Source organism: Pinus tabuliformis, chromosome Q (genome assembly GCF_031772625.1).
Source record: "Pinus tabuliformis cultivar Carrire ecotype Pingquan chromosome Q, CPIR1, whole genome shotgun sequence".
NCBI lineage: Eukaryota > Viridiplantae > Streptophyta > Pinopsida > Pinales > Pinaceae > Pinus > Pinus tabuliformis.
Genome location: NC_142296.1, coordinates 1,165,303,770 through 1,165,375,858, shown reverse-complemented (window position 1 = coordinate 1,165,375,858; position 72,089 = coordinate 1,165,303,770). Strand labels below are relative to the sequence as shown.

The following is a 72,089-nucleotide window of genomic DNA, read 5'->3' as shown; positions in this document are numbered from 1 at the left end:
CGGGTTTTGGCCCACCCTTGTAGTCTGTCTCGACTCAGGGTCTTTAAGAAAGGATTTCCCCCGAGCCATGCAGAGTCCCCTTGGTCTAAATTCCATCCATTCCTATACTCCTGAATCTTTGTCATTCCCCATGGGGTTTGGCAGCCCCCGAGTAGCCAGAGTAACCTCCTAGGGCCTATCTTATCTTTCCCATTCCCCCCTCTCACCCCCAACAGATTCTGGGAACTACTAGACCCCCGCAGGCTGACAGAGGAGTCATAGCCTCTTCTCAATCCAAAACTGCAGAATTCCCTATAACGGTTATCAATTTCTTTCTCTCGGGTGAGAGAGACCCTAAAAACCCTCTGCAGATCCCATTCCCCCCCACCTTTCATGTAATGCAGTCAATTCATGTCCAGACATTACCAACAAACAAATGACCCCAAATTCATGATTTTTTCCATTTCTTTCAACAATTAAGAAACCAGACATCATCATCTTAAGACAGGACCAACATTTTCCAATTACTTTCGACACCACCCTCCTTTTATTCTAGAATTTCTTCCATTTTGCGACATTGCTGCCAAATTTAAGCTTATGGAAGTTTGGTTTACATACCAGTTACGATCCAGGTTAATGCAGGTTGAATCTGGATGCCAACAGCCGCCCCTTCTCTTTCTCTTCTCTCAATTACCACCCACAACACTTGGCTCTTGTGCTGTTCTCATCCTTCACATATATTTACCCATCTCTCTCACCCCCCTTTTTCTTGAATGCTCACCCACCTACCCGCTTGCGTTCCAGAGGCTTCCTCCACTTGCCTCCTTTTCCTGAATTCTTCCATCTCCTTCATGTGGGGTCCTTGAATGGGCCACCCACGTACCCTCTTCATTATGCCTTCTGTCATAACTATATTCCGTCCGGATCCGGGGCCCCTTCACACCCCGATCTGGGGTTTTTTTCCTCCTTCCCTATCTTTCCCCAGGATCTCCCTAAGATTGTTCATTCCATCGGTTTGATTTATCTCATTCCCCGGGATGTCTAGGTTGATTCCCGGTTTACCACATCTCCAGTTTGCTAAGAAATCCGCTGCCACGTTCTATGATCTGTGGACATGTGTCGGGATGAGGTATTCCTTCCCTTGTACTAGGATTCCTATTTCCTAGACTAGTCTAGCCTTTCTCCAACTCTTGCTTATTTTTTCCCATTGGGTTCCCTACTGTAGTTTTTTCACCCTGTCAATCACCAATGTGGAATCCCCTTCCACCACCATCTTCTGATATCCTTCCCTTCGAGCGATTTCTAGTCTCTATTTGAGTGCGTTGAGTTCTGCTTCATTATTTCTCGCTATTCCACAATCCATTGCAAACAACCTTATTGTTTGGCCCTGGTGATCTATGAATACTCCTCCTAGTCCCGCTTCTCCAGGATTTCCTTTGGCAGCTCCGTCAAAGTTTAGTTTTATGAAATCCTTAGGAGGGAAATCAAAGTATGATAGGGATTGCAGAGGAGTAGGTTTCCGTTTCCAGGAGTCAGTCATCAGCATTTGCGGATTCATATTTAACATCTCCATTATTTAGCTCTCCAGTGGTGTTGTTTCCAAGTCTGCTGGGTACCATTTCTCGGCCAAAATAGTTTCACAAATATTCTGTATTATCAGCTTCCACACCTTTGTTGCTGCCTTTTTTCATCTTTGAAGATTCTCTGATTTCTCTCTTTCCACACCACCCATAGGAGAAATCCTAAGGAGATGTTCCAGGCTCAGTTAAGGATGGGGCATTGGTATATTTTATTCCTCCAATTTTCCATTGTTGTTTTTGTGCTTGAGTAATCTTTGTCCGAGTGTCCACAGAAAATTTCATGATTCTGCCATAGGGTGTTGCTATATATGTAGGAGTTTATTAGATGTTCCATTGTTTCCATTTGTCCTTCACATGTGCAACAAACCGATAGTCCCTGCATCCCTCTTATCTGTAGTTGGTCCCATGTTAGGGCACGACCATGGAGGACAACCCATAGGAAGAAGGCTACTTTAGTCCATAGTTGATCCTCCCATATTCATTCCCATATGGGTAACCCTTGCTGTTGTTGATGTTCTTCTTTCAGGTAGTATCCTTCTTGTATAGTAAACATTCCTTTAATTCTATATCCCCACCTTATAATATCTGTTCCCTCTGTTATCGTTATTCTTCTGGAGTCTAACTCTTTATCATAGGTTGCCCATTAGAGAGAGTCTGGTGCATCTAGCCAGTGTTGTTTCCTCTTCCATTTTCTCTATATTGATCTGGCTTCTACTTCCTAGAATTTATTCACCGTCTGATTTGCTAGTCAGTTTGTGTTTAAGAATATTTCCACTAGGTCCTGGCTACTGAATAGTTTTTCCCTCTGCTACCAGGCATCTTGCCAAAACTTGGCCATATCCCATCTCCTGATCTCCCAGAAGCTGTGGTTTCTTATCAATTCCCTATTTTCTACTGTTAGGTTCCATAGAGACGATCCCTTTGTATTTTCCTGGCTTCCCAGTCTTCCTTCGGTCGTCCTAGGCATTCCATATTTTCTTCCCCATATTTATTTCCATAAGTCATTACCTCCCTGTATCCATCTCCACCAAAGTTTAGCCCCCATAACCTGGTTCAAAGTGTACGGGTCTCGAAGGCCCAAACCCCTTGCTTTTCTTGGATTCGTTAGCTAGTTCCAGGAAAGAAGAGCCCATTTATTTGCTGTTTGTGGCCCTTGCTACATGAATTTATTAAAGGTATTTGTCATATCGTTGCAAACAATTTTGGGCACTGTTAGACTTGAGAGCTAGTAAATAGAAATTGATTGTAACACTACCTTTAGGAGGATGACTCTATTAGCCATGTTGAGTGCTCGAAAGGTCTAGTTTTGGAGGTGACCTTGAATCATGCGGGCTTCACTGGGGAAGCAATACCATACCACGTGCATTCATATTGGGAGGTTTATAATGAGGAAAAAATGACATAATATATTGGGGGATATATAGGGGATAAAAGGGTTTTTATATTGGAAGGTGTAAAAAATGGAGCTCAAAGTTAATGAAAAAATATAAAGGGGTATAAAAAATGTTAATGAAAAATGGATACCTACAATATCTAGTGAAAGTGGGGATTTTTTAAATTAGGAAGGTGTATTGGGTTTGTATTGGTAGGAGGTTAAATAATGTGATTTTTAGAGATATTTTCCAATACATAGTCAAATTAAGGGTATTGTTTAATATGCCACGAAAGCATGTGATATGTCAAAGGTTAATTGAGTGAAGCTCCCGTTACTTGAATCTTGTCCAAGAGAGCCTTCCAATTTGCCACTCGGAGCGGGTAACGAAATCCCAAGGTATTTCTATGGAAGGGTTCCTATTCAAAATCCCATTATTCTTGCCAGGAAGGCTTGAGATTGAGCAACTGTATTAAAGAAGAAGATATCAGACTTATCTTTATTTATCTAAGTTCCTGAGGCATTCGTGAAATCTTGCAGTATGGCCAAGAGGGACCTTGCTTCGTTGAGAGTAGCTTGGCAAAACATCATAATGTCATCAACAAACTATTGATGAGTTAAAGGAAGATCATTTCCCCACATGCACAGACCTTTAAATTGTCCTACTTGAACTTTTGCTTTGACATATCTTCCTAGACCTTCAGCTGCTAAAATGAACAGAAGGGGGGAGATCGAGTCTCCTTTCCTTATCCCTCTTGTTGTGTTGAAAGCCTCATATGGTGCTCCATTAAGTAGGATAGACAACATATGGGTCAATATTAAAGACGAGATCCAATTTATCCATCGGGAGTTAAAGCCAAAGGCTTTCAGGATACTTTGAAGGTAGGTCCAACTTAAACGGTCGTATGCTTTCAACAAGTCGAGCTTGATCATCATTCCTTTGGCTTTGAGGTTCTTAAGGGAGTGGATTACCTCTTGAGCAGTAACTATACTGTCCATAATATGCCACCCTTTAACAAAACCAGTTTTCTCTTGGGAGATTAATGCTAGGAGGATCAGTTTAAGCCAATTTATCATTATAGTTGAGAAGATTTTGTAAATTACATTGCATAATGCTATAGGTATAAACCCCTGAGGCTCTTCAGAGTGATCAGATTTTGGAATAAGAGCTATAAAAGTTGATATTAGGGCAGGATGTACCTTTTTTGTTCTTCTAGATTCTTCCACTACTTCTAGGATGTCTTTCCCTAGAATCGGCCATGTTGCTTGAAAAAATTATGCCGTGAAGTCATCCATACCTGGCATTTTATTCTTTGCCAGTCCTTTGATTACCTCCTCCACTTCTTCCAAGGTAATAGCCCTCATTAGTGCTAAGTTCTAGTCCCTTCTTACTAAATGGGGGATATGCCCCATTATCCTATTTATTGTTTCTGACCTATCAGTATTTGGTTATGTCATTATGTTTTGGAAGTGATTCACCAACAAAATTTCCATCTCATCATTTTGCACCAGCTGGTTTCCTCCCTAGTCTAGTAATGAGAACATTCAATTATACTGTCTATGTTGTATCATTGCTTTGTGGAAGAATCTAGTGTTCCTTTCTCCCTCTCAGAGCCACTGGACTCTCAATTTTTGTTTCCACAAGATCTCTTCTTGCTTCCTCCTTTCCTTAATCCTAGTTAGTAGCTTTCCTTCTTCCTCCACTAAGGGTTCCGAGCAGCCATTTGTTATCATCTGTTGTTGAACTCGTTGCATCCTAACCTATAGCAGTTCCTAATCTTGCTGAATATTGCCAAATTCTTCTTTATTCCATTTCTTTATTTTTCCCTTAAGTTATTTTAGGCATAGCTGGAATGTATGCATTTTATTCCTCCTTTGTTCTATACTTGATCTCCACCATTCCTCCATTTTTTCTAAGAAGGCAAGGTCGTGAAGCCAAAAGGCTTCGAACCAGAATGGCCTCTTGTTCTGCCCTTGTTTCATGTCTACTTCCAGCCTAATTGGCTAGTGGTTAGATCCCATACATGGAAATATTGACGCTTCATAGTATACATCCCTACTTAATAAATTTTCCATTGCCAAGAACCAGTCTAGCCTTGAAGCTATTTGGCAGGTTCCTCCTCTACGGTTGTTCCAGTTATGAGTTCCGTTGATGGTCGAAATATCTACTAGATGCAACTCTTCTTGCATGTCCTTAAACTGCTCCATTTCTAGTTCTTCCCTTCTTATCCCACCTTTTTTTCTTCCAGTGAAGTTATCAGATTGAAATCTGCTCCTATGATCCATAGTTTTTCTGCATGCATTTGGCTTATTTTCCTAATGCTCTGGATAAAGATTTCCTTTTCTCCACGAGTGTGAGGCCCATATACTGCTGAGATGATGATCCATTCTTTGGTCCCTATGTTACGAAATCGTACAATCAAGATTCTCGACATTCCTATCTAGTTATCCACCATTACCTCGACACGATTCCATAATATGGTGATTCCACAAGCACTTCCTTTTGCATCTAATGCTACTACTTCATATCTTGGTTTCATTTTGCGTAGTATCTCCTCTATTTTTTCTCCTGTTACCTTTGTTTCTTATAGGATAACTATTTGAGGCTTTTCCTTTTTCAACCGATCTTGTAAGTACCTCTTTTTTCCTCGATTGTTAAGGCCCCTTATGTTCCATGAGATCACTATCATTGGCTAACTTTATTAAGTTGTTGGAATACCGTTGAGAGCGTTACTACCATTCCCATGTTTACCAACATCTCTTCCATTATTTGAATTGACTCCTGTAGATTTCTTCTCCCCGTTTTCTTCCCTCCTTTACTTCGGCTATGTTATTCCTAAGAAGTTTCTTGTTGCATGCCGAGCTACTCTGCTATGTCTCCTTGTCTCTGTCCTTGGGTAGCAATGTATTGCTGGAAGGTTTCTTTATACAGTTTCTTTTCATCCCCTAGAATGAATATTTCATCAAGGTGTTTCCACTCATTCAAGGGTCTTTTCAGAACTTCTTCTTTCGATCTTAACTCATCCCCGACTACATCGACTTCCATTGTAGTGAGATCTACTGGTTCCTGTTCTTCTTTTTCTGTTAGATCTATTTGGGCTTTTCTCTTTGGGGTGGTCATTGATTTAGCATGTTTTTTCTCCTTTTCTTTGTCCTGATTCTCTCTTGTTTTTGTCTCGTTTATTGTTTATTCTTCTTCTTGCAACACCTCATATCTATTCGTATTTCCCTTTTGCTTTTGGTTATGGTTTCCTGGATTTTACTGCACTCTCTTAGTCTTCTTCTTATGCATGACCTCTTTGAATCCCTCGTTTACCTCTTGTGGGGGGTTCTTTTGTTGCTCCTTTAGGTCTGGTCAATCTTCCTAGTTCATCGGGCATGATTTGTACAAGTGGCCATATTCATGACACCAACAACAGCGGAACGAGATGCGCTCATAATCCAAGCTCTGCTGGCATATTTCGTCTTGATATTCTAGTTCTACCGATTCTGGGATGTGCTCCGAAATATTCATATAAACACATATTCAGGCATAGGAGGTGTATCGTCCCCTACATGTGGAATTTGCTATTTTTACAAATCTTCCTATTGAGTTCCCTATGCCTTCTAGTATTTCTGGGTCCCAGAAATCCATTGGAAGGCCAAAGAGTCAGACCCAAATAGGGGCTGTCAAAAATTGCCTCTTATCTCAGTTATAACATTCCTCCCAATATCTCATAAACAACCCTGCATTATGGTGAAAATATAGACCATTTTCAAAGACCCTTTCCTTACGCTGCAGGTTTGAAAATATTACTGTAAAAAATCCTCTAGCTCCCAGCTTGAGTTCTACATGGCCTTTTGGCTACCATTTCTGTTGCATCCACTTTATCAAGTCTTTCTCCGTCAGCCAGACTCTGATGAATTTGCATATCATTGCATGGTCCTTCATATAACTGCGATATTTCTCCTGTTTGTTCAAAGGTATTACAAATCTGGGTTTCTCTGTTGCACATGAAAAACAATTCCCTCTACTTCTTGCCTACCATCAAGATTCGAGGACACGCCCATTGTTAGGGTCGATGGCTTCAACGGAACTTAACGGATTTCTAGTTTTCTCACTAGATTCGCTAGTTGTTACATTCCGATAGGAGGGGATCTCTCCCCCCTACTGAGGTTTGTATGTCTCCTCTGTCGATCTGCAACCGTTCGTCTAGACTACGCCTTCAAGTTTGTCAGGGTTCTGCAGGGCTTCAAACCGTAGGTGTATTTCATCAATTGCAGAGCAAGTTTTAAATGTATCTTTTCATGAATTAATAATTGCCTCTAGTATATTTTAGATTATTAGATAAAAATAGGTTTTAAAAATGTGAAAATTATGCATACCATTTAAGTGTGTATAGATATCCCTTTCAATGTAGTTTGCATCACAACTTGAATTACATAAAATGGATGTTTGAGCCTAAAGTACCATGTATTTTAATGAAGATTTCTTTGATATGAGAATAATAAAAAAAATTGCATATTGAATATTTTATAATTTTTGAAAGAATTATGTGTGTAAAATTTAAAAATTACACATACCCATTAAGGAGGCGTTCATATCCTTTCCAATGTAGGTTATATTGTTACTTCAATCACTCCAAATGAATGTTTGAGCATCAAGTGGCATTAATGCGGCTTGCTTATTATGTGAACACGTAAAAGGTTAGAATTTTGAATATTACACACTTCTTAGTTAGATTGAGAATTCACATGATTATTTGTTATTAATTCCTTTACAATAGACGTTACTCTTATCACTTTCTCCCTTCGAACACATTCATGCTATCTTTACTTTTGTATTGCCTTTTCTTCTTGAATGCATAATCACATTCCCCAGTACTTGACACCTCTTTCTCCATGTGTTGTTCCCTTTGTCTATCTCTAGTCTACCTTCGAAAACCTCAAAATATGCATCAACATCTATGACATCTTTTATTGACTTCATGCTACTTTATTAATGAAAAACAACTACACCCTAAACATAGTTACTAATTAAATGGAAACTATTACTTCAAAATGGGTACTCTAGCCCAAAAACCCAAAATAATACATGAAAAACAAGCTGAAAATGAAAAGTATTGATGTTGGAATAATATTCTTTTATTTTAGGGTACATTTTCAACATTTTTTGAAAATGATAGTAAAAACCATTTTTTTTGTGTGCAGAAAACACCTTGAAAACGAAAAGTGTTGATGTTGGAATAAAGTTTACGTTTTTTTTTTTTTTTTTTTTTTTTTTTTTTTTTTTTTTTTTTCAGAAACATTTTCAACATCTTTTAATAACAACGTTAAAAATAAAATATCATGACTCTGAAAAACTTTAAATTTCCAACAATTTTCAAGCATGAGATTAAAAATAAAATATCACCTCTTTGAAAAACCTTAAAGTTCCAACGATTTTTAGGCACGACATTAAATTTAAAATGTCATTTATTTGAAAAACCTTAAAATTCCAACAATTTTCAAGCATGGTGCTAAGAAAAAATACCTATAACTGTTTTCAACCATAACATTAAAGATAAAATATCATGACTTCGAAAAACATTAAAATTTTGACAATTTTTCAACCATGGAATTAAAACCAAATATTATGACTACAAAACAATCTTAGGTTTTCAAAATATTTCAAATATGACATTATGGAAAAATTTTATGGCTAAAAAAACTTTAAAAATGAATACCTGAATGAAAGAGCTTTTGTACCAAGTGTATTTAAAAAATGCTAAATGTGTAGTGATTTTAAAATCTTGGCCTAAGGCAACTTGATACATTGTAAAAAAAGTTTAAACATCAATTATCAAATTGACACATAGTGTAGGTGAACTCGACCCATTGTAATGAAAAATTAAAGACCAACCATGAAACTGACACATTGTGGGGGCAAACTTGAAGCATTATAACAAAAAATTTAAAATCAACGATCAAATTGCATATAATGGGATCGAGTTGCTAGATGAGCGTCGACATGGACCCTGCGGAAAATAAAAAATAAATAAAAATGAAAAATGTTAAATAAAACAAAAATTCAAATATTGAGGAAAAAAACACAAAAAATAATATAAAAGAGAACAAAAATTAAAATATTGAAAAAAAAACAATAAAAAAAACCACACAAAAAATTTTAAAAAATAATAACAAATAATAAAACATAAAAAACAATTTAAAAATCATGAAAAAAAATCAAATATAAAAAATATATAAAAAAACAAAAAAAAACTGAAATAATAATAATAATAAAAATAAATAAATAAATTACCCTGTAAAAAAAAATTAAATAAAAATAACAAAATATTTCAAAAATAAACTTAATTTAAGAAAATAAAGTAAATTATATATATATATATATATAAAGAGTTTAAAATAAAAATAAAAACCGAATAAAAAATAAAAGAACATTAAAAAAATTAGAAAAATAAAAAAAGTTGCACAAATAAAATAAAACATTGAAATAAAATAATTAAAATTAAAAAATAATAACATTTTTTTTTCTTTCCCACCCCGAGGCCCAATTGGTGAAGGGGTAGCAAAGAGCCAACTCGTGATGAAAGAAATTAAACATTTGAGGGGTTTAATTAAAAAAAAAAAAAAAACAAAACCAAAATTATCTTATTAAAAAAAAGATCAAAACAAACATATAATTTAAGGGAAAAAGAAAATCAAATTTTTTAAAGTTAGAAGAAAAAAAAAATTAAAATAAAAATAAAAATTAAAACATTTAAAAAAAATTAAAATTAAAAATTAAATTTAGAAAAATTAAATTAAAAAAATAAATAAAAAGTAAAAAGTAAAGAAAAATTTAAAATAAATTAAAAATTAAAATAAAAAAAGGATAGAAAACAAATCTTGCTACCCCACCTCACCCCATCCCACCAACTCCATCGAATCCACCCTCCCTTGCCACCCTTCTATCCATACCTCCCCACCCCACGCCACCGTCCCTCCAACGTTGCTCCCCAACCATCCCACCCCACCTTACGTCCCAACCCATTCCTCTCGTTCCCCCCTACCACCCCACCCACCCATCCTCTTCGCGACCCAACTGACATGGGGTGGCGAGGAGTCGATTCCCACCTGCGCCGCGGCCCAACCGATCCTGGGTGGCGAGGGGTCGATTCTCGGAATCGACCCCTTGCCACCCCTAGCCGGTTGGGTCGCGGGGTGGCTGGGGAGGTGGGAGGGAGGTTGCTGTTGTTTTGGGGCGACAGAGGAAGGGGTGGGGTGGTTGGGGAGGCAAGTGGGAAGGAGGGTAGGGTTGAGTGGGGAGGTATGGACGGAGGGGTGAGGAGGGAGCGAGGGTCGGGTGGAAGGAATGTGATGGAGGGCGAGGTGGGGTAGCCAATTTTATTTCAATTTTTAATTTTTTGTTTTTGTTTTTATTCTTTTAATTAATTACTTATTTAATTTTAATTTTAATTATTATTATTATTATTATTATTTTTAATTTTAATTGTTTTGAATTTTTTTTAATTTTTTCCTTTAGTAATTATATATATATATATATATATATATATATATATATATATAATCTAAAAAATTGGTGTTTTTTTTGTTTATTTTTCTTTTCCTTAAATTATATATTTTTTTGAAAAATTTTCTTTCATTTATTTATTTATTTTTTACATGGTTTTTTTGTCATGTTTATTTATTTATTTTTATGTTCTATTACCAACTTGAAAATCACCAACATTTAAAAAAAATTATGCACAATTTTTTTTCTTCATATTTTTATGGTTTTTTTGCCATGTTTATTTATTTATTTTTATGTTTTATTACCAACTTGAAAATCACCAACATTTAAAAAAAATTATGCACATTTTTTATGTTTTATTACCAACTTGAAAACCACCAACACTTAAAAAAAATTATCCACTTAATAGATTAGATGATTTAAAGTGTAAAAAATAAGCCCTTAAAAAAAATGTGTTGATTCTCCATAACACTTTTCAAAATCAACATGAAAATCCCTAACATTTAAAAAAGATGTTCATACTTGATACATTAAAAAATTTAAAGTGCCAAAAATATGCTCCAAAAAATATTATGAATAATCATTTTTTAAAATTAAGTGATCTTTTGCTACCTCAAAAAACGAGTATTGGTAATTTGTGATTTTTTGCTACCTCAAAAAAAAGTACTAGGTAATTTTTGATCGGTAACTATATTCCTACATTCAAAAAACAAAGAACAAAGGGTTTAACATGGGTGTACATACTTTTGACATTTAAACACCATCTTTTGAAATACAACTTGTGTATGTTCTCGTCCTAATGGATGCCTTAATGGATAAAAACAACCGTAGTCTTACTTACAATTATTCTTAAAATAACTTTATATTTTTCACTAGGGGAAATGCATCAAATGGTCGTGGACACCTAGTCTTTGCCACTTAAAGTGGAAATTATGCTCTCATAGAAATTGTAAATTGATATATGAAATGGAAAAAATAATTACCAAATAAGGGGCAAGGAATTGCATAAATTTTGGTGTGTTAAACAAAACATAAAGAAAATGCTAAACAACACATAAATAATGGTGTGCAATAACTCTTGGTAAATATATTAAAGTGTTAAACAACACATAAATAATATTTATTTACCTCTTGTTCCTATCCATTTTTAATGCAAATACTTCGTTAAATTTTTAAATATTTTAATTTTGACTATGAAATGAAAAATTACTCCACAAATATATCAAATTGGTGGCATAAATATTGCAATTGCATCCAAAAGTTATTTGCAAAAAAGGATAAGGCAATATAGGGAGTTGAAATATATATATATATATATATATATATATATTCTCTTTAATGAAATTGATTAATTAAAAAAAAAATGTTGTTTTTTCATTTGAAATGAATCATATATTTTTTGAGGAATGGTTTTTTTTGTAAGCTTGGTGGGAGGGTAGCACAAGATTCTAACCCAAGATCTCTACTTCTACGAGGCTTCGACCATCGCCACTTGAGCTACTCCAAGCAGACAAGAATGTTGGTTTGATACGTCATTACATTGATTAATTTAAAAAAATGCCATTTTTCCATTTGAAGTGAATCATATTTTTTTTAGGAATGTAGTTTTGATACATCATGGTATTGGCCCATAGTATTATAATAATGTTTATTTCCATGTTAAGAATCTCCACGGTAAAGTTGGAGTAAATCTATTGTTAATAATTTTGTTCCATTTTTTTGAAATATATATATATATAATTTGAAATAAATTTATAATTTAGTAATTTTTTTATGAAATGTGAAATGTGTAATGAAGTAAGTGTTTTGACGCTTATTATGAATTGAAACCTAAAACTTTTAATAGTTATTCAATTTCTATAGTTTCACTAGTAATAATGAACTCTTACTAATTAATGTTTTTCTTGTTACATATATACATTGAGAATGTAAAATGTATTATAAGATTAATGTTTTGATGTCTATTATAATTTGATCTATATACATATTTATAGACCCTTTAATTTACATAATTATATTAGTAATAATTATCTCAAATATTAAATCAAATTAAATTCCTTAAATAATTTTTGATGGCATACTATAACATTTTATCTCTCCATAAATTCAATAAATTTAAAAATTAAAATAAATTTAAAAATACTTTTATGATTATAAGCTAATCTAAAACTTACCATAGCGCTAATAAAAAAACCAACTCTTCATAACAGAGTTTGATTTTAAAAACATTGAGAATTTAGGGCTCTATTGGCTCAAAGCCTAATAGAGCTTAACGACACGCTACCCTAACTAAAACGACACGTTAATGGCATGCTTGTCAACTGCACCATTCACCCTAGCTAAGAAGGCACGTTAACAACATGCCTGCCAGCTGCTCCAGTTTACATGATAACTAGTTTTTTTTATTAACAATGTCGATAAACTAAAAATATTTTTGCTTTAGCAGCAGAGAGTCTGGCTATTCCTGGTTTGGGAATTTACATGCCGGAAAGGGAAGCATAACTTCGAAAGAACTTCAGAGTTTCTTGAACAGCAAACTGTGCACAATGGAAGATGCAATCACTCTATTGAGACAAGCAAATCAACAAAATTGCAGGGACCCTTACAAAACCAGAGGACAAGATGGGCTGAAAATTTGACACACAGTTGTAAGCTCACTTTCCAGGTCCAATAGTTGTTGAGAAATAACCAATCAGCCAGCTGATCCCAAGTCAGTTGATCGTCCACGTTGTCTCATCTCTCTGACACTGTAAATACTGATAGCATTACTCTCTGAATTTAGCTGTTAATATTGCTCAGGTTGAAAGAATGTTTGAGACTGCAAGCTCATGAAACATTTCAGTATTTATAGAACTATAGCCATTGGGATATTAAGTTTCACCAGTAAAATGGAACCCCACAATGGATTTCCAGGGTGTGTTTTTGTGCATATTGCGTACAGTTAATCCTTACAAATGGGGTGCATATTGCGTATAGTTAATCCTTATAAATGGGGTCTGTAGTTTAATATATCTATCCTTTTTCCTGAGTGAGAAATAAAGGTAATTTAAAAATATATATATTAAACAACAACAAAATTACCCAAAAACCCAAAATAATATAGTATATAATCACGTGTTAAAATTAATGAGATACAAAATATAAGATAAAATTAAGAGGTTATATTAATGAGATACAAAATATAAGATAAAATTAAGAGGTTATCGAGGTAAGCCAAATTTCACATCGAGAATGTTTAACCACTCAACACATTTCATTCCATCAAAGCTTTATACATATAAACTTACACATTAGTTGGGTGGTTTGAACCACTCCATAAATAACAAGATCTTAGACTTAAATAGAGGATCTCAATCCTAACGTGCAACAACAAACAACCAAATGCATTAATATAGAAAATACTAGATTTATCCATTAATCCAACTCTCCCCCTTAATGGAAAAATCAACCCAAAGTCATGTTTTTCCTTCCTTGGCTTAACATAGGCCACTTATGTGGCTGGCCTCGATAATTGGTGATAGATAACGCTCCACGGAGTGTAAGCTTACTTGAAGCATTACTTCTAGTATCAATCATTTGAAGCATTACTTCTAGTATCAATAATCTAAGCGCGAGAATATTTCCACCCACACAAGGTTTTATCTGATTCCATGTGCTTCTTGTGGGTCACCTCATTGTCCATTCTCCTTATTATTAAGGATATATAATGTGATTTATTTTGTCCCTTGTAGATTACTTTGGAGCTTCGAGATGGAAAAGCTTGAGATGATGATTGGCTTTGATAAGAATTGTTAGTTCCACTGAAGACACTTTTGTTTCCTCCGTCTCTTTTGTGCTCTTAGTTCTGTGTTTCCCTCGTTATCATGTGGATCTTCAACAATATGTTCATGATTCAAGTGTTTACACCCTTCCTCATGAACACCTAATAACTCTTCTATTGCAAGGTCTTGTTGAACATATTGAGGCTCATGATACTTCTCATCATCAATAAAACCACATTATTTGTCAAAAAATCTTCAAACTAAAAAAAACTACCCAAGACAAACATGTTTCCAAATGATCTTATGAAAAAAACATCATCAAAACGATCAATGTCAAAGACGTCTAAAAATACAGACATATTGACAAAACCACTTATTTCTCTCCAAATTTATTTCTTAGACCCCACACACACCTGATATAGCAACAATTCTGTGCCAACAAAAATAAAACCACCTCACAACTCCAACGATTGACTTTTTGCAGTACAACTCCTCACCTCTTTCACGCTAATACACATACCCACTGTTTGGACGCAATGTTGGCAGGAAGTAGCACAAAAGAAAACAACTCCAACATGGCTGATCACTTAGGAATTCAACCTTGGAGTTACACCAAATCACGTCCTTTGACTGGTGAGACCGGTGGTTATGACCAAATGCATCGCACCGCTTGACTGGACCAAGAAGCGTTGCACTCTTTGTTGGAGGGAGTGTTGATCAATGAAAAACAAAACTTCACCATTCTTCACCGCTGCGCTGTTATGCTCTACCGTTCTTCATCGTTCTTCGGTTTTGTTGGTAATCTATCACACACTATGTCTACCGTCGGTTTAGTTTACCATCTCTTCCTTAAATGTTGATAATACTTTCAGGTTTTCACCAACATATCAAATATAACCTTTTTTAGTTTAGTTAGTCTGTAACAAAAATTGAATTACTTCGTCAATGCCATGTAGTTTAGCTCTTGTAACCTTTTTTTAGTTCAGTCTTGTCTTAACAAAAAAATTGAATTACTTCATCAATGCCATGTAGTTTAGCACTTGAATTCATGGAAATTCCATTTAATAAAAAGCATCGATATATTCACTACTATTAGGACTTGTCCAAGGCCTCCGATTACTTCTGTTCTGTTTCTTAGACCCGAAGATTATTTTCAAAGAATCATGGTTATCATCAGAAGCTTGGGTGACAACGTTCAGCTTCATGCCAATCCAATATGAGCTTTGTCCTTAAAATACGTCATATTGAAATAGAAGCCCGACTGTTGCTCGAGTCGGAAGGTCAAGTTCACAATACCCTGTTAAGTAATCCTTCGTCACTGCATTTTTCATCACTTTCAAAGCGACATAAAAAGGAAAAGCAAAGGTAAGAATACAATGGTTACTTATGTTGGAAAAACAGAGGAGACAAATCATGAATTCACACACAAATCACATGAGCTGCGGCTCTTTTATTGATCACAGAAAACATGATACTTACAATGAACCCGGTGAAGGGTATTTATCCTTTTCCAACTAACGAATTGCCTAAAATATCTTGACATGCATCCACATGCAACCACACACTAAAAGCAGTCTATCACTTGACTTGACTCCACACTCCAACACTTAGCGCTCAACACTTAGTTAACCAACTCTTTAGTTTTAGCTAACTTCGCATATGAGAGTAATTACAATTTCTAACACTCCCCCTTAATTACGACCATATGACTCAACATAACTCAACATGAATTCACTATCACATAAACATGCCTGCTGGTCTATGTCTCAGCTAGGCTTACAATGCCTGCTGGTCTATGTCTCAGCTAGGCTTACAATGACTCAAGAATTTTGCATTTTCTTTTTCTTTGCTTCCAGATTCTATATCGTCAAAATTACTTCATTCTCTGTTGAAATTTCTTTCTATAGGTTTTATTCACTTGCTGCTGCTGCAATTTTTCTTTGACTTGTTTTGAACTTGTTCTGAAAAACAATTGGATCATGTATTCTACACCTTCCTTTTCAAATATTCGTTCAACTATGAACTGCTGGCATAACATTGCATCTTCAAACTGTCTTCTTTGCTTTGCTTCTTGCGCTTCATATTCGTGACTTTCTTTCTGCCATATTTCTTGATAACATAATCTTATCTCTTCTTGACTCCATTGTTGAAAAATGGTTTCAATGCATTCATCTTTATCTTTAGAAACATCCATATCATTATTTTCACTTTCATCATCAAGTATTGCTGCTTTTTTCTTGTAATCTGCATCAAATTTTTTTTATTGACAACCTTGTTTTCAACTTTCGCTCCTATGCTATTTTGAACACCTGCATATTAAAAAACAATGTTAAAAACATCTTTAATATGATTCTCTTCAGTGAGAGCTCCCTGTCCTACATTTGCCTTCTTTTCAACTTCATTGAAACTATCTTTCACTATTATGTGGTCAGTGATATTCTCATCAAAAACTCTTCAATCACTTTATCTTGTTCTTGATCATCAATTGCTAGTGGATCACATACTGCTTCATGAGCAGTACCAACTACTTCATATCTTGCTGCTATAGTGGCAACTTCAACCTTCAATGTTTCATCAAACATTGCGCTTACCATATTTGCACAATCAATCCCTGTTTCAAAAAAGATAACACACATATCATCAACATAATGTTCATCCACACTATGGTGGGATATCTGAGCATCCATGTGCTCATTGTCAATTTCAACTTCACCAAATCCATCAGTTGCAGCTGGATTCACCAATTCATATAACTTTGCAGTCATCATCCACGTGTCTCATCATAGTGGGATTCACCATCATCTGTATCATCCACATTACAGTGGAGTCCTTGAGCATTTATTTTCTCTTGCTCCGTTTCACACTCAAAGGCTTCAACTTCGCTCTCTCCAATATTTGCTGCATCTTCTTCATCCATATGTATGCTTTCATAATGAGTTTCAATTTTATGTTCTTGACAACCATCATCCACTTTTGAGTGGGTTTTCTCCAAGCTCTATTTTCCTTTCAAAGTCTTGCTCATATACTCTTAGATTTGCCGCTGATTTCTTTGTTTGTGACATAACTTGTCGTTTCATGTCGCTCTCCTTTGTGCCAAACTCTGCTTCTAAGATCTTCCATGCTTCCTTGGAAGTTGTAGTTTTTGCTACCTTGCACAAACACTTCTCATCCAATGCATGTTTTATAAAATTCAATGCTAAAGCATCACATACTTCATCATATGGGTTATTAGACTCGTATTCAATCAACTCTTTAGCTCTAAAAAAAGTTAACCTCTTGATAACTCTATCATCAAAATATTTACTTGTAAACGTAGGAGGTGGTAGCAAATCAAAGCTACACCAATCACCCTCGATTCCTTCTTTGTCTTCTGCTAGACTTCTCAGTTCTTCGGCTACGACCTGAACCTCTCTAACCATGGCAATGATCTTTGCCTCTTTTTTTCAATTTCTTTTCTTCATATGCTTAAGTCACACTTTGCGACCCATGACTCCGGTCGTTCCTCTGTTTTATACTTTATTTCCTAATTGCATAAGACTATCTTCTATATCGCCCTCGGAAAAAAATATGATTTTCAATATACGCCCTCGTAAGACACAATTTTCACCAAAAAACATTATCCTACTTTACAAAACACCATTTTATAAACCAATGAATTTTACAGAGCTCTACATTCTCTTGCCAAAAACCCTTAAAAATTTTATCTATACCATATATCTTGGTTTTTTTTCCTATTAAAAAAACTTAAAAAAAAATGATCTTCCTTCCACACAAAACCCAAAACCCTCTTGCTGCAATTAATCCTTTCTAAAGATTCAAACCTTTAAAAAAAGAACAAACCTTTTAATGTCCGAGGCTTTGCATTTCAAATCAACTTTTAAATCATCTCTTTCCAATCAACCAATCTTCATAAAACCGTTTTTTAATTGTCACCCATTAAAAAGAAATTTAATGAAACAAAAACCGCGTTGCTTTCTCACACAAAAAAAATTTAACCTTCAAATCTGAGCCCTCGGTTGACTTTAACACATGTTCTCGTTCTCCTTTTAAATTTTTTTAAACTTTCGGCCACGTCATACCAAGAATCTTTTGAATTTTTGCGGGCTATCTGCAATAGTGTTGGCTGCGGCTTATGGCGGATTTCTCCTTTGCACGCTCTTTTCCGATGCAACGATGGTTCTTGATGGCCGCAAGAATAATTTGTGAGCTACTACACGACCCTTTCAATTATCGAACCCATTTGATGACTAATGGGTCCTTGCGTCCTCTCGTTCACCATTTTATAGCGAAGGCTACTTACGATTTTCTTATTTTTTTTATTTTTTTGTTTTGATATCAATTTGTTGGAAAAGTGAAAGAGACAAAGCTTGAATTCACACATAAATCACAAGAGTGGAGGCTCTTCTATTGATCATACAAAACATGATACTTACAATGAACTACTTGAAAGGTATTTATCCTTTTCCAACTAACAACTTGCCTAAATTTTTTTGATATGCATGCACATGCAACCACACACTAAAAGTAGTCTATCACTTAACTTGACTCAACACTTCAACACTTAGTGAACGCACTGTCTAGTTTTAGCGAACTCAACGTGTGGGAGTAATTACAATTTCTAACAACTTATGCATCGGTTATTTGATTTTTTTTCTATGGTAAAATTGGAATAAATTTCTATTGTTAAGAATTTTATTATATATATTTTTTGAAATGTATATATGTTTAATCTATATATATATATATATATATATATTTTGATAATTGAAATAAATTTATAATTTAGTGATTTTTTTATGAAATATGAAATATACAATGAAGTAAGTGTTTTGATAATTAATATGAATAGAAGCCTATAACTTTTAATAATCATTTAATTTATATGTTTTCACTAGTAATATTGTAATATTGAACTCTTACTAATTATTGTTGTTTTACTATATTTTTCTTGTTACATGTATACATTGAGAATGTAAAATGTATTATAAAATAAGTATTTGTGTTGTGTCCTAGGTGGTTGGGACGGTGTAATTTTGCTAGGACGTTGTAATTTTGCCCTCCCCACTCGGGTTCAAATCGCCCCTACATGCCCGATGCTTGCACACATCGTATGTTGACTATTTTGGGTATTGTAAAATATTGGTTGTACAGAATGTAAATTATGTAATATATACTGTGATTGTACAGAATGTAAATATTGGTTGTACATAATGTAAATTATGTAATATATACTATGGTTGTACAGAATGTAAATTATGATGCAACGATTGTAAAATATTGGTTGTACATAATGTAAATTATGTAATATATATTAGTTGTACAAAATGTAAATTATTTAATATATACTGTGGTTGTACAGAATGTAAATTATGACGCAATTATGACTCAATGATTATAAAATATTGGTTGTACAGAATGTAAATTATGTAATATATACCGTGGTTGTACACAATGTAAATTATGACACAACGATTGTAAAATATTAATTGTACAGAATGTAAATTATGTAATATATACTGTGGTTGTACAAAATGCAAATTATGTAATATACATTGCTTTTTCCGCGGGCCGCCTGACCTCCCCCACCCCCTCTTTTAAAAAAAATGTATTATAAGATAAGTATTTTAATGTCTATTATGAATTAATCTCTATAAATATTTATCAAACACTTTAATTTACATAATTATACTAGTAATAATTATCTCAAAATTTATATCAAACATTAAATCAAATATAATAGCTTAACATAGATTTTTTTTTCTCCAAATTTAAAATTATATTAAAAAATGGCATCCTATAACATTTTATCTCTCCATAAATTCGATAAATTTTAAAATTTAAATACATAAAAAAATACTTTTATGATTATATGCTAATCTAAAACTTACCATAGCACTAATCACAAAACCAACTCTTCATAGCAGAGTTTGATTTTAATAACAATGAGAATTTAGCGCTCTATTGGCTCAAAGCCTAATAGAGCTTTAACGACACCCTACCCTAACTAAAAAGACAAGTTAATGGCATGCTTGTCAACTGCACTATTCGCCCTAACTAAGAAGGCACGTCAACAAAATGCTTGCCAGCTGCTCCAGTTTACATAAAAACTGTTTTTTTGTTAACAGTGTCGATAAACTAAAAATATTTTTGCTTTAGCAGCAGAGAATATGGCTATTCGTGGTTTGGGAATTTACATGCTGGAAAGGGAAACATAAGAGTTTCTTGAACAGCAAACTGTGCACAATGGAATATACAATCACTCTATTGAGACAAGCAAATCAACAAAATTGCAGAGACCCTTACAAAACCAGAGGACAAGATGGGCTGAAATTTTACATACAGCTGGAAGATCACTTCGCAGGTCCGATTGTTGTTGAGAAATAACCACTATAACCAATCAGCCAGCTGATCCCAAGTCAGTTGATCGTCCATGTTGTCTCATTTCTCTGACATTGTCAATACTGATAGCAGTGCTCTCTGAATTTAGCTGTTAATCTTGCTCAGGTTGAAACAATGTTTGAGACTGCAAGCTGATCAAACATTTCAGTATTTATAGTAGAACTATAGCCATTGGGATATTAAGTTTCACCAGTAAAATGGAACCCCACACTGGACTTCAAGGATGTATTTTTGTGCATATTGCGTACAGCTAATCCTTATAAATGGGGTCCGTAGTTTAATATATCTATCCTTTTTCCTCAGCGATAAATAAAGGTGATTTCAAAAAAATTATTAAACCAACAACAAAACTACCACAGAATAATATATGCACTCAACGACAAAACTACCACAGAATAATATATGCACTCAAGAATGTAATTCACACAAAAATGTAGACAGCAATTCTACCTGAAGTTATCCAGGGTTTGAAGCTGGGTTCTCAACTATGATTTGAAACTTTACTGCACATAAAAATTACAGCAGCAACTCACAGCTACTTGAAGTTATTTGGTGAGAGAAGCTTTGTTCTCAATTATGGTTTCAAATTTTAGATTCAAATTAAAATATCAACAGAAATTTAAAGCAATTAAAAAGGCACAAGCACTTTTTATCATAACCAAATTACATTACAAATAAAATTACACATATAAATGTCTGAGTAAATTCTATAAATGTATAAGCAGACCCTTGTAAATTTTCAAGATAACGCAGAGTAAATTCTCAAGATACCAACTAATAATCTAATAATGTTAAATTGTATGAGTAAATTCCCAGGAAGCCGACTATTATTACATATATCTATCTTAATTTCTCAAGATATAATGTTGCATAAATTACATGAGTAAGTTATCTGCACAATTAACAAACCAAATAAATATGACACTTAGGCTAAGTTATCTTTATTGCACTTTATTTACCTCAAGTTCTGTAGCTATAGAAGAACACTTATCTCCTTACTATCTCTTCGTTAAATGTCGATAATACTTTTAGATCTTTCACAACCTATCCAATATAACTTTTTTGAGTTTACTATTTTTTTTTTGGAATTATTTGGATCTAAATTGTCCCAAAAATGGTCTATATATATCTATATAACAGTTTGATCCTTTGATCCACAAAAAATAGTGCATCTATTCATATACATAGTTTTATTCATATGCATCTCTCTGATTCTCTAATCTTTCACCAACCTATCAAATATAACCTTTTTAAGTTTACCATCTCTTCGTTGAATGTTGATAATGCTTTCAGATCTTGCACCGACATATCAAATATAGCTCTTTGTAGTTTACCATCTCTTCGTTAAATGTTAATAATATCTTCAGATTTTCACCAAAATATCAGATATAACCTTTTTTTAGTTCAGTCTGTCTGTAACAAAAATTGAATTACTTCGTCAATGCCATGTAGTTAAATGTTAATAATACTTTCAGATTTTCATCAATATTTTATTTTTTTCAGAGAGAAAATCAACATGTATATTATATTAAGAAAATATAATGAGCTGTAACATGAAAGGCCATATCAGCCGACTGTTCCTGATGACAATAGAGGGGCTACTCTGAGCCCATAATAAGATTGAGCTGTTCAAAAGAGGTCCAGAGGACCATACCAAAAATCAAAACATGTTCACAATAGCCATCCAAAAAAGGAGAGATTACACCAATGAGAAGAAAAAATATAACCTTTTTTAGTTCAGTCTGTCTATAACAAAAATTGAATTACTCCGTGAATGCCATGTAGTTTAGCACTTATAACCTTTTTTTAGTTCAGTCTTGTCTTAACAAAAGAATTGAATTACTTCATCAATGCCATGTAGTTTAGCACTAACCATGAAATGCCATTGAAGAAAAAGCATCTATATATTCACTGCTATTAGTACCTGTCCAAGGCCCTCCAAATGCCTCTGTTCTGTTTCTTAGACCCGAAGAGCATTTTCAAAGAATCATGGTTATCATATGATCAAGAAGCCTGGGTGACAACGTTCAGCTTCATGCCATTCCCAGTATGAGCCTTATCCTTCGTCACTGCATTTTTCATCACTTTTAAAGCGACATAAAAAAGCAAAGCAAAGGGAAGAATATAGTAGTTACTTATGTACGGGCTCTTTGATTTTTTTCTCATCCAAGAACTGTAGAATGAGGAACACCAATTCCCTACTGAGCGATGATATAATGCCGAATGCCCACTTTTTATTTTAATGTTAAATATCCATGTCCATTATCAAACATCTAAACAAATAGCAGTCCCTGCATAGCTGATGGCGTGTAAAACTCAGGACGAGCAATTTGCAGTCTCAAATCGAAAATTTTAGGTCGTCTTGAAAAAAATACTTACATAAAGTCGTTTGGCCGAACTGCAACTGTGTCTGCCAGTTTAAATTCGAAAATCCCTAAACACTTGCTCTCATCAATTCAACAGAGAGGCTAAATTTAGAAAAGGCAATCGTTCAGTTTTTGGCATTAGCTGGCTGGAAAATAGGGAACAGAGAAAAATATCCTCTGAGATGATAAGTCATAAAGAGCTAAACCAAAATTATGTACTCTTTACATCGGAATTTTGTGATACCATTTCAATCATCATTATTATTATTTTTTGTGGTTTAAAATATAGTTTCGAATGCAAAAATAAATTCAGTATTTTTATAAAATTTTATAATTTAATAAATTTAAAATTTTAATTTTTAAAAAAAAATTAATTTTTTAATTAAAATTTTTCAGAGAAAAAAAAGCAGAAATGCATTAGATTAAGATAATATAAAAGTCATCATAAGATACATAATGGTGGCATATGAAGCCACATCCAGGTTGTTTGAGAAAGCATCTGTGGGCAGATGATCAAAACAGTCTCAAAAAGCAGGCAGCATGTGGACATATTTCATCACATTTGAAGCACTATTAAAACAAGTCTCAAAAAGCAGGCAGCATGTACATATTCGGGAGTGCCTTATTGAAAGACAACAACATCGATTTTCAAAAAGCAGAAACCATTGAGATGAGTCAATCCCGAAGCTAAATGGCCAGCTGTTTTGAAATTGAATCATAAATAGCAATGATGCGATGGAGGATGTAAGAATAGGGAACTTTGGAATCACGGAAAATTTTGTGGTTCCTCCACCATATCATGATGATGATGAGAAGACACTTTGGCTTCCGTTGGTTGCGCCACCAGTCCAATGCTGCATGAATAGAGACAAAAACAATATGAGGAAAACCAAATTAACAAAGAAAAATGTTAAAAAAAAATTATTTGTCTATTAATTAAGCTACTAAATTAATAATGATTATAATATTTAAACATTGCATAAACAAGTGCAGATATATATCTAATTAATACAAATAGATAGCTAATCCACTATAATTGAAGTTAAATTGTATCCTCTCAATTGAATTTTATTTAATCTTTATCTTTTTACAATATAATTACTAAAAATTGAAAAATTATGATATGATAATAATAAATGGATTAACTATTAATTCAATGATATAATAAAAAATAATTAGACCGATAGGCCTTCCTTTGAAAGAAACTTTCGTCGTCCTTTTGTCTCTACGGTTGACACGTGTCGTCCACATTCAGCGGGGAAACAATTTTCGTATTAGGCCTCTTTTTAATATTTTTTAGTGGGCATTCAGCGTCTCCTTCAATTACTTGTCATGGTTTCAACCGAGAATCTTTGCAGCTGGCGCGAGTTCTATTGCCCGGGTCTCGCAAAACCTCAATGGAAAATTGTTATGCCAACGCCTTTCTCCATAATGATGGCGGTCTCGAATCTTCACCCACTACATGAAGCCAGCAGAAATATCCGCAAATTTGTTACAAATTCCTCTAATCCCTGAACAAAATGTTACAAATTACTGAGAAGGCAGTTTAAAGTTAGTAGCGATTCTCCATGTGCCTTCAATGGGGTCCACTGTGACAGAGAAGGGCATGTTGTGAGATTAGAATTTGACAATTTTCTGGTGGCAAGACCGTTTCCATCAAAAGTTTGCAACCTGAGATATCTCACAGTCCTCTCATTTGCCAACAATGAAATCAAGGGGGAAGTCCCAAAGGATCTCGCCGACTGTACTAATCTGACGCGCTTGGATTTGTCTCAGAATTATCTAGTAGGCTCTCTTCCCAGCTTTGTATCAAAGATGCCCAACCTGGAACTCTTGGATTTTTCAGGCAATAATTTTACTGAGCCCATTCCCCCTGCCTTTGGCCAGTTGAGGAAGTTGCAGATACTTAATCTCTTTTCCAATTTGTTGGGTGGGACTATTCCTGGATTTCTAGGCAATCTGACAAACTTGCTGGAGCTGAATCTGGCCCTTAATCCATTTGAAAGTGTTCCTATTCCTGTGGAGATTGGGAAATTGACTAAGCTGCAGAATCTGTGGCTGATGGAGTGTAATTTACAGGGGAGGATTCCTGTTTATATTGGGGATTTGAGGGAACTTCAGCTTCTGGATGTATCTAAGAATAATCTAACAGGGCCTTGGCCTCGTAATTTCAACAGGATTCGAAAGTTGGTTAGTTTGCAACTTTACCAGAATAAACTTGAGGTTGAGATTCCTAAGAATATGTGTACGATGGCATTGGAATTTTTATATGCTTCAGATAATATGCTCTCAGGAATACTTCCAAAGGGTTTAGGCAATTTAACTAGGCTAAAATCTTTGAATTTGTCTGAAAATAGATTGTCCGGCGAGATTACTGCAAGGATTGCTGAGCTGACCTTGTTGAAAACTCTGAAATTGTTTCGCAATTCGCTCACTGGGAAAATTCCTCAGAAGCTTGGAAGCAAGAACCAGTTTGAGGTTTTGGATTTATCTGAAAACCAGTTAAGTGGGCCATTGCCAACCCAGCTCTGTAATGGGGGAAAGCTTCAAATTCTAATGTGATCAACAATAGGCTAAATGGTAGCATATCAGAGGTATATGGGAATTGTACAAGTCTTCTTCGGTTTAGACTGGCAAACAATAAGTTCAGTGGAGAAATTCCAAAGGGTCTATGGGGATTGCCAAGAGTTTCGGTGCTACATTTCCTCTTATTTATCCCATTCCAAAATAAAAAATATCAGGTTTTTACCTCAATCATTTCTATTCCAAAATATTTCAGAAATCAAAATAAACCCCGCAAATAAAAATGCAAACAAATTAGCCTACCTAGAATTATGTTCTCTTTTGCATTGCATTTATGCTAAAAGGAAATGAAATGCAAAAAAACAGGGTGATATTGAATATGAAAATAAATGGATAAAAAACAGGGTGATATTGTATATGAGAATAAAAGGATTTGGACTTTTCTGTATATGGTGTTTCAGTTTCAATGCCAAAAATCTACTAGAGCGGTTAAGAGGAAAGCGATTAATGTTTGTTGGAGACTCCATAAGTCAAAACCAATGGGAATCCATGGTCTGCATGCTTCAAGCAGTGATTCCTAGCAATAAGAAAACTGTTAGTCAACAAGCTTCAATATTGAAGGCCCTGGTAAGCTGATAAATGTAGTTTCCATGGATAGTTGTGCATTTGATTATATGGTGAGTAATGAAGTCTTACAATCTTCTTTCTCTGAAAAGGATTATGATGCTTCTGTGGAGTTTTTCTGGGCTCCACTTCTGGTTGATCTGCACAATAATAGTCAAAACCAGAGAATTCTCAATCTGGACACTCTTGCGGATAATGGTGTTTACTGGAAAGGATTCGATGTATTGGTTTTTGAGTCATCCCATTGGTGGCAAGATCAAAGGTGGGAAGTATCAAAACTCTGAACTTTCTGATTAAAATTATCAACAAGGGGCAGCCAAATTTAGTGTTGTAAATGATATTAAAAATGTAATAGTTTGGAATGTGGTTGGACAGATGGGACCTAATCATGGCTAACAATCAGCTTTACACAAACATGGATCCACTTGTGGCTTACAAGAGGGCATTGACGACGTGGGCAAACTGGATACCTGTATATATCGATCCCAAAAAATCACTTGTCTTCTTTAGCACCTCGTCCCCTACACATTACAGGTAAATCTTTATACAAACACACATTGTATATATTATAGGGCATTTTTGATGTGGATTGCAGTTTTCATGAATATTTTGGAATTGGAAGTTTAAGCTTTAAAAAAATATAACTTTTCTTATGATAGATCAAATTCCAAGATATTCATGAAATCTATTCAAGTAGCTATGGCTCTTATTTTAGGTATACAAAATGGTTTTCCTCATAAAATTGATGTAAATGTGCAGCCCAATTTATTGGAATCAGAAGAACGGGCAGAAATGCTATGGTCAGACTAAACCAGTGCAATTTGAAGGATACTCGCCTGCAGTGATTCCTTAGGTGCCCATAGTGAAGGAAGTTATAGCAACTATGATTTTTCCTGTTACTCTGCTGGATATCACAGGACTAGCCCAATTTCGCAAAGATGGTCACCCTTCAATTTACAGTAGTATTGTTACTAGTGATGAGAAGCAACATCCTGAGCAGTTTGCAGATTGTAGCCATTGGTGTTTACCAGGCGTCCTTGATACATGGAACGAGCTTCTGTATGTCACTTTGCTTTCCAAGGGTGTAGGGAATTGATAATTCTTATTGATCCCTGAAGCTGGGCCAAATCTGGGACCTGGTTGGCCATAAGGAGGAAATCCTCTGCCTTGACTCGCTGGAGCAGTAAACATATCTGACATTGCAAACCCATCCACAGGGCCCATTCCAATCCTGTCAAAGCCATAAGTATCACCAGAAACCATACCTGGATGAAAGCCCAAAGCCTTTGATCCTGCCATTCCCCGGCTACCCCTTCACATTGTCCCACGCCACATGATTCCTCTTCCCTTGCCTTTTCCTTGGCTTGCACTCCAAGTCTGGCTTGAGCTTTCTTGGTCATCGCAAACATTGATTTGAACTTATTTCAGTAAAACGTGAAAGAAAAAAATCACAAAATTATGCTTATTCCTGTATTGGGTTATGATGGAAACAAAAATTTACTTGTTGGGTTGCTCTAGATTGAAGATTTCTGGAATGAGTTGTTATTCACTTGTATTCGTTACCGTATGGGTGTATGATGACTATCAACGTTTTGATTTGGCTGTTTTGCAAATTTGCAGTTTCTTCTACTACTTGAGACTATGGACGACTCTGTTCCTCTGGGCTAGGTTTATATATAGAATCAGGCATACTGGTGCTATGAATTTGAATAAAGTACTCTGGTATTTTTCTAGGCTTGAAGTTTTAACATTTCATTGTGGTGATTTAGCTTGGTCTTCTGTGGATTTCTTTATTGGGTTTCAGTGTTTTTGCATAGCACACCGACTTGTTAAAATGGACTTGTTGAATTGGGATTAATTTGTATACATACATCGACCAGCCCACATACACCAACGACCTTGAATGCCTTCATTGAGCCTTTAATTCTTTAAATGGAACACTAAGGCATTCTAGCAACTCCGACTACTGTTTTTGGCTACTACTTGTCTAGTATGGCAGGTGTTGAGGTTTCCCTTGTTATAAACTAGAAAAGAAATTAGATATCCCAAATGATTGAGGCCACATTAAACTCAGGTATGTCCTGCCACTTATTTTGAAGCTAAATATTATCCATGAATATAGTAACTACCCAGAGCTCAGGAGCTAGGAAATTTCTGTGGATAACTAGAGGGTGTACTTGTGAATGCAACTGCAGAATTTTGTGAAAGGTTCACTTGTCTGTAGATTGTAGAAATTTGATGGACAACATATCAATTTTAGTTGAAGAGAGTTTCATTGTATGGGGCAGGTTGTACTGGATTTAATTGTATTGTATATGTTTAATAATGAAAAATTAAAAATCATGAGGGGCATCGTTTTTACCACATACCTCTCAATTTATTAGTGCAAGGGAGTACCATTAAATTTCTGTTACGAACTCGTTGCAGTGGGAGATATTTTTATAAGAAAAATTGCAGCCTTGTCGGACAGTTCTTGCTTTATTGTTTCATTGCTTATACATGGATATTCAACTCATACAAAAGGTTGTATCGATTTGGTTGGTATTGAGAGTACTTGGTCTCAGGTTGTATCGATCTGGTTGGTTTTCAGAGTACTGGGTCTCAGGCCTTTTGCAGTTTGGTTTGCCTTTCACAATTTTTATGATGTAGAATTTCATTCTGTATCACGTAGAACTATCACTCTGCAAGTAAAATTTTACTATTAGCTTTGTAAATATTTTTCTTTAGCAATAGCTTATGGCTTGGACAAGAAGGGTGGAGAGGAAAATATTGTTGTTTTTGATCTTGGCGGTGGCACGTTTGATGTCAGTGTTCTGACTATTGACAACAGAGCTTTTGAGGTTTTGGCTACAAACGATGATACCCATCTTGGAGGTACTCTGTCTGAACTTTGTCTGATAGTTTTACATTATGAATTTGAATACGTGCACAATTTTACATTATGAATTTGAATACGTGCACGGTGGTTATGATTGACTTTTTTGGTTGGCTTTCAAGCTTTGAACTTACCAAGATGTACACTAATATGTAGGTGAAGACTTTGACCAAAGGATAATGGAATATTTCATCAAATTGTTCAAGAAAAAGCACGGAGAGGATATTAGTAAGGATAGCAGAAATGAAATAAGACATTCAATGTGTTCCTTGTAATTGCACTGATCGAGTGCAAGAAAACAAGGTTTTCCACAAACCAATTGACTCTTCTAGAAAAATTCAAAAATTCCAATTAAATAATCCTATCGGCCTCTCTTTGTACCTTTTGGGACAATTGCTAGTTAACTATTAAAATTAGGCATAACCCTGCATAATCATGCTCAGCATATGACATTTCTAAAATGGCAAAAACTAGGGAACTTATCATAATTTACTTGTCAAATAAGAAGACAATTATGACGGCTGTTATTCTCAAATGCAGGGCAGACTCATTAATGTTGTTATTAAAAGAAAACCAAGAAATCAAGCCACTTGGAATTAGGGTCTTGGGGCTCATTAGATCAAAAAATGAACTCTTAGACAAACAGAAATAATTTTAAGATATATGCCAAGCCTCACATATTAGATTAAAACCAATTTTTCTCATATTCAAAGTCAAAGCTTGGGCGTTACTCTGTAACTAGATAACATTGTGACGCTTCTTTCCCTGCTTTCGGTTTTAATTTCTCTTTGTTGTGTCTTCTGCAGATTTTTTTAGTGTGTTGCGTCGCTGAATCTGTACAAAAATATATTCTTCTTTTCGAAGTGCTTCGAGGAATAAGAGATGTTACGTGCAGTCTGTGCAACTGAAAACATCGAATATTGACAGATTTTTCATAATTGAAAGAGAAGTAAATATGAAAACTTACAGGAAATATATGATGGAAACAAGAAGCCTAAATGAAGTTAGGCTAGGCATAGCTAATATGATAATTTGACAGAAATGTAGGATGAAAATCGACTGAAAGCATCTCTTGCAAACAAGTTTATTGATCGACTGAAAGCGTTGCCTGCAAAAGAGCTTATAAATAGACAGAATCAGTGCTGGGAAAAAAGTTTATATATAGACTGAAAGCATTGCTTGCGAAAAATCTCTATCTATAATGTGTCTAAATTAAACATATTTTCCACTGTAAACAAAGTGATGAAAGGAACACCTATAATCATCAAACTTTAAAAATAATTATTTCAGGACTGCCACCGCCTTGGCTCTTCATTCTTCCGGAGGTCAGCACCGCCTCACCGTCTGCCGAACGAAAAGGCAGCACCGCCTCGGAAATGAATATTTACATTTAAGTTGCTGTAACCGACATTAATTTTGGTATAAATACATATGCTTAGTCGAGGAAGAGAATTCACTCGATTTTTGGTGGTGTAATTTCATTGGTTCTGTAATCAAGCAGCTGTAGCTGCTGTTATTTGAATTTATGTTTTTCTGTTTGTTTCTTTCATCCGGTATCAGAGCCAGTTTGGACTTTGTTTGAGTATCAGAGCCAGTTTGGACTTTGTTTGAGAAGCCATTGCTGTGTACCTAAAATTTGTTGTCCTGTGAGGTTGAACAGAACTATTGTGAAGTTGAACAGAACGGTTGTGCAGAGCGCTTGTGACTGAAATTGTTAGGAGCGGTTTAATGCTGCACTCAATCCGTGATTGCTGTGTAGGATCCATTGCTGAGCGTGGTTGAATAGAGGTGCAATATGCAATATTTCGCTGAAGATTTGTAAGGCCAGTGTGCAGTGTCTGGATGGGGCAACGTGAAGTTTAAGGAAGAAGAGATAAATCTGCGATAAGTCGCAACTACCAATCTTGTAAGCTATTCTGTCATGATATTGCCAGTTTTTGATTGGGAGTAGAATTATTTTTCAAATTCCCTGTTTGAAGGCATTCTGAGAATGTTTTTTAAAGTCCGAGAAAATTCGGAGAACTTTCAATTGAGTAGATGGGGACGTGTTTTATTTTCAGCGATTTTAAGTCGGAGAAAATTCGGAGAACTTTCAATTGAGTAGATGGGGACATGTTTTATTTCCAGCGATTTTATCTACAGAGTTGAAGGAAGAAATTTATATTAAAGCTCTACTTCCTTTGGCATTGGATATATTTATTTTTCCATGTGAGTATTTTTTTCTGGCTATGTGTGGCTTTACTTAGCTTATTAACAAAGTGGTTAATGAGTTAAAGTTTTTACTTAGCTTATTAACAAAGTGGTTAATGAGTTAAAGTTTTTTTTATCATTGTGGATTGAGTCAAGAGGAGTTTTTTTTGGATAAATAAAGTACTTAGTAAACCAAAATAAAATGGCTTCAAATACCAACATTACTCAATGAATTCCTATTTTAATTGAGAAAAGTTATGATTCCTGGTTTATTCGAATGAGAACATTGTTGCGTTCTCATGATATTTGAGGATTTGTTACTCATGGATATTTTGAGCCTGCTAATGAGGAAAAAGTGATGGCTCTTACAAATGCTTAGCGAACATTGTTGAAAGAAAACAGAAAAAAAGACAATAAAGCTCTTGGCCTTATTTGCCAAGGCTTAGATGATGTGATACTTTCAAAAGTATCAAATGCAGAATCATCAAAGAAGGCATGGGACACTCTTGAATCATGTTATTAGGGTGTAGCCAAAGTAAAGAATGTCCAGAATTTGAGAAGAGATTTCGAGAAGCTGAAAATGAAAGGCAGTGACACTGTAGATGCTTTTATGACTCAAGTCATGAGTGTTGTTAATCAATTGTGACAATATGGAGAAGACCTCTCAAACAAGAGGGTGATCAAGGAAGTCTTTCGAAGTTTGCCAAAGAAATTTGAAGCGATTGTTGTATCCATAGAAGAGTTCAAGGACACAAGTCAAATGCAAATTGAAGAGTTGACTGGTTCGTTGATTGCACATGAATCCAGGGTGTCAAGATATGATGATAGCTCGTGGGAGAATGCCTTCAAAAGTAACCTTCAATTTCTTAGAGAAAGAGGCAGAGGAAGATCGAGTAATAGAGGACGAGGCAACAGAGATCAAAGACGTCCGCGAGATAATTATGATCATGAAGAGAAATCTCAGCAATGTCCTCTTAATTTAAGGGGGAGTTATAATAGAACCTGGGATTGAGGAAGTCAAAGGTATGATATTTCTAAAGTTCAATGTTACTATTGTAAAAGATATGGCCATTTTGCTACTAAGTGTTTGAAGAGGCAGGCAAATGTTGGTAAGCAATCTGCACACATCTCGGAGGAATTTGAAGACAGTCAGAAGCCGGTGTTTATAACTTGTAACATGACTCAAGAATGTTCAAATGATATTTGGTTTTTAGATAGCGGTTGCAACAATCACATCAATGGAAACCCAATTTTGTTTTCCAATCTAGACATCAGGATTCAGTGTGAAGTCAAGTTGGGTAATGATATTAAGGTATGTGTTAAAGGCAAAGGAATGATTGTTGTTTATATTAGTGACGGTGATAGAAGAACAATTGATGATGTTTATTATGTACCTAACTTGAAATGCAATTTATTGAGCATTGGAAAATTGATAGAGAAAAATTATAGAGTGTTCTTCAAGAATAATGAGTGTACTTCATTGACAAATATCCAAGTAAGCTACTGAGAGCAAGAGTAGAAATGACAAAGAATAGGATGTTTTTGCTTATAATGAGAAATGAATTGACTCCATCCTTGAATGCTTACAAAACTAAGAATTTCAACGAGTCATGGTTATGGCATTTAAGATATGGTCATTTATATTTTGGTGGTCTAAATTTGCTGCAGAAGAAACAGATGGTGAAAGGGTTACCCAATATTCAACAACCGATGAGCTCATGTGAAAGTTGTATACTTGCAAAACATCATAGACATAAATTTGTTTTTGGAATTTCGTACAGGGCGAGAGGTCCATTGGAGATTGTTCACACAGATTTATGTGGACCAATGCAAACACCTTCTTTGGCTGGTAATGTTTACTTTTTGACTTTTATTAATGATTACAATGGAAAAACATGGGTTTATCTTCTGAAATAGAGATCTGAAGCATTTTCTGTATTTAAAACATTTAAAGCTATGGATGAAAATGAAAGTGGAAATCATATTAAAATTTTGAGATCAGATAGAGGTGGTGAATATATGCTAACAAATTTCATTGAGTTTTGTCAATCAAATCAAGAGGCAATTTACTACACGTTATACTCCATAGCAAAATGGAATAACTCAAAGGAAGAATCGAACTATTATGAATATGGCTCGAAGTATGTTGAAGGAGAAGCATCTACCAAATGAATATTGGGGAGAAGCAGTAGCTTGTGTTGTTTATATTCTTAACAGAAGTACGACTAAGAGCTTGAAAGATCGAGTTCCCGAAAAAGCATGGAATGGTAAGAGTTGTCATATATCTCATTTAAAAAATTTTTGTTGCGTTGCTTATGCACATGTTCCTAAAGAATTGAAAAAAAGTTATATGATAGAAGTGAGAAATGTATATTTATTGGATATAGTGACAAGTCTAAAGCATATAGAATTTATAATCCCATCACCAAGAAATATATTATCAGTAAAGATGTTGAATTCAAGGAAGAAGAAGCTTGGGATGGAAGGATAGATAAATCTGTTGCAGAGACAACTGTATTATCTCATGGATATGATAATGAAGATGAGAAAGAAGCATAGGGTGGACAACCAATTCCATATACACCTGCTCCAAGCACGCCAATAAGCCAATCACCAAGAGTTAGTCCATTACAATTCAGAACATTAAGAAATCATGAACATGGCAAACCATCAGGTTACGATGGACAACAAACAACCAGATTAGAGGTAAGTAATGATTCTAATCCTACAATAGCTACATTGAAGAATAGAATTAAAGGTCAGAAGACTAGAATTTTAAAGGAATTGTATGAGCAGAATGATAAAATACATCAAGTTTCAAATTTTGCATTACTTGCATATGATCCAGTAAATTTTGATGAAGTTGTGAAAGAAAAAGCTTGGATAAAAGCCATGGATGAAGAAATTGATGCTATAGAAAGAAATAATACTTTGGAACTTGTAAATTTGCTTGAAGGTAAAAATACTATAGGTATTAAATGGATTTACAAAACTAAAGTGAATGTTGAAGGTGAAATTGAAAAGCATAAAGCAAGACTTGTAGCTCAGGGGTTTAGTCAACAACCTGGTATTGATTATAATGAAACTTTTGCACCTGTAGCTAGACTTGACACAGTGAGAATGGTATTAGCTATAGATATATCAGATGGATGTTAAATCTGCATTTTTAAATGGTTTTCTAGAAGAAGAGGTTTATGTGAAACAACCTCGTGGATATGAAATTGATGGTCAAGAAGATAAAGTTTACAAATTAAAAAAAGCATTATATGGATTGAAACAAGCACCCTGAGTATGGTATAGTAGAATTGATGAATATCTAAATAACAATGGATTCATTAGGAGTCCAAGTGAGCCAACTTTGTATACAAAAGTAAACGAGAATGGTAAAATTTTGATTGTGTGCTTGTATGTTGATGATTTGATTTTCACTGGAGATTTCTCAATAGATGATTTTAAGACAAACATGAAAAGAGAATTTGATATGACTGATTTAGGCCTAATGAAATATTTTCTTGGTATTGAAGTAACTCAATCTGAAGATGGTATTTTCATTTGTCAATCTAAGTATGCAAAGGATATATTGAAAAAGTTCAGAATGCAAAATTGTGATCCAGTTGTAACCCCAATTGCAATTGGTACAAAACTCAGTAAGGATGATCATGGTTCAGATATTGATCCAACCTTTTGTTTAAACAATTGATTGGAAGTCTTATGTATTTGACTGCAACAAGACCTGATATAATGTTTGGTATAAGTTTAATTTCTAGATTCATGGAGTCTCCTAAGAGTACACATTGGCTAGTTGGAAAAATGATTATAAGATATGTTGTTGGAACAAGAAATTATGGTATCCTATATGCATCTGATTTAAATTTTAAACTAACTATATATACAAATAGTGATTTTGCAGGCAATATTGATGACAAAAGGAGCACATCTGGGTATGTGTTCAGCTTTGGTTCAGGTGCAATTTCATGGGCATCAGTGAAGCAATCCATTATGACTCTATCATCAGCTGAAGCAGAGTATGTTGCAGCCACGACAGCAGCATGCGAAACTGTTTGGATGAGAAGAATTTTGAAAGAGTTGTTGCATGAACAGAGAGAACCCACTCATATTTTCTGTGGCAACAAATCTGCTATTGCGTTATCAAGAAATCATGTTTTCTGTAAGAAGAGTAAACATATTGATACGAGGTATCATTTCATTAGAGAATTAGTAAGCAATAATGAAATATGTATGGAATTCTGCAGATCAGAAAACCAGTTTGCAGACATATTTACAAAACCCTTGGGAAAATAACTCTTTGAAACTCACAGGGAAAACATAGGGGTATGCATGATGTAACGACATTTTGATGTAATAGCAAAGTTTTTTTTTTTTTTTTTTTTTGTGAAATAATTAAGAGGGAGAATGTAAAATAACTATTTTACGACTGCCACCGCCTTGGCTCTTCATTCCTCTAGAAGTCAGCGTCGCCTCACCGCTTACGGAACAAAATGGCAGCACTGCTTTGGAAATGAATATTTTAATTGCTGTAACCAACATTAATTTTGGTATAAATACATATGCTTAGCCGAGAAAGAGAATTCACTATCGGTTCTTGGTTGTGTAATTTCATTGGTTTTATAATCAAGTAGCTGTAGCTGTTGTTATCTAAATTTATGTATTTTTGTTTCTTTCACAGACCATGACCACCAAAAACAGAATTCAAGATTTAAGCGCAAAGTGGAAAACAGCAAAATGTCGGATGAAGTCAGTGTAATATTGAACTCTGTGAACATAATTGAACGATGATTGTTAAAAGATAAGTAATACAAAAAAACCATATGAAGTTTCGGAAACATATATGATTTTTTTTAAAGAATTATAACCCCACAACAGAAAGCTGTAATAATTATATTTAGTGGAGGGTAAGTAATGTGATGACTTCAATCAACTGAATTATATAAGGGAAAAACTCGTTAGTACAATCCGTTGAAAGAATTGGGAGAAAGTATCGTGGAGGAAAAAAAGCCATCAGTTTTGCGGGGAAAGGAATCCCCGAGTTCTAAGTTAAAAATGAGTAGTCTCCAAGGATTATTAACATTTGTTTTCATTAAAACTAAAAATAATTAATAACCTATTAGTGTGTTTTTAGTTATAGATAATAAAAAGAAATTTTAATATGTTGGTAATTATTTTACATGGATGTGAACTTTGACTATAAAATATTTTTAGAAAATTTTGGATAAATAGGAAGATTAAAACCAATTTAAAAAAAAATTATTTATAATTTTAAAATTAAATTCAAAATATTCTAAAAATTATGAAGATATACTAAATTTTTTATGAAGATATACTTGAATTTTGAGCAATAATAACAATAATAATTTTTCTTTAATATTTTGATTGTAGAATTATGATGTAAAATTGCAGCTATTTATGAACAATTCTACTTTATTGTTCTGCGGACATTAATTCACAATTTAGAACAATAATGTGAGACATGCAATAAAAAATAACACACATGCACATTGTTTTTCTAACTGCGAAAATCTCTTTTAAGTCTAATTGCATTAAATCAAATGAATAGATATTGCTAGCTTAGTCTAAGCTCAACTTGCAATTGAATAACCTATCTCTCCGCTCAATGAGAAGCTCTAACCCAGACTTGGTCAATTTCTGTGTCAACTTGAGCCCCTATTTCCTTGCACAATTCCTAGATAATTAGCCCCTAATTTTTAGGAATTTTCCTCCAATTAATTGCACAATTACCAAGGTTGATCATTTGACTGCATGCAACACCTGTACTCGCAAGACTAGTCTATAATTAATGTTACGCTACCTTGAAAACTCCACCACAGCTGGGGAACTCGAATTCTCTGCATGCACTAGCAATATTGGGTTGATTGATCAGTTAACGAAATGACCACTGACTTAGACTGTGGTCCCATTACACAATTGACTTTCCACTAGTTCCTCCAACTATTAGAACTAGTTTAATTGAACTCAACTAGATATAATTGAATTGGATTACTAAAATTTAGCAAACACACATGCTTAATTGAACTCCAAGTCCTCTAACTTGAATTTATTGAGCTAACTGAGTGACAAGAGCCATGTAACACAAGTTAACTACATCCAAGTAGTCCGCTAATGTGGAAATTCGAATTTTGTCAATTTGATCAAGGCAAAATCAAATTGAGACTTTCTTGTTGCATTTTTCAACACTCCCTCTTAACAAGAAAAATATTATCAACCACCCCTATCCTACACCTATGGAACTCAAACTTCCCTCTTGACAAAACCTTTGTCAAAATGTCAACATCTTATTCCTATATCAGAATGTATTGTAGCAACATTATTTGCTTCTGCACACAGTCTCGTAAATGATGATACCAGATACCTATATGCTTAGATCGATCGTGAAATACCAGATTCTCAGGGAGATTAATGCAACTCTGATTATCACAATAGATCACAATTGGACCCATCATCTGACAAAACAATACCACAAGTATCTTTCTCATCCACATTACCTCACATGCTGCTTGACTTACAGCCACGTACACTGCTTCTGTCGAGTTGGGCACCATAGATCTTTGCTTCCTATTGTACTAGGAAATCGATGTGGACCCAACACTGAAAATTCAACCTAATGTACCCTTTCGGTCAGATGGACTCCTTTCTCAATCTGCATTTGTGAAGGCACACAACTTTACTCCCTCTATCTGTCTGTACCATAATCCATACTAGGTAGTGCCTCTTAGGTATATGCTTAGCTGCCTTCCAATATAATTTGGTCGGCCTAACCATAGCTTGACTTAGCTGGTTGACTACATAGCACATATATGGTTGTGTGTTCACAAGATACATCAGTGAACCCACTAATTATTGGTAAATAGTAGCATCCACCTTTTCACCTGAAGTGGTAGTCTCCTTCCTCCAATTGGTTGCTAGAGGTGTCTTAATGGGTTTACAACTCTCCATGCGAAATATCTCTAATATCTCATTGGCATACTTGCCTTGAGACACAAACAATTCCCATAGTCTTGCCATACTCCCAGCCGGAGAAAGTAGTGCATGAAACCCATGTCCTTCATTTCAAATTCCCTTCCAAGGTCCTCCTTGCAAGAGTTGAACAACTGCTCATCCAATGTTAATATTAAATCATCAACATATAAAAAAATATAAGAAATTTACCTTCTACCAAGATATGATAGAGGTTCACAGTCGCTTCACTTTTGGTGAAGCCCAACCCAGTGAGATAAATTTCGATCCTGGTGTACCAAGCACAAGGTGTTTGTTTGAGGTCATACAATGCTCACTTGAGTCTACACACATGAGACTCCTGATCAAATGTCTCAAAAACTTCTGGTTGCTCGATGTACACCTCCTCCTCAATAACCCCAGTGAGAAATGTTTCTTTTACATCCATCTGGTGGATCTTCCACCCCATTTGCAAAGGAAATACAAGAATTGATTTAATGGATGAATACCTTGCTACAGGAGGAAAGATTTCCTCATAGTCAATTCCCTCAAATTGAGAGAATCCTTTGGTCACAAATCTGGCCTTATACTTCTCTATGCTTCTGTCTATTGCATGCTTAACCTTGAAGATTAATCTTGAACCCACAACTAATTTATTTGTTGGTTTTAGGACCACTTCCCAAACACTATTCTTAATGATGGATTCATATTCTTCTACCATGACATCAATCCAAATAGGTTGCTCAACTTCTTCCTTGAAAGAGGATGGCTTAGTCTCTACAAGCACAACCATTAGAGCCATGTAGCCAGTGTACCTCTCAGGTGACCTCCTTTGCATGCACAAATTTGAAGGAAATCCCATATTCTCCCTTGCATCCTGCACAAGTCTGTCAGCTTCCCTGGTTATTTTCTTTCCTTCTATGGATGGTTCTGATTTAGTGGATGTCTCTACTCTCTGCTCCTCTATTTGCGGTTGCTCCACAACTTCCCGAGGTTCCTCCTTTGGAGCTAAAATCTCCTCTTCTGGTGGGATTTGAAGCTCCCTCTCAAGAGAGCACCACATTGTTTTCTCCTCATCAAACTTTACATCCCTTCACACAACTATCATTTTGAGGGAAGGTAAGTACACATGGTAATTGTGTGGAGTTTCAGTGTAACCCACAAAAACTCCTAACTCTTCTATCAAATCAAGCTTCTTCCTCGAATATTTGGAGACATGGCAGTAAACAAAGGCTCCAAAAATCCTAAAGTGAGACACATCCGACTTTCTCTGAGAAATCCTCCTCTAATGTAATCATACCCAGAATCCGATGAGGACTCTGGTTCTACAAGTAAACTATTGTGTTACATGCCTCTGCCCACAAATGCAGTGGCAGTCTTTGGTCATGTAGCATAGCTCTTGCTACTTTAATAATGCTCTGGTTCTTTCTCTTAGCTACCCCATTCTGTTGTGGATTGTGGGGTCTTATCTATTCTCTTCGAATTCCTTCTTTCACACAAAATCCTTGAAGTCATTTGAAACATTCTCACCTCCATTGTCGCTCCTGAGAGCCTTCACCTTCTTTCCAGTCTCTTTCTCAACTAGTGCCTTGAATTCTACAAACTTGGATAATGTCTCATCCTTATTCTGCATGAGGAAGATCTAGCACTTCCTTGAGAAATCATCAATAAAAATAACAAAATATTTATGTCTAGTAGTGGAGGCTATTGAGAAGGGTTCACAAACATCAAAATGGACTCTTTCTAAGACTGCATGTGCTTTTTTGTCTCGTTCATGGAATGTGGATTTCACATACTTCCCCAACGTACAAACTTTGCAGACATCCTATTGCTCAACTGCACCTTTAGGGAGGCCATTGGTTATTTGCTGCATAATATGTAAGGCACCATGATGAAAATGGCTCATTCTCCTATGCCAACATTAAATGACATTGCGACTCTGCACTTTCTTTGCTTTACTGCTTAATGCAACACAATCTTCCACATCCAACTTATACAGGTTCTTCACCCAAACCCCAATCTGCTTCACCTATCTAGTGGTTATGTGTCTCAGGAACACTTCCCTTTGTTGAAGATCATGCCATAACCACAGTCTTCCAAAATTTCTACAGAGATGATATTCTTCTTTAGGCTTGGAACAAACATGACATCTTTGAGACGAAGAGGAGATCCTAACTTCCTTTGAAAGGTTACTGTAACAATATTGGTAGCATTGTACCTTGCATTATCCCCAAGCTCAATATGCATTTGGAGATATTTCTCCTCCAAGTCACTAAAAAACTCTCTACAACTTGTCATGTGGAACGAGGCACCAGAGTCCCAAGTACCTCACACTCCCCATCACAGTGTTGGTCATGCACGCGAAGCTAATGCCTCACTCGTTACTCTTCCTGAGTTCTTCTTGCCAGACTTTTTGTGTGGAAACTTTTTAGTGTAGTGCCTGAATTCATGACAATTGAAGCATTTTATTTTGGAAAAGTATTTCTTCTTTCCCCCTTGGTTGGATTTTGGTTTGGTTTGAGATTTTTTCCCTTTGTCCTTCTTTCTCTTTCCAACCAATGCAAATTTTTTTTCATCTGTGCCCTTGGACGAAGTTCCATCTTTAGTATTTCTCCGGATCTCTTCTTGTACCAAATCAAACCACAAGCATTCCCAATTCGGTAATGTCTCCCTCCTATTCACCGAGTCCTAGTAGTTATGCTAGCTTTTGGGAAAGCCTAGAAGAGCTAGGCTCACTAGGTCATCTTATGCAACATTCACACTAAACCCTCCAATCTCATCACAACTTGGGTAAATATGCAGAGATACTGCAAAATAGTGTCATTCTTCTGCATCTTGATATTTCAAAGTTTGTCTTTGAGGCCCAGTTTCTTGTTGTCACTGCTATTCTCGAACAACTCTATCATTGCCTTTCACATTGCGAAAGGAGTTTATTTTCCATGGAGATTTGAGACAATGTGGTCTCGCACTTCCTCCAAGAGTATTCTCCTCGCCTTAGTTACATCTTTCTTCCATTGCGCTAGGTTCTATGCATCAGATGCTTGTAGTTTTGCAATATCTGTCTTGGCATATTCTAGCAATCCATTGTCATCTAGCACTACCTCTATGCGATACTCCCATGCAATGAAATTCGAGCTATCTTCCAAGGCATACTCTAATCTCATCCCGCTGAAGGCCATTTTCCCAACTCTGAAGAGATCCCACTACACTCGAGCTACAAATTCAATCCTCCTAAGAAACAACTATGAAATTCCTGCTCTAATGTGAATCCTGCTCCGATACCATGTAGAATTATGATGTAGAATTGAAACTACTCAAGAAATTTTAATCTAAATCAAGGGACACAATTCTACTCTATTGTTATGTGGACATTAATTCACAATTTAAAACAACAATCTTAGACATGCAATAAGAAATAACACATAGGAACAATATTTTCTAGGGGAAAAGACTGCTAAAAACCCCTTAAGCTTGCTTGCATTAGATCAAATGAATAGAGATGTATTAAAATTGTTAGCTTAGCCTGAGCTCAACCTGCAAGTGAATAACCTATCTCTCTGCTCAATGAGAAGCTCTGACCCCGACTTTGTCAATTTTTGCCTCAACTTGAGCCCCTATTTCCTTGCACAATTCCTAGAGAATTAGCTCCTATTTTTTAGAAAATTTCCTCCAATTGTTTGTGCGAATCCCAAGGTTGATCCTCTGACTGCATGCAACATCTATACACTGAAGACCAGTCTACAATTGATGTTACACTGCCTTGGAATATCCACCACAGTCGGGGAACTCGAATTCTTTGTATGCACTAGCTATTTTGGGTTGATTGATCAGTTAACTAGATGATCACTGAGTTACACTGATGTTCCATTACACCACTGACCTTCCACTAGTTCCTCTAACTGTTAGAACTAGTTTCACTGAACTCAACTAGATATAACTAAACTAGATTACTAAAATTTAGCAATCACACATGCTTAATTGAACTCCAAGCCCTCTAACTTGAATTCACTGAGCTAACCGAGTGGCGAGCCTTGTCACACAAGTTAACTGCATCCAAGTTGTTTGCTGATGTGGAAATTCGATTTTTCTCAATTTGACTAAGGCAAAATCAAATTGAGACTTTCTTGCTGCATTTTCCAACATTGGTCACTCTTCTTATCCAATGAAATATCTTTAAACAAATTTTAGAGAAATAGAGTAAATCAAAAATAAAATTGTAACTTATAATCTCATTAAAGTGCAGACACCTGTTGTAAAAGTATTTTTATTATCCTCTCATATATTAAAATATTTTGATATCTTATGTGAAATTTAGAAATGAAACCAAAAAGATTTAGAAATTTTTCATAATTTATATTCTCAAAATTAAAATCAATACATTGTCTCTCTTTTTTTTTATAAAAGCCAACCTAATTTTATAACTTGTAATTCAACCATCATTTTTAAATATTCGATGTAGAAAAAATAAGATAAACATCCTGGATCACTAAGATAAACATCATGAATGACTAAAGAAGATAAACATCACATCACATATGACTAAACGCTCCTGAAATCGCTTCAAACTCTAGTCAAAATCGTAAACTGACATACCCTAATTTTAACCATAAAAATTAAATTTATTTAGCGCAAAGAAAAAAATCAACCTGCCTAAAATATTTGTCAAACTTTTATCCACTTTTAATCATCACAACGACTTTTCTAAACTCTTCGAGTCATCAAAACTATTCTAATATTGGATATTTTTCCAATAGCTTGTTCCAAAACAAACGTGGTACAAGTATACAACAGAACTAGAGTTTCAAACACGAAATAATGTATGCATTCAAGAGTGATTTCTTTAATTCTGGCAAAATTTTCAACAGCAATTCAAAGCTACTGAGTTCTCAACTATGATTTTTCAAATTTTAATTAGCATAAAAATTACAACAGAAACTCAAAGCCACTGGAATATATTTGGTGTTAATAGGTGAGTTCTCAACTATGATTTCAAATTAAAATATCAACAGCAATTTAAAGCTACCTGAAGTTATCTAGAGTTAGAAACAGAATTATCTCTTTGAGATCTCCTCGTTAAATTTTGAGAATACTTTCAGATCTTTGGCCAAAGTAGCAACTGTTTTAGTTCGGTCTTGTCTGTAACATAAATTGAATTACTTAATCGATTTCATGTAGTCTAAAACTGCAAACCATGGAAATAGCATTTAAGAAAAAGCATCGATATATTTTACTGCTATTAGTACCTGTCCAAGGCCTCCAAATACCTCTCTTCTGTTTCTTAGTCTCGAAGAACATTTTCAAAGAGTACCTGCGAGACAATGTTCGACTTCATCACATTCCCAGCGTGAGCCTCATCCTCAAAATACGTCATATTGAAAAAGAAGCCTGACTCGCTCGAGCCTGAAGATCAAGTTCACAGTACTCCATTAAATAAGCCTGTATCACTTCATTTTTCATCAATTTTAAATCAACATAAAAGGCAAAACAAAGGGCAGAATATACTAATTAGACTCATGAATTTTTCCTCATCCAAGAGATGAACTGTATAATAAGGAACAACAATTCCCTAATAACCTATGACATGATGCCAGCTTTTACTTTAATGTTAAATATCCATGTCCACTATCAAACAGCAGCCCCTGCATAACTGATGGTGTGTCCAATCCAAAGTGAACGCTCAATACGAGCATTTACAGTCTCAAATCTGAAATTTTAGGTCTTCTTGAAAAACAGTCCAAATAAAAAATTCAGGTCTTCTTGAAACACAGCCTAAATAAAAAATTTAGGTCTTGTTTAAAAACAGCTTAAATAAAAGCGTCTCGCCTTAAATTCGAATATTCTAGACACTTATTTTCATCAATTCAACAGAGAGTCTAAATTTACATAGTCGCTGGAAAATTCTAGACACTTATTTTCATCAATTCAACAGAGTCTAAATTTACAAGCTATAGTTGTTCGTAATGTTTACAGTCACTTTTTGGCATTTGCTCACTGGAAAACAGGGAATGGAGTAAAATATCCAATATAAGGTATAATGTTCACACTGCAGGATTTATTTAAAAGGATCACTTCTGGCGGGCAGATTTTCACTGTAAATTTATCTAAATAGACAACTTCAAACTTTAAATTTATCTAAAAGATCAATTCTCGGAAACATTGTAAACTTATCTAAAAAATCACTTCTTGCAAGCAGATTTATCTAAAAAGATTACTTCTCGCCAACACTGTAAATTTATCTAAAAAGATCACTTCTTACCGGCAGATTTATTTGAAAGGATCACAGACTTTGAAAGGATTACTTTCTACGGGGATCTAAAGAGATCACTTCTTGCAGGCAGATTTAATTGAAAGGATCACAGACTTTGAAAGGATTACTGTCTGCGGGCTCGGCCACGGAATCTGACTTCGAGAGTCTCCACAGAATTGAATCATTGACCTTTCAATGGAAAGTGCTTTTAATGACCTAAAATATAAAACACATTAAAAAATATATATTATGCAAATGCAAAACGCTTTGCGATACTCTGTACCTAGATAATATTACGACGCTTCTTTCCCTCCTTTCGCTTTGAATTTCTCTTTGTTGTTTGTCTTCTGCAGATTCTTTTAGTGTGTTGATTGTGTTTTTGCATTCTTGAAGCCTGAAGCAATAAAGATATTCTCCTGGTCAGACAAAACACTTTGAAGTATAAGAGATGTTGCGTCCACAAACTGCATACACTCTTCTGTCCAGTCTGTGCAATTGTAAACTTTAAACCTCAAATATGGCAGATTTCTCATAACTAAGCGTATTTGAAAGAGAAGTAAATGTGAAAATTTACAAAAAAATATTCTCCTTTTCAAAGAAACTACTTCGAAGAATGAGAGATGTTACGTGCACAACCTGCATACTCTCGTCTGTCCAGTCCGTGCTGCTGTAAACATCAAATAGCGCAGATTTCTCATATCTAAGCGTCTTTGAAAGAGAAGTAAATTTGAAAACTTACAAGAAAGATATTTTCCTTTTCAAAGAAAACACTTTGAAGAATAAGAGATGTTACGTGGACAACCTGCATACACTCTTCTGTCCAGTCCGTGCAACTGTAAACATCAAATAGGGCAGATTTCTCATGACTAAGCGTATTTGAAAGAGAAGTAAATGTGAAAACTTCCAAGAAATGTATGATGAAAATAACAAGCCTAAATGCAGGTCCACATAGCTAATATGATAACTTCACAGAAATCTAAGATGGAAATCGACTGAAAGCATTGCCTGCAAAAAAGTTTATAAATCGACTGAAACCGTTGCCTGCAAAAAAAAGGCTCATAATTCTACAGAAATTATATCCTGCAAAAAAGTCTATATGTCGACTGAAAGCATTTCCTGCAAAAAAGCCCTATCAATTATGTGTCTGAATTAAAAAGTGATGAAAGGAACGCTCATCTTCATCGCACTATGACCACCAAAAATGAATTTAAGATTTAAGAGCGCAGTGGAAAACAGGAACATGCTCGTTTTCGATGTGAGTCGTTTACACCATAGACATCGAGATTTATAACTGTAAAATTTAAAATGATTTGGTAACTTATAATCTCAAAATTAAAGTCTATATATTTTTCCTTATAATATTTTTCTAAAAAATTAAGTCTATATATTTTTTCTTATAATATTTTTCTAAAAAATTATCCTTAGCTATACAGTGCAGTGAGGCTGGTGCATATATAGAGATAGATATAGAGATAGATGAAAATACTGCAAGGAACGATGCAAGTTTCTTAGCGTGGGCGTGTTCTTTCATAAATTGATGATATCAATCAATTTATGAATCCGTTGAGGCACTGAAGCGGAGGTACAGTGATTCGGCCATCCACAATTGCATCGAGCACCTCTCGATATCCTGCTGGGGCGTCTGGTCTGTCCTCGGAGTCATCATTTTGGTGTTGAGCTCCTCCCGGATAAATGCGTACAGAGCAAAGAATTTAGACCCATGGATTAATGTTCTGCAACAGGAGCCTTCCTACATGGGAATGCGAGTGCGCTGCTCGTATGACAGCCTGGTTGCTGTTAACTCCTCTTCTAGTCGTTGCTTGAGGTGGGATTCGAACTCTTGTATCTGCTCTACAATTTGAAGGTCGTGGAATGCAAGAATGGAGTCGAGAAATGTTTGTTTGAGGGCAGAGACAAGTGGGAAGGAAGGGCTGCAAGGGGATTCTAAATATGTGTACACTGGAATACCCCTGGCAACGTTAATAAGCTCTTCTTTAATGGATTCAGGGAGCTGACATGCATCTGAAACACTTGAAATGACTCCTGACACAGCTTTTACAAGTATTTGTTCTAGTTGTCTGAGATCTATTGCCTGGCAGAGAGCTCATAAGTAAGATGCCAGCATTAATTTTAAGATATCCAGAGCTTCTTCAGTCTTCCTAGCAGATATGAGGGCCAGAGAATTGATGTCCTGGTTGTGCTGCTCGGCACTGTGAACGTGGGTAGTGACTGGGATAGCCAGGAATTGAAGCTCGGAACTGTAAGCAGCCATGGCTATGTCGACTCCCTTGAAGCCATAGTCCAAGCTCAGGTCAGGACCCAGGGAAAGGTTGCCCGGGAACCCATTGCTGTAGAATTCAATCATTAGCTCTGTGAACTGTGCAAAGAGGAGCTTACCCAGTCCAGCCAGAGCTACACGAACATAGTCCATGTAGAATCCCACTGCACTGCCCTGGAAATTGGCGCCATGGAGGGCCTTGCCGTTGACCTGGTCAATGATGGGATTGTCGTTGGCAGACTTGATCTCTGTCTCAATAGTGGCCGTGGCTGCTCTTATGGTCTGCACCAGAGGGGCCAGCCACTGGGGACTCGAACGTAGAGCATAGCGGTCCTGTTTGGGCTTTTTCAGAGAATTGATGCTGTAATACGCTCTTCAAAGCTCCTGGAAGGGCTGTTTCTGAGCAGCCATTCAAGAAGTGCCGCGGACTGTATCTGGCCTGGATGCGGCTTCAACTCGTGGATCAGCGGATGCGCGAATCCTTCACGCCCGAAGATGACTTCGCAGAACATTCCGCAGAGCATTTCCACGAGCAAGAGCAGAACGTTGTTATCATACATGATGGTGGCAGCGAGGGCAGTGGCAAACGAAGTGCCATTGACAAGAGCCAAGCCTTCTTTGGCCTGGAGCTTGAAGGGCTGCAGGCCTGCTTTCACCAGAGCCTCCGGTGCAGCCATTTCTTGTTCTTCACCATGACCCCCCATTCGAGCCTTGACTTGGGGATTCCCAATTAGCAGACCTGCTATATAGGCCAAGGGAATTAGGTCACCTGCAGCGCTCACAGAGCCTCGCAAGGGGTATTTGGGCGTGATCTGAGTATTGATAAGTTGCTGTAGCGCTTCCATGATCTCCCATCGAATCCAGGAGCAGCCATAGATGAAGCTATTCATTCTCAGAAACACGGCGCATCGAGTGGTGATGGGGGAGAGCTCCCCCGGCGACGAAGAAGGGCCGGTGAATGCTCCAGCTAGCAAACACCGAATTAGCGCCTCTTGCAACTCGCTCAGTTGGTTGGTTCTCTTGCTTGAACAAGCACCGAATCCAGCGGTCACGCCATAGATATCAGCGCCTTCCTTGGCTTTCTCTTGCACCCACAAAGAACACCTCTCAACCCGTTCTCTGCAATTCCCGCCATGGCTTTCTCTTGCACCCACAAAGAACACCTCTCAACCCGTTCTCTGCAATTCCCGCCATGATTATCAAGTGTCACTTTCACTGAAACAGAGAATGAGAGTACATTCAAGCGAAGGGAGACCCACTAAAGTTGTAATGTCTCTATTCTGAGGATAAGAATACTCCACACTTATGGGATATGGGATTGTGAGGATGAAAAGAAAGTGCTGGATTCTATTCATGTTTTGGAGTACAATTATTATGAGTCATGGAACACATCCTAGGGTTTAACTGACAGAATAACAAAAACTTTAAGGAGTAGTCTATGGAGGCAGTAGAATGGCCCCTTTTCCGGCACCGGCCGGAAAATCGTCCGGCTCCGGCTGCCGGAAATCTCCCCCTCTTCCGCCACCACCGCTCCTCCCGTTCTCCGCCAACCTCCCAGTCCGCCCTGACATTCCCTGACAGATCGCCCTGACAGATCGCCGATCGCCTGACATCCTTCCTGCACAAGGGAATGCGCTGGTTCGGGGAGTAATTCCTTCATGCGCGATCTTTCCATAGACTACTCCTTTCCCTCCATTCGAATTCAACACCCGCGCGCTGTGCTCCCCTACCCTTACTCTGGAGCCATTCTACTGCCGCCATTGTGGTTTCGATCCTCTGCGAACTCCTTCGGCCACGTACTCCTCGCAGGTAATCCCTTTAAGACTATTTTCTGTGGTTCGATTTTTCTCCCGCAGAATTTCTTTCCAAAATCCGAAGGTTTTCGAATCCTGGTTAAAAAATGAAATTAAAACCATTACAATCCCTCTGTCTGTTTTCTGATATGCCACACAGTTATCAATTTATTGGCTACTTTTCTGCAACAGTCCTTCGTGTTCTTGTTAAACATTTTTAGAATGAGAACAGACATCTGCCCAAGGTTTGGGTGCTACTGGATTTACATGGAACCAAGACTATTAGAAGCTAAAAGCCGCAAAAATTTCAGTCTATATATCAAAATACCAGAAGCTAAAAGCCGCAAAACAGAGGACAAATGTCGCCTATGTAATGAAGGTTCTCCATAAAAAACCACAAGATGCCAGGACACTAGACCACCTCAGAAACCCAATGTTATGTGAACCTCGATAATTGACTTGGAATATCTTTTTAAGTTCCTCCACAACAAAGAGGAGTCGCTAAAGCAGTGTGGGGGAAGTTTACGATCGAGATGAGAATATGAAATGAATTAAACACAATCAAGATTTTAACCACTCTTGGAAGGGGTTATCCATGCGGACTTTTCAATTCTAAGTTTTTAGCATTAACTATCTTTGAATTGTGTTTTAAAGGATAATTTAAAACACACAGGAACTGTTCATAACTTTCAAGACTGTTTAATTGCTTCTCTTTGGTCATTAGTTCCGACAAAAAGTTTTTCCCCTGTTTCGTGGACAACGTGAGTAAAACATTGATGTAGCTTGTTTTCCAGATCAGAACGGATCTCACAATTCATGTCTCTAGTAATCGGATTTTGGATTGAACTATATTTTTATTTCGGCCCAAATCATCAACAGGCAAACAAGGTCATCGTCAAAATCAATGGTTCTTTGAGGCGTATAAGGATTTATATATTCTGGCCCACTTTCTTCGAAAAATAACCATTGTTCCTTGCTTGGAATTCGGTCTGCAAAATTCAGAGTAAACTACCACACAACTTGACAATTGCTCAAAGAAAAATGTTAGTTTCCATTCTGACCCTTCATGAAAGAGAACAGCAAGAAGCTCTTATGTGATCATCCGTGTCTGAATTTTTGGTGCACTAGCACACTTAGAACTCTATAACGTTTTGAAACCAGACCAATGAAATTTCCATGGCTGATATTAGTTCTGGTAAACAGAAAAGGATTATTCTCTCAATATTTATTACCAAACATTCGGAGATCTTGCATAGTAATCCCATTCAGCTACACTTGATTGTAATAGCTTAATATATGTTCTCCAAGGCCATGCAGATTGTAGAAGATTACAGTAGAATGCTAAGAAGGTATAGACAACCAAATGATACCTGTCCTGAGCCTTCTATAAGCAAACGAAAACAACACACAATTGTGCATCCACTCAATCACTGATCCTTTCATAGCACTACGGAGGTTCCATGGTAGTCAAAAAACTTGCAAAATGACCATCACTTCCCACGGTACAGTTAAAAGGTACAGTAAGTTTCTCACTGCTATGATTTTTAAAAGCGGTTGTATGTAGCATCCTCTTAGAAAACCATATTTTTTTACTTGCAAGTCCAACTAGCAACTTGCAAAATGACCATCACTTCCCAAGGTACAGTAGTTTCTCACAGCTATGATTTTTAAAAGCTGTTGGATGAAACAGCCTCTTAGAAAACCCTACTTTTTTACTTGCAAGTCCATTTATAAGCATCAAGAGAAACTTGCAAAATGACCATCACTTCCCAAGGTACAGTTAAAAGGTACAGTAAGTTTCTCAGTGCTATGATTTTTAAAAGCTGTTGGATGTAACAGCCTCTTAGAAAAGCTTATTTTTTTGCTTGCTATTCCAACTATAACCATCGTGAGCAAGATCTGATATTTGCAACTCCTTTAGGAGCTATAGCTGTTACCCATTTTTTCAGCATTTTTTGCTAGTTTAGCAAATTCGGTTTCTTTGAAAATGCAATTTAATCTAGCAATTGAATACCAAAACACCATGTTCCCTAAGAGGATGAAATTTCATTATCATTGCCTGATCTTTAAAAGGGTAAAGGGAATGATTGACCTAAGTGCTACTATTTATGATATGTTTTCCTCTCCTAAGAAATGTTGCGAATATCTCAGATCTCTCTTTTGATATTTCCAACTTCTTCTAAGTTTTTCAAGTTGCCAGTTTTTTATTTTTATTTTTTGGTTTTTTTAGGTTCAAGTTTATGCTTGCTAGTATTTTCCAATACTTTCTCAGATAATTCCAACATATTTCTTTGCAACCTTGGCAATGTCTTCTCCTAAACAATATTTGGATCATTGCTCCTAGCCATATCTTCCCATGGAAACTTAAAGACTTCATTTTCTCCCAAACAATAGATCCATACAAAATGCAATCCATCTTCCAATGCAGCAACCTCAAAACCTCCAAGGTGCAGTGTTCTTTATCCATGGTCTTCATCTCCCAAAACAGAAGAATGTAAAAATTTTGATGCCTGCTGGTTGGCTTCTTCTTTGGTGCTGGGCTGAAAATAAGCTTGAAAGATAGCCCACCAGTCATACTGAGACATGTTTGTGCAGCTCGGTGTGGGCCAAGGTTTGAAAGGAACCTTTGCATAAAATATTTACCATCAACCAGTGGCATTTTTCCTGTCATATTGTCCAGACCATACTTCTGTTTACAATGCCTAAATTTACACAATTGACATACAGTCCAGCCATGCATTTTTATCTGCTTATCATCCCTTTCAAAAGTTTCTTTTGACTCTGAGAAACACTGCAAGTTGACATAGTTAATGTCCATTTCACAGAAGGTAAAATTTCGTTTTCCTTGCAACCTTCCTCTTCTACATTCCTGGTCTGCAGGACTTCTTGAGTGGATAAATTTTGTTTTACAAGGCTGAGATTATTCATGACATTACAAGCATACCTAATCAGGAAATGATCTGGACCCTCCTCTTTGGTGACAGCTCCATTTTGTTGGAAGATTTGCTACCCTGTCAAAATTGTAGGCACTGACCTAGACTATCATTAGTTGTATCAATGGGTGACTGTAAAACTCCATCCGCTGCCTCAGGAAACTCATCACTTCCTCTGCCCAACAGCACCATTGACATTGTTGACATCAACAGTGCCACCAGCTGCATATGTATCATTGTTTTCTGCATCCTCTGTCTTGCTCTTTTACACATCTTCCATTGATTTAACCTTTAGTTTTGGCTGCATTATTTCTTTGGAATGCCTCACTCCCGGCTGTTGTATTTCATGGCCTAAGTCTATCCTAAGCGCAACACCACATTTTCCGTTATCATGGTCATAATTGTCACTTGCCAGATTATGGTTTCAACTTTGTCATCGTCATCTTGCCAATGGTTAAAAACCATGTCTTTAGTGGATGGTGCATTTAAGAAGTGATCAATACTATTTTTCTCAAACTCTGAGTACAAAATCTTTTCCATTCGCATTTCCTCAATGAGATCAGGGGTATCCTCACAATTGCCATCCGGGCTGTTGTCCAAAGGTACAATGGTCCACCTTTATCAATCTTCAAGTACAATGGCTACAAATAGGATCCATTCCTGATGCCAATCCAAACAGAATTTATTGAAAAGAAGATTGTAGTGACTATAAATTGGGCTCAATCTCAAAATTTCAACTAGTTTTCCGCTAGAAAATGAGCTCAAATCACGGAAGTTATTCCAAGATTTTTAAAATTTAATTCATGGAATATTTTCAGAGTCCTCTGCAAAAGGATATAAGGTCAAGAAACACGAATTTGTGGACAATTGGCCAAGAATATCGAAAACTGAATATTATAAAACAAAAATAATCGTGCAACCGACGGCTCACTGACAGCCATGTAAGGATTTTTGTGGCAGAAGAAGAGCACAGCCTTCAAATAGAGAAACATACACTCTGTTGTTCAAACAATTTCGCGTGAATATTGCGGTGGGAAGCTTCAATTTCATTGCAGACCACGCTTCTCCTCTGTCTCTGTGTTATAGTATGTCCTGCTGTTTCACATTTGCTTAATATTTGAAAATTGGTAGACGGGAGTTGCTGTTTCACATTTGCTTAATATTTATGTTATGTTTTTTTGCTTCAGAGTTAGGTAAGCAGAAAACACGGTTTTGTAACTAAATCTTTGCATCTGTTCATGTTGTCAAAGGAATCTTTCCTTTAAGGAATGCCTTGTTGAAAATGAATGAGGCAAAAAGCAACATCTTAAAGGAAATGCTTGCATCCCAAATTTTTTGCATCCTTTTGTGCTATTTGTTTTTGTCATCATTGAGTGATTGATATTTTAGACCTCAAAAAAAGCATAAAAGAGGTTTTATATTTATATATATGTTGAATAACTTGCTAAGATCGAAATTTTGGTTTTGATGTCCTTGCATATTCTTTGACCAGATTAGTTCAAAATGGGCAAGCGAAAGAAATGGCAATATATCATGGATCTTGAGGTGCAAGACCTCAAAGGAAAAATGACTTTCTCTAATAAAGACTTGGTTTGGACAGAAATAAATACAAAAAACAATGGTATTGATCGTGTTGCTGTAATCCCGTTACGACGGGTTGCTGACTTTATAAAAGGAGAGGAAGAAAATCCTATTGCTCCATGTAATTTCGTACGAAAAATAAAGGGTAAACCAAAAGAAAGATCTACTGCTGCATTGCAATATGATATGTGAGTATTTAAAATATATATTGTTTAGATCTTTTGAAACCACAGTTATCTTTCTTTGTATGTACTAACAATTTAAATTTTTGGTTTAGCTATTATTGTTCATTTGGCCCAGAGGACAAAAGAGGAAATCTTTTAGCTAAACGAAGGACTTCATTTGTGCAGAAGAGGGGTTGCCAATGCCACTTTATTGTGAAAGTTATGCATGAAATTCCTGATAGAGCAATATTAACTTTCAATATGTATGAACATGTAGATGGGGAAGGTTGGGCTTGTCATGGTCAATGTGACACTTCAGGTGAGACCAGGGCCTTGCTTAGGCCAAGGCTTTCGAGGGACATTGTTGCATATGTAGAGAGTTGTTTCTTTTTGGGAGTGCCTATTGATGTAGTGTATAGAACCCACGTTAAGAGACATGTTGACATCGATGTGGCAACTCGAGATAGAGATTTCTTCTTATGCAGGAAAGATATTGTAAACATTTATAATAGGTTGGCGAAGGGAAATTATCAACTTCACAAAAAGGATGAAATGAGTGTAAACCTTTGGTATCAAAAGCATCGGGAAGATTTTTTCTTTTACCAAAAGCCCAATGGTGTGGAGGTCCCTTTTATAATAGGGATTCAAACAAAGTGGATGTTGGAGACAATGGTCAAGCTATCGCACAATAGCTTAATAGCCATGGATTCAACATTTAACACAAACAAATATGGGGTAAGTCAGATGCCAATGATTTATTGAATATATTTATTTAAGTTGTATCCATTCAAAATGATTAATAACTTGTATTTGAATTTATGTAATGTTGAAAATGACAGTATCAATTGTATACACTCATGGCATTTGATGAACAACAAAGCGGGGTGCCTGTTGCATGGGTCGTGGCATCACGAAACACATCAGATGATATTGCAATATGGCTGGAGCAGCTCATGCGCAAGTGTTTCCAAACCCGTCCTGATTGGAAAGTCAATGCTTTCATGGTTGATGATGCACTGGCTGAAATCAGTGCCTTGAGGTAACTTTAACATTGTCATGATATAACCAAACATGCATTTTTTCTAAAAATATCACACTAAAATGCATTGAATATGGCAGGAGGATCACAGGTTGCGATGTGATCTTATGCGTTTGGCATGTACGGAGGGCTTGGTTGAAAAATGTCAATCGATTGGCCACTAGTTCCATAAAAGCCAAACAGATGTTCAGTGAGTTAGGTTTCATCATGAAACACACTCTCAATTATGAAGTGGAAGATGCAATCAATCAATTTTTTATCAAGTTTGCAGATGAAGAGAAGTTCTTAGACTATTTCAACAAGAATTGGGTCACTGGAGATAAGATTCGTAAGTAAACATTTTTTTCATATTATATGTATTTTTTTCTTTTATAAAGGTGATAGAGTGAGACTGACATCGTTCTATTTGCAATTAGGTATGTGGGTGAAAGGTTGTCGGGAGTTTCCTCATGCAAATCAGGAGACCAATAATGATGTTGAGTCATACCATTGTTACCTAAAAACAACATTTCTATCTGATAGAAGGAAAAAATGTGTCCGGAGGATGGATTGGTTATTGCATATGCTACTAACAACAGTTGAACCTTGTTATCGGTTCAAGGAAATCTTAAAAGAAGAAGGATTCCTAAACAACTACAAGAGAGAAAAGCAGCTAGAATCATCAGTGGAACGAGCAAGAAAAATTATGGATACTGATTGTTGTCCTCATGAGAACATAACACATGCTTATTGGGTGAGAAGTCAGACAGATCGAGATAAAAAATACCTTGTCACCTGGTATCGTAAGGATTTTATAACGTGTGAATGTCCATGGTCTATCCGTGGAAACATTTGCAAGCATGCCATAAAGGTTAATTGGTTGTATTTCCAATCGGATAATTCAAATCCATTGCTTCATCAGCATGCAGAGGATAACATATGCAATGACCCACCTGAGATCAATATAGAGCCTCAAAACCATGATGAAGATGTCGATGCTACTCTTATGGCCACAAATGAAGTTGACGCAGATGCCGAGGCACTTCATTTGGCAAGGGAGAAGTTGTTTAGCTATACCCATCTCATTTTAGATAACCCTCCTACTACTTTGGCAAAGACAATCCAATTGACTGATATGCTTGAAAAAATGTTGGATGAAGCCAATAATTTGCACGTTACTGATTTTGACTTCACACCTGGATTGGAATCTCTTGATCCATCTTTGAAGAGGAAGAAGAGTTTCCTTAGCCCCACAAAGAAAAGAAGAAGCAGCAGAAAAAACAATGGTTTGGAAATTGATTTAAATGTTGATCCATCAGAATATGAACCATTTGAGTTTCGATACCTCAATAAGCGAGGACGTCATCGATCAAATAATGTCGTCTCTATGGTTCCAGGTTAGTTTCATGTGTTGAATAGAGTCATGATTTTAGATTTAAGTATTTAATCATCACTATTCTTTAACATGTGGTATGTTTATTTTTACAGCAATGCAACAATCCCCAACCATGGTGATAACCCAAGACCAAAGGGAGATGCAAGACCATCCAACCTTACTTTCCATGCCAGGTACATTTGACACTCTTTCATTGTGTGTGCACATATACCTTGATGCTCTAGAAAATTTCTTTGCGATAACGTTTGACATTTTTCTAGGTAACTATAGAATAAGTGGAGAAGCATCATCTTCAACCATGACTGATCATCTACAGAAGGACTTCAACTCTAGTGGGAATCAATGAGGTATGCACAAATAATAGATAAGCTAGGTTATTATGGCGTCGTCAGGTGGCCCTTTATCATATGATAAGTATATTTATGTTTTTCCATTGTTATGTTGTTATAAAAATACCTTTTTCATAATCTGTTCTCTGAAAGTTCATGAAACTTTGTGTTTTGACATGGAATGTTGTGTTGTTTCAGAAGGCTCTAGGTACATTGAGAACATGGGTGCCTGCAAAATTTGAGGAAAGTTTGAGCCTTCATCAGTGCAATTTTAAAAATATGGGTGCCTGATGAGCACCGAGGAATGTTTGAGCTCTCATCAATGCAAAAGTAAAAGTTCAATTATATGCCACTACTCTCCTGAAGTTTCATGAAATTTTGAACTTTGACATGGAATGTCAAGTTAATTCACATGGCTCTGTAATTGTTCAACAAATTCAATTGTCGGTTCTTTTTATTGCAATGTTTCTGTATTTTCTCACGTAATTGGTCTAATACTGCAGACTAAGCTGTAACAATGATGTATACACACTACAATTTGGGAATGAATTATTGTTTTTGACATCAATCAAAATTGTTCTTCAAATATATTCTCAAATGTTAGATCTGTTATATGATCAAAACAAATCTGATTTTATTTATGGTGTTCATATTTAAGAAAGAAGCATATACTGTAAAGAAAATTGAGATAAAATAGATAACAGTGAGGATGACAATTATGTTTTATTCTGAGCACTAGGTGTCATCAATATGCATATACTGTATGCAAACATAACTTCAGCTGCTAATATTATGCGAAGCAGTTCCACAATCTTTTACACTGTAATGTATATAAGCCCTTTATCAAGTCATATTGTAGCTTGCATAAGGGCTCGGTTCAGATTCATATATACAACCTTAGCCTCGATTCAGGCATGTCCTGTAGCTCAAACAAAGTCTCGGCTTGTAGTCTTGCTTCTTCAGAAAACATGCTTTGTTGTAATCATAATGGTACTCTGAATTGTGATCCCACAGAGCACTGAACTTGATCATCCTTTGCACTAGCCTTAACAAGATCCAAACTAGAATATACATTGAACTGGGTCAAGTGCCAAGATCATGATTGAACTAAATTCTTCTCTTATCATTGAAGTATATGATAATGTCAAGTGCCAAGATCATGAAGAATGTAATCAATGGACTACAAGGCACATGGGCAAGTAATCATCTGGTTGGCATCCTGGCATACAAGATACAGCTGTAGGGTGCTTCTCAGACTGCACAGCCAAGATAAATGGAAACAATAAAACAAATATGGCGTCCATTTAAACATCAAAAAATAAAATAGCCTTTAACTGGAAAGCAACATCATAGAACATCTTTATGTGGAATATATGTTACCAAATGTGGATTGAAAAATATTCTGAATTTGAGATAAAGACCATCTATCTTCTCAGATGATTGTGGTAGGTAAGATGAGACAGAATGCAATCAATGGACTACAAGGCACACGTGCAAGTAATCATCTGGTTGGCATGCTGGTATACAAGAGATACAGCTATGGGGTGCTTCTCAGAATGCACAGCCAAAATAATGGAAACAATAAAACAAATATGGCATCCATCTAAACATCAGAAAATAAAAAAGCCTTTCACTAACTGGAAAGCAACATCATAGAATCTTACTCCATGTGCAGAAGTCCTACTCTTAGCGCACAAGTAAACATCAACATTGATTATCAATACACACACACACACTTGTTAACAGTCTTATGGAAACAACATCCATATCAGTTCAAAGGCTTGCTGCTTTTATTTCAAATCCTAAATTCTTACATGGCCAATCTCAATTGAACCAAGCCTAAATGTATTTCATAATGAGAACTCTTAATTCCAAACACTGATCACCACATGATCACAGATCACGGATTGGAAGCTGTGTCGATTCACTTCCAATACCAACATTCCACCAAATTGCAGGCCTACGGCCTTGCCGTTAAACAACCAAACAGAATTATGGAGTTATGGTCTGAAGGCTTCCCCAAAGCTCACCTGTTTTCACCCTGTACCTGGGCCTGTCCATCTCAGATCTACGATCTTGTTTTCATTTAATTCATTTTCCCTCCAATAGGTTGATCAAGCAAACTTGACATTAATTTAATTTTCTTTTGTCCAATACTAATTCTTTGATCCATTTTGTTCCATTATAGAAGCTTGATCAAATGGGCTGGGGAATCTTTCTCTAGCTGCCCAACTTTAACAGGATCTCTCAGTTAAGAGATCAACTTAAAGCCATTGGACGAAATATTGACGAATCAGAACTTGTGACTGTGACTCTTAATGAGTTTCTAGATCTTGGGATTCATTTGTATCAAGCATTTGTGGCAGATTGGAAATTCCAAAGTTTGATCAACTATTTGACTGCCTGTACTCAAGAGGAGTCTAGGCTAATATGAAAAGGGAAATTTCAGAAACTTCAAGATGATGAGTCCCAAGCACTTGCAACTCATACAAAGAATGGTAGAGGAAGAAGAAATTTGGAAAATTTCAGAAAAGGAATATAGGTAGAAGAGTTGCTCCTGTTCTATGAGCTAAACCACTAACTTGACACTGCTTCATTGTGCACTATGACATTTTTATCTAACCTATTCGGAAAATGAGGAACTGATGTGATTCATCTTAATGCAAAAGCTTATAAGATTCGACAAACCCCTGTTCAGCATTGAAATTGATGATAGCATTACAGCGATATCAAAGTCCTTCAATATTCTGAGAGTGGTCAAATTACAGTCCACTCAGTAAGCTTATTTAGCACTTACATAAGCATTAATCCAATATATCTACAGAGATTTGATGATTATACAAGTTGGCATACTTGCTTAAGGGTGATGTACCCTAAATGAAGTAAGAAAATTCTATCCGACTGTAAAATTTGTGTGAATTCTGCAAGTGATTGGCAAGGTGGTTGGAAATGACTGAGAAGCAGTGCCCAGGATTTACCATGCCAAGTTGTTTCTTTTCCTATTAACCTTGTAACCCAAACTGCTCATGAGTTTATCCAAACACTTGATTTTTAGCATGCATATTGTATTGAAGAACATGTTATATATGATGGTCACTTCATACTAGTTCTGTCTCAGCCATTGCACTTTGATTACATTACCAGTAGAGGATGGAACTGTATTACAGATTAACAAAGCTATGTATGCAGTAACTCATAAGCATGCAGAAACTCATTTAAATCATGGATTCCATTTTGAATTTCATTCATAAGCATAAATTAACTTAATTTGCAAGTTATAAATAGAGAATGAACACTTAACTTTTCACTGAGATGGTATAAGAAACTGGCTGTGTATGAGCACTTTTCACTCAAACATATGTTCCACTGCAAATGCCACCCCCATTCTGAGCTAAGAGGCCACTTCAGTGAAGGAAACTCCTGCAGATTCAGAAGTCACTCCCCCATCTCAATTGCTCTTAGGATCAATGAAACTACTTACAACTAAAAACTCCGAGTAATCATTGAGCTATGAAACAATCATGGCATTCTTATCCACTTCCCACGCAGCACAAGGAAGGCATCTCCCTTTTCTACTCAACAGTCCCTTGGGAATATTCTCCCACAGTGCAAGGAGAAGGAAGACATCTCCCTTCTCTACTAAACAGCTCCTTGAGAGTATTCTCCATTCTAGTACTCTCGGTGTTGGCAGTAATAGCCCATCATGCTGTCTACCTTCTGGCAGCATTACACCTTGCCTCTATGGCACCCACAGAGCAGCAATTTACAAGGAAAATTGGTGTTTCATTAGCTATCCAGCCTTTATGCTCCTCTAAAACCATCCATCTCTTTTCACAGGTCCACAAAGCGCTCTCTGTTGCTGGATTTTGTCACTTACAGATTTGTATATCGATCTAAAGCATGGGAATGCAGTTAGCTGATCGAATTGTATTAGTGTCTATAACCGATTTCTTTCAGGTAATACTAATTATTAAGGCTTCATTGGCCAGTGCTGCTAGATCTCCTGCATCAGAACGTATGGTTCTAGATCCAAATTCATCGGGACAGGACAACTCTTTTTCCAAGTAGAACCCTTGGCTACATAAAAGAATAGGAAATTCCTTTTGTATTTGTGGGATAACAAGTATTTGAATACTGATCAATCTATCTAATTAATTTGGAGCTATTAGAGCTGGCTCTACTTTTTGGTGGATGTGAGTCAGAGCAATAACAAGAATATTTCTAATAGAATCTTTCTCACCATCCCTTGAGAGATGGTTCACTAATAAACCAAGAAAAGAGTCAGTTAAGCCTAAACCAATTGTTTGGAATCTAGCTGCTCTGATTCTTCCCATCGTAAACAAAAATTGACAGTATTCTTTGTCCGATAATGCATGTGACTATTTCCCATTCTCTTTCAGAGCAGCAGGATCTGAACCCACAACCTCCATCACCCCAAGATGGCACGCAGCCAAGCTGTGCCAACCATCAACCAACATGAAATTGATTCAAATGTTAATGCCCAAACTTTATGTTTTATTTGAACTTTTATTATAATATCACTCCCTCTGCTAGACATGTTCCATAAGCATGGGAATGCATTTTTCAGAACTTCAATCATGCTGGAACATGAGAAGAATGAATCAATGAGTCCATCTGAATTAGAATGAAAGATTGTGCATGGAAATGGAGAAGGTTCAAATTTTCATGACAATAGGGTTTCTTGTACTTCTCCTTAATGGTTGTACCCAGCCCCATGCTTTCAAAACTATGTGAGGTAGACTTCCTCACCAACCACTCCATGCAGTCAATGATTGGATTCTAAGTCAAAGATGGTGAGTGAAGTTTATATAACAAATCAAGAAAGGTAGGAGCTTGGAAAGATGGAATGGGTCCCCTGTTTTCCTTCCCAATAGTGGACTCGTAGCCCCTCTGGTGCTCTCTGCAGCCATCTTGGACCTTCATATTAATTTTTGAAACACTATTTACATATCTTGAGCATAACAAAAAAAGATCTGCCACATGGTACATAAAATCATAATTACTACAGTTACATGCCTAGCCATTCACTAGTCAGGCTATGGCCTTGATATCCGCACTAAGAATCCATACAACATATTTACATCGTTTACACACATGGTCATTTTATTTAAGCCCGTGTGCCTTGTCTCCCATCATTATAAACACTTTTACAATTTGAACATAATTCCATCTAATACATCCAAGGGTAAAGATTGGGATATTACAGAAATTTAAATTCCACTAGCTGACACGTCAAACCTATGTGTAAGAGCATCAAAGCAGTCAAAATTCTTGTGGTGGAATAAATCTGTGCCAGTCAATAACATAACAAAGATGCTTATCAGAAGGACAAATAGAAAGCACATTTAAAACCATGGTCTTGCCAGGAGTAGTGGTCATATTCTAGTATATCAAAGGTACAGACTCTTGGTGCTATGTTCCAAGGTCTCAAATGGGCAATTGTTCACTCTTCCTACCCTGTAAAGGCGCCATCCATCAGTTCCTGTACTCAGAGTGACATATTGACTAGTAAGTTTAGGGTTTTCTCGTACACAACAGAAGGAGCTCCTTACCATGAACCATTTAGACATTGCTGGTAAGAGTACCTATAACTGAACCTTGATCATTTGAGTTTAGAAATATTCTACTATGAGATGTTTAACATTTAAATTTTAACAAGACATTCTTATACCTTAAACTCCAGGCATGTTCCATCAAGGGTGACTTGGATAGACTACCAACTGTCACCTCGGTAGCCTACATGTTTTATATCTGCCATAATGGTTTCCTTTCTTATGGTGTGTTTCCTCCGAGTAATAAGGATCAATCCATTAACACACTCTTCCTATGAAATTCTCTTATCATATTCTTATTTTTTCTTATATATTCAATGGATCTTCATATTGTCGAAGATAATTGCAGATCAAATTTCTGAAGACCGTGTTAAAAATTTAAATACAGTGTGTTTCTAGACTTAAATTGCATATAAACACATCATAATTCTTGAAATTAAGCATTGTATGTTCTGATGAGATGAATAGTCAGTGCAAAATAATCGGGTTGGAAGACTTTGGAAAGTAAAGACTCTGCTGACAGTTGGATATGCAACCAATCCAAGCCGCTCAATCTACTCTACTGCTGAAAGTGATAGTTAGAAACAAACTGAATGTGTGTATAACCCTGTTCAGGTAAAACTTTAGCTAGCGCAGTCAACAAAAACAAGCTTGTAATCAGATAAAATCTCAATCATGGTCTGGTTATAAATTGTTCAAGAGAGAAGCCTCCTCTCCAGATTGTTGTGACTTTCAGTTGAGAGGATCTAGGTTTAATTGCACACCCTACACTCTTCTTAATTGGTCCATGTTCTAGGATGGCTTGGGGAAATTATGCAGATGTTATTGACTATAAAATCACTACCATGAACAAGTGGGAAAACGACTTTCATGACAATTGAATAGAAGGAGTATCTCCCAGACAGATGCCAAAAGAGGAAAACATCCAACCTGCAGTGCGTGCATATCTCACGCTAGGCAGTGTCTCCACCAAGGTTAAGACTATAATAGGCTGGTCCATGTCTAGGTTCATTTTTTTTTTGTGAGGAGGGAGGGGTGGTTAGCTGGTAAGATAGGATTTCCTTCTCCAAATTGTTGAATGTGAATTTCAGCTGAGAGGACCTGGATTAAAATGCACACCTTACACTCTTCTTCACTGGTCCATGTTCTAGCATGGCTTGGGGATTCTCTGCAATCTGCAGATATGATTGAATATAAAATCACTACGATGAACAAGTGGCATAATGGACATTCCTTTTATCATGTCGAAATGGCAAGCACTTTTCACAATTGAAAGGCAAGAGATCTCCCAAACAGCTCCACAGGAGGAAATCATCCAATTTACTGTCTATACATATCCTACGGTAGGCACCATCTCCACCAAGGTAAAGACTGCCGATTGTTGGGATTTGCTACCGATCCAAGCTGGGCAATCTATTCTACTACCATATGTTATAGTTGGATACAAACTGAACAAGTGTATAGCCCTGTTCAGGTAAAATTTTGGCTAGCATAGTCAACAAAAACAAGTTTGTGATCAAATCAAATCTCAAGATAGGAGCCCCTTCTCCAAATTGTTGAATGTGATTTTCAGTTGAGAGGGCGTAGGTTAAAATGCACACCCTGCACTCTTCTTGACTGGTCCAAGTTCTAGCATGGCTTGGGGATTAAAATCACTACCATGAACAAGTGGGAAAATGGACATTCCTTTTATCATATCGATATGGCAAGCATTTTTCACAATTGAAAGGCAAGAGATCTCCCAAACAGCTCCACAGGAGGAAATCATCAAATCTGCTGTGTATGCATAGCCGACGGTAGGCACCATCTCCACCAAGGTAAAGACAACTATCTATTATCTAATGGATGAGGAGGACACATACGTAAAGAAACCTTTCATCACTGATCAACAACCAACTAACAAATCACATAGCATATCAATATCTCTCCAACAACATAATTTATTGATGATAATCAGAAAATCATGAACTAGTTACTTCTGTCAAAATACATTTGTCCATGTACATGGAATATATTACATTTGTCCATTAATTTGTCTCCCATACAAAAAACTGTAATGATTGCATGTTGGGGAATAATAGGTTCTTCTTTAGTGAAAGAACCATGCTATGATAGACCCCAGAAAAATGATAACAACAACCCATTCACACAATGGGGATTTATATTGATGGTGATCAATGATTTCTGTTGCAGTGGATGGTGATCCTATGTCATATTTGGCATCTACATATGTTCTTAAAAATGCCCTGGACATTATATCAGTGGACATCTTTTCAATATCTGCAGAGTGATTGATGGTAAAATGTTGAAATTGAAAACTCCAATTTAGTGCTTCCTTATGAAGAGGTTTTAAATTGTCCTTTCGAACCCGATAGATGCCTTTCATCTGATTACATATCAACTCCGAGTTGGTGAAGACTTCAATATCATTGACATCATGTTGTTTTGCCTCTTTTAACCCTTCAACAAGGGCAATGTAATATGCCTCATTGTTTGTCATCATTCCAGGCACTTCTCTCTTTCCATAAAATAAATGATTTGTTGCCATATTGTAAAGGATGAATTTAATAACTGCTCGACCTGGATTTGGAAAGCAAGACACTTCAATGCATAAATGCCACTTTTGCACCATTTTTTACACTTCAAAAACCTGAAAAACAAATAACAATAAATTCATGTTAAACAAGTAGACATGAATTATAAGTTTCAGTGGTGTTCTTAAACATATGTAGCATAAACAACATATGTAGCATAAAATTACTTCATTGTCATAAACATATAAACACTTTTCACTATACAGTAGCTTAACATATAAATAGGGATACTCTGTAAAGAAAAATGTCACTGAAGATAGGATGCAGAGGAATATCAAATAAAAATAAAATAAGTTGAAAAATACGGATAATCATAAAGAGAGAGGTTGGTCTGAAAACTTCCTTGAAATTACTTCGTTACCTCTCACCCCACTTAGAATTATGCTGATGATAACATATAAACACTTTTCACTATACGGTTGCCTAACATTAAAATCGGGATACTGGGAGTATACAGTAGCTTTACATTATAATAGGGATACTGGGAGGCTATGTAAGAAAACTGTCACTGAAGACCAGGATGTAGAGAAATCTCAAATAAAATAAGTTGAAAAATAGGGATAATCACTGAGAGAGAGGAATAAGGATAGTCACTGAGAGAGAGGTTGGTCTTTGTCCAACATATGGCTTCAAAGTCTTCATATAGTTGAAATTGAATTGAGGATAGGAAGTTCCCTGGGATTGGAGAATTTCAAGCAATCAGTCCTCATATAGCGAAAATCTATCATATAGTTGAAAATGAGGGTAGGATATCACGGTGGCAGGGTATTCGAAAATAGTGATTGAATGGGTTGCTGGTAGGGTTGCAGGTGCTTATTCTCTTCCATTGGATGGAAGAAGTTGATGTGTTAAAGATATCTTTTGCATCCATCTATTTCTGCCATATCTACAAGGAGCAAAACACCCTTTAGGATAGCTGTCTAAAAGAGGATCCTTCCTCTGCGCTTATTAGGAGGATTTTTTATGAGCTGCATATCAATGGCACCAATCTCGGTGGTGGATCATTCCCTTAGTAGCTGCTCTGGATTTTGAATGCTTTTCTCCTTCAGGTTATTTATGGTGGCAGTCTGACTTTTTTACCAGACAGTAAGGCGTTTGTCTATGACACGGTTTTTTTGTTGTTGTAATTGTCAGATTTTTAATATTTACCCTGTCTGATAGCATATCTAGGAGCGATCTGGTTACATGTTTGTGTTTCTTTTTCTGCTGAAATGATTTTGCAGGCCAAGGTTGTAATGTAAGACTATTTTGTTTTCAATAAAAGATTGCTGTTTTTTTTGGAAAAAAAGAAAGGTAGGAAGTTCCCTGGGATTGGAAAATTTCAAGCAATCAGTGCTATGATGGGCGAAAATCTATCATGAAAATCTATCATATAGTTGAAATTGAGGGTAGGAAGCTCCCTGGGATTGGAGGGCGAAAATCTATCATATAGTTGAAATTGAGGATAGGAAGCCCCCTGAGGATTGGAGAATCTCAAACAATCAGTGCTATGATGGGCGTGGACACAGGGCTATGAGATCATCTTACCCAGAATTGGGGAAATCAATTACTATATTGAGGGTAGGAAGCTCCCTGGGATTGGAGAGCGAAAATCTATCATATAGTTGAAATTGAGGGTAGGAAGCTCCCTGGGATTGGAGAATCTAAAGCAATCAGTGCTATGATGGGCGTTGACACAGGGCTATGAAGTCATCTCACCCAGAATTGGGGAAATCAATTACCATATTGAGGTAGGAAGCTCCCTGGGATTGGAGGGCGAAAATCTATCATATAGTTGAAATTGAGGGTACGAAGCTCCCTGGGATTAGAGAATCTCAAGCAATCAGTGCTATGGCTATGAAATCATCTTACCGAAATCAATTACTATATTGAGGATAGGAAGCTCCCTATTCTCAATTACTATATGGGGACTCCAGGTACTAATTGAAGGTTTGTTGATAAACAACACTGAGTTTTCCCTTCCTTATCTTAGTGTTAGTGTTTGGATTTTTCAGATTAACAACCTCAGTCTCCTTCCAGCACATTTTCCGAAAGAAAAATTAGGTTGCAGACTCACTGTCCACTGGTCATGTTCCACTTTTTGTTTGGCGTACTGATTTGGGATATATCTTTTCTTACCTTGTTAACATACGATAAGCATTAGTAGATCTTTCTAAAAACTATGGCAGATATGTATCTTTCTTTTTTTCTTACTACTGAGCCTTTTGGATGACTTACGTAACATGGAGCTTCAGCTGATCGTTCTTAATTCTAATTACAGAGGAGCTTCAGCTGATCGTTCTTAATTCTAATTACAAACACTCACGCGATCGTTCTGTAACCACTCACGCGATCGTTCTGTAACCACTAAACATATTTTTTTATGGAATTGTCAAGTTGTGTGGTAGTTTACTCTGAATTTTGCAGACCGAATTCCAAGCAAGGAACAATGGTTATTTTTCGAAGAAAGTGGGCCAGAATATATAAATCCTTATACGCCTCAAAGAACCATTGATTTTGACGATGACCTTGTTTGCCTGTTGATGATTTGGGCCGAAATAAAAATATAGTTCAATCCAAAATCCGATTACTAGAGACATGAATTGTGAGATCCGTTCTGATCTGGAAAACAAGCTACATCAATGTTTTACTCACGTTGTCCACGAAACAGGGGAAAAACTTTTTGTCGGAACTAATGACCAAAGAGAAGCAATTAAACAGTCTTGAAAGTTATGAACAGTTCCTGTGTGTTTTAAATTATCCTTTAAAACACAATTCAAAGATAGTTAATGCTAAAAACTTAGAATTGAAAAGTCCGCATGGATAACCCCTTCCAAGAGTGGTTAAAATCTTGATTGTGTTTAATTCATTTCATATTCTCATCTCGATCGTAAACTTCCCCCACACTGCTTTAGCGACTCCTCTTTGTTGTGGAGGAACTTAAAAAGATATTCCAAGTCAATTATCGAGATTCACATAACATTGGGTTTCTGAGGTGGTCTAGTGTCCTGGCATCTTGTGGTTTTTTATGGAGAACCTTCATTACATAGGCGACATTTGTCCTCTGTTTTGCGGCTTTTAGCTTCTGGTATTTTGATATATAGACTGAAATTTTTGCGGCTTTTAGCTTCTAATAGTCTTGGTTCCATGTAAATCCAGTAGCACCCAAACCTTGGGCAGATGTCTGTTCTCATTCTAAAAATGTTTAACAAGAACACGAAGGACTGTTGCAGAAAAGTAGCCAATAAATTGATAACTGTGTGGCATATCAGAAAACAGACAGAGGGATTGTAATGGTTTTAATTTCATTTTTTAACCAGGATTCGAAAACCTGCGGATTTTGGAAAGAAATTCTGCGGGAGAAAAATCGAACCACAGAAAATAGTCTTAAAGGGATTACCTGCGAGGAGTACGTGGCCGAAGGAGTTCGCAGAGGATCGAAACCACAATGGCGGCAGTAGAATGGCTCCAGAGTAAGGGTAGGGGAGCACAGCGCGCGGGTGTTGAATTCGAATGGAGGGAAAGGAGTAGTTTATGGAAAGATCGCGCATGAAGGAATTACTCCCCGAGCCAGCGCATTCCCTTGTGCAGGAAGGATGTCAGGCGATCGGCGATCTGTCAGGGCGATCTGTCAGGGAATGTCAGGGCGGACCGGGAGGTTGGCGGAGAACGGGAGGAGCGGTGGTGGCGGAAGAGGGGGAGATTTCCGGCAGCCGGAGCCGGACGATTTTCCGGCCGGTGCCGGAAAAGGGGCCATTCTACTGCCTCCATAGACTACTCCAAACTTTAATGTCTCTATTCTGAGGATAAGAATACTCCACACTTATGGGATATGGGATTGTGAGGATGAAAAAGAAAGTGCTGGATTCTATTCATGTTTTGGAGTACAATTATTATGAGTCATGGAACACATCCTAGGGTTTAACTGACAGAATAACAAAGATTTTGAAGATCTCATAAAAGCTTCAATGGAAATGATTTTGAAGATCTCATAAAAGCTAGAATGGGAAATGGGAATGAGAGAATATGAATTAATCCACGTTGTTAAAACAAACCCAAAATGACTTTAGGATCGGAGTTTCTTTCTTGAAGATTGAATACCAGTTTCTATTTTTTGCTTTTTTACATCACTTTTATGCTTCTTTATCTACATTCATGTCATCATCATTGTTATTGCACCCTTCTCACCATTGTTATTGATCTTTTTATGCCTCTTCTAGCCCAGCTTTTACAAATCTATGCTTAGATGTTTCTCCATAGAGTGCATCAATCATTGTTATAGGACCCTTATCTTGAATTTTACATGTTTTTTTTTTTTCCTCAAACTTTTAGATATTTATATTTAGAAAAGTTTCAGACATGTATATTTATATTTAAATGTTTATTGAAGTAGTACATTTGATAAGTGGCTTTCCATTTTACTTTTAAAATCTAAATTCACATAAATCAATTAATATATATTTTATAGATTTTATATTTATATATTTTAAATTTTTATTTATAAAATTATATTGAATATTTAAATAATATTAATATTTATATTATTGAAAAAGGTTTGTTTTAGTGGTGGAAGACTAGGAGTTTTATTATTATTTTAAACAAGGTTATTTTTTGTGAAGGTATTTTGTGGTAGTGATATATGTGAGCTATAGGAGCAGCTTGAGAAAGTGATTTAATATAATCATATGTTTTTAAACGAGAACTATAATTTATATTAATAAAATATGTGATTGAAGCCCAACATTACATCATAATACATAAAAAAATCAGAAATCTTCTAACTAATTAACTAAACCAAAAGGAAATGATTGGTTGGCTTCTAACTAACTAACTAGACCAAAAAGAATGGGTTGGCTTTCAGACTAAGTACAAATGCCACCATATTACTATAACTATACTATGACATTAATGAATGTATATGCACCAAAAAACTTCTCAAGATACAACAACTCTTTAACTTTCATAACTAGACATTAGAGGGAGGGGAAAAACATCAAGACCTAGACGCAAATTGGTATCAAGAATTAGTTCATTTAGAACAAAAGATCACAATAATGATTACTAAAGAATCTATTGTATGCCATTGCCCCGAAGAGATATGGACTTCTTTTAATTACTAGCAAAGAGTGGAAATTTCATCCTCTATTTTTTTCTATCAAACTCGTATGTTCGATGAGAATCTCCACAGGTTGTGTCAAACTGAAGAGCAATTTGTTTTGATTGAGTTGGAGAACTAGAATTTCATATTACATTTTGCTTAGTTGGTCTTGCATATACTCATTCTGGAAGCTCAACTCATCCATTTTTGCCTCATAACGCTGAATTGTCCAATTATAGGTCAGATAACCTCTTCCACACACTCTTTGTTCTAGAAATTACAAATTACTATATAGGATCCCTTAAAAGGGAGGAACTAGGATTCAAATGCTTCAACATAAGACTAATACAAAGTTGTAGGAGGACCTTTGACTAGCCAGCATGAAACAAATTTGTCATGTGACTCGAGAGCCAAATAAGTTCACTGAAAACTATATGAATGCATCCTAGCAAGTGCACATAACTTAGGGATTGACACCAACCAAGTTGACACAATGAGGAAACATATAAAAAAAATCACAATTTACAAGTTAGAGAATTTTACCCGAAGCAATAAAGATGGGTTTGAGTGCAATAGAGGCCAAAGACCCACTGCTCCATAGATTCAACGAACCATAAATACATATAATTGGAGTGTTATGTGAAAGATTCCCCTATGTCTAGGAAGTTCTAACATTTGTCACTTGAAGCTTCAAGGACCCAAAGAATGTTTCCAGAAAGTCAAGCACAATGCTTAATAAAACATCATGTTTCCATATTCATTACCTTTTCCCACTAGTTATACTAAGAATTGACTTATTGTATATGCACAAAAACAAACCATTGTGATAATACAACAACAAAGATTACCTATAGTCTTCTTATCAGGTATGAGCCAGCTTCCAAATTCTCAATCTACAAGCACTGAGCTAGGAGCAAAGGCACCATCCCTTGAATTTCCTACATTTTTAGGATGTGTCATTGATATTTCATAGCACACTTAGCTTTCATATCCAACACTAGTGACTTAAACTTCACCTGTTGCAAGGGATGCCATAACTTTCCTTGAATTTCATCTACCTCATCATAGTACCTAAATGATGCATCCTTTTAGTGTAGAAGAGGGATATCCATAATGGAGTAGGATTAAATATATCCACCTTCCTCTCACACCAATGATTTTGCAACCTGTGAAATATGCTCTCTAGATTTATCCCCAATCGATTCAACATGCCATACCTCTATCCTTCAGTTGCCATTAGATCTAATATCAAATTTAGTTACCTAACATGACATATACATCAAAAAGAAATCATATTGAAGCATTAATGAAAGGAAGCCAACCCCGACCCAAATGAAGATTAATATTCAAAATACCCTCATCCTTTGACCATGTTATTGCCCCACCCCATTTGGACCAAAACTCTAGAGATCAACACAATGTGAGAGAAAAACGTGACGCCATTTAATACAACTTTGTAACCATCTCCTACATGGTATGATCTCCATGCAAGTGCCATGTTTCCCTTATATAATTGAGTCTAATGGGATCATATGGGCCCCCAAACTTAACACTTCATATGGATTGTTATCATGGTAACGAGCTTGAGGAAACTTGCCCATTTCCCTCTAATTCCCCTATATTCAAAATCACACCTTTATTTGCAATTTCATAAGTGTTTTGATTGTTGGCCTTTAGAATACGAAGAAAGGATATATAATAGAAGCATGAAATAAGTACTTTGATCTTTTTAACAATATTCTTCAACATGCTTTCATTAGGGAGAGAATCATAGATCATATACTTAATGATAATTTTTGAATCCTCTATTGCATTTATTGATGTGATTGTTGACCTTTTGCTCACATTAGATATTGAAACATTGCATAAGCCTCTACTTGACTGTTGGGAAGAGCACCCATACCCCAAGCGTATGATAATTCAATTTTTTAGTTGGGGAAATATATCAACCCCCTAGTCCTTCCACCCCTATTTAAAAAGGAGGCCATGGTGGTGGGATTTCATCCACTTTTATGTACATGGGTCACAAAACTATTTAATATGGTTTCTCTGGGTGTAACCACATGTTCAACCACTATGTCAAGGTGCCCCCATGGCTCGAGGTTAATTCTTCATAAGAATTGAACCTTTCCCAATGGTGAAAATCTCCTCACCTTCCACCAATGGATCCAACCCATTTGGGATTTAAAATAGAAGGACATGGGGAGGAGGGGATTTCATCCACTTATGTGTGGACATGCTACAATTATTTAATATAATTTCTCTAGGTGAATGTGACCACATGTTCAATCACTACATTAGGCCCTCATAGGAATTGAACATTTTCCAATGGTGAAAAATCCATTGCTTTCCACCATTGGATCCAACCTTTTTGGGCTCCTAAAATTGAAGGACATGGGGGCACGGTTTGATTAATGCAAGCATGGATGACTTGAGAGTCCTGCTGAGTTTCTTCCATTTTGGTTGCCCCACCTTGGATAGACATGCGTCTAATTCCTCCAACTTATGAAGGTCTATGAATGGCTTTGTTTTTTGCTATTCAGAGCCAAGTGCGAAAATCTTAGCTCCTCTTACTTGACCTTCCTTCACCTCCCATGGTTGTTTTTGTTGCAAAATGACATGGACCCTTTTTGAGAATGGTCTGCTGCTTTGACCATCATTTTGGTCTATGGAGGTATTTTTGTGCAAAGGGCCATATATACTCACTAGTTCATCAAGAATTTTTTGGGTATTTTCCAAAGTCTCTTCAAGGCGACCCATCTTCTCACATACCAAAGCAGTAAAATAAGAAATATTATATCAAACATTATTATGCCTCCTTTATTTTCCAAAGTCTCTTCAAGACGACCCATCTTCTCACATACCAAAGCAGTAAAATATGCAAGATTACATCAAACATTACTATGCCTCCTCAAATTTTGGCCCCACTGAAGCTTCACTAGCAAATAGCTTCCCAGCCTTGCAAGAAAAACA

At 36.1% G+C, this 72,089-nt stretch overlaps 2 protein-coding genes and 1 pseudogene across 2 annotated transcripts; 2 read left to right on the top strand and 1 right to left on the bottom strand.

Moving 5' to 3' along the window:
- Positions 1-45,895: 45,895 nt before the first annotated feature.
- Positions 45,896-48,318, bottom strand: LOC149223809 (phenylalanine aminomutase (L-beta-phenylalanine forming) pseudogene; annotated as a pseudogene).
- A 5,657-nt stretch (positions 48,319-53,975) lies between these two features.
- Positions 53,976-54,627, top strand: LOC149223808 (uncharacterized). Its single transcript, XM_089383410.1, has 2 exons — positions 53,976-54,168; positions 54,249-54,627. The coding sequence occupies exons 1-2, from the start codon at positions 53,987-53,989 to the stop codon at positions 54,502-54,504; spliced, it is 438 nt and encodes a 145-aa protein (XP_089239536.1). The 5' UTR covers positions 53,976-53,986; the 3' UTR covers positions 54,505-54,627.
- Positions 54,628-54,711: 84 nt separating this feature from the next.
- LOC149223807 (uncharacterized) lies at positions 54,712-56,397 on the top strand. The gene is made up of 4 exons (XM_089383409.1): positions 54,712-55,544; positions 55,636-55,716; positions 55,804-55,890; positions 56,071-56,397. Exons 1-3 carry the CDS (start codon positions 54,713-54,715, stop codon positions 55,887-55,889), a joined length of 999 nt encoding a protein of 332 aa, XP_089239535.1. The 5' UTR covers position 54,712; the 3' UTR covers position 55,890; positions 56,071-56,397.
- Positions 56,398-72,089: the final 15,692 nt, after the last annotated feature.

What these genes read in the sequence shown, in the direction of transcription:
- LOC149223807 (XM_089383409.1), top strand. Translation starts at nt 54,713, where the DNA reads ATGGATTGGTTATTGCATATGCTACTAACAACAGTTGAACCTTGTTAT. An exon ending in TGTCGTCTCTATGGTTCCAG is followed by an intron (nt 55,545 to 55,635) that starts GTTAGTTTCATG and finishes TTATTTTTACAG; the next exon opens with CAATGCAACAATCCCCAACC. An exon ending in AACCTTACTTTCCATGCCAG is followed by an intron (nt 55,717 to 55,803) that starts GTACATTTGACA and finishes ACATTTTTCTAG; the next exon opens with GTAACTATAGAATAAGTGGA.
- LOC149223808 (XM_089383410.1), top strand. Translation starts at nt 53,987, where the DNA reads ATGGCATTTGATGAACAACAAAGCGGGGTGCCTGTTGCATGGGTCGTG. An exon ending in GCTGAAATCAGTGCCTTGAG is followed by an intron (nt 54,169 to 54,248) that starts GTAACTTTAACA and finishes TGAATATGGCAG; the next exon opens with GAGGATCACAGGTTGCGATG.